This window comes from Lagopus leucura, unplaced genomic scaffold, assembly GCF_019238085.1.
Source record: "Lagopus leucura isolate 7727_CA_CO unplaced genomic scaffold, USGS_WTPT01 Super-Scaffold_100002, whole genome shotgun sequence".
In the NCBI taxonomy this organism is placed as follows: Eukaryota; Metazoa; Chordata; class Aves; order Galliformes; family Phasianidae; genus Lagopus; species Lagopus leucura.
Window position 1 is genome coordinate 63416584 of NW_024962263.1, and position 72089 is coordinate 63488672.

The 72089-nt window shown below is 41.9% G+C and overlaps 1 protein-coding gene across 1 annotated transcript; it reads left to right on the forward strand.

The window, feature by feature from the left end:
* The first annotated feature begins 20016 nt into the window (after positions 1–20016).
* On the forward strand, positions 20017–47322 carry ZBTB10 (zinc finger and BTB domain containing 10). The gene is made up of 5 exons (XM_042869603.1): positions 20017–20934; positions 27351–28248; positions 39953–40126; positions 42204–42379; positions 44557–47322. Exons 1-5 carry the CDS (start codon positions 20017–20019, stop codon positions 44860–44862), a joined length of 2472 nt encoding a protein of 823 aa, XP_042725537.1. The 3' UTR covers positions 44863–47322.
* Positions 47323–72089: the final 24767 nt, after the last annotated feature.

Below are 72089 nucleotides of genomic sequence, written 5' to 3' on the forward strand. Positions count from 1 at the left end.
ATTTCTATGAAAGTTTTATGCCACTTCTGCAGATTTCCAGCCCAGACTGCAGTTCTGTGAAAAGCTGCTGCTTTTGTGTAAGGCATGTCTTGTTTTCTGTTTATTAACATTTAAGGTCTGCATGCTTTTCTGGGAAAAAAACAGGCATTAGAGTGGGTCTCTCAGGACTTCAACTTAGAGAGAAGCCCTCAAGGTGTGGTCAGGAAGGAAGATGCTCCAGAGTATGGATGCATGCAGAGCACCCATGCCCCTGCATCAGAGGTGGCAAACTCTTGTACCAAAGGCACTAGCGAAAATATTGCAGCCTGTTGCTGCTGGGACCAACCCAGATCCATCAGTGACAAAAATGGCTCCATCAGTGCCCTGCACTGCCATGCTAAGTATGTAGCCACAGCAAATGCTAAAGATGGAGGATTGCAAGCTACAAATCCTTGCCTTATAAAGACCACTTTGACTCCGGTTGGCACCCGTGCAGTATATACAGAGAGAAACTGAAGTGTTCCAGGCTCTGCTGTCACCCTCAGAGCTAAGCAATAGCACACAGCCCTGCGCCTTCCTCCTCTCGGGCCCGACACTCCTGGCTCCAACAGGAGTGAGAGCAAAGCACTGCCCTGGGTGAGCACACAGGCTGCAGCAGGTTGCCGGGCAAGCTGCAGTGAGAAGGACCGTGGTTGTACTCAGCTGTCAAACCAAACACCAAAGCCATGTTTTCCTATGGTGATGAGCATTCATGCAGCCCTGGTTTCAATGATCCACACCATGTTGGCTACCTGGCTGTAAGGCAGTCCGTCTCGCTCAAGGGAACTGCAGCAGGAAGGTGCCTAGGCATTTCAGCCAGCCTACCCCATGGCTGTCACTGTGGCTTGAAGGAAAAGTCAGGCTGGAGAGCTTTGCAAAGTGCCTTTTCCAGGTTGAGATCAGGACACTCTCCCTTTGGTTACAAAAGTGCCAGGCAACACCTTTCAGAGGACACAAAAAGATTTGGCTTCTGGAGGCAATGGAATACTTGTGCCTTATCCATCTGTTAGCATCTGCTCCAGTAAGAAGACCCTGCAAGGCCTGTGCTCCACTTCTCTCTCTCATAAACAAAGATTTAGACTAAATATGTATTATTCCCCTAAGACAGCTTGCACTGCATATGCCAACATACATCTTAGATTCAGTTCTAATTTTACAAGCGATTACCCCTTCTGTTCACAGGAAGGGATGCTGGTCACACCAGCATTTTTTTTCCTTTTTGGCTACATGAGTTGTTCTGACACAAATATGCAAAAAGCTCCCGGATCAGTTGAATTTTGTTGAAAGCCCAGCATCAGCTTCAGGCTTGTTAACTGATTTCCTATCAAAGCAGTTCTTGTTAGCTCATCAGTGCTGTATTTTCACAGCAAAAATTTTTCACAGTAAAACACTGCTGTAATTTCCCATAGGATCCAGGAGAGGATTGATCTCTATAATTGATAGCTACAATACAGAGAACCACAGAATCACAGAGGTTGGAAAAGCCTCTAAGATGATCCAGTCCAACTGTCGATCCATTCCCCCATGCCAACTAACCATATCCCTCAGTGCTACAGCTACCCTCTTCCTGAACACCTCCAGGGACAGTGACTCCACCACTCCCCTGGGCAGTCTGTGCCACTGAATTAACACTTTTCCTGAGAAGAAATTTTTCCTAATGTGCATCCTGAAAGAAAAGTATGTTTACCATGCTTTGCTACTGTGTTTTTCACTTTACTGGGCCGCTTTAGAACCTCCAGCTGGAAGCTGACCATCATATTCCATGCATTCCACAGTGGGAGAAGTAGGCAGTCTGGGCCAGGTGGTTTCAAAATATATATATGTATGTATCAGTATATTCTCTCAGTATATATATATATGCAAAACTGAAATACTTTCAGGGCACTCATAACAGATCAGATAGTTTTTGGTTAAGTAGAGTCAGAAGATCTAGGGAATCCTTAGCAATAGCAATGAGGGAATCAAGACCCAGAAAAAGCTGCTTATTTTAAATTGGATTTTTTTTTAATCTTTTTGTTCCCTCCCACAAAATAGCCATGTGTGTTCTGCATCCTGGCAAAAGATCAACAACAAATTCTTGAAAGACAAAGAAGAAAAACAAACAGCGGTTTAAATTGGGAAACCACAGATGGATACACAGCATACACAGATATAGCAAAAGCGAAAGCTGAGGGAGAGATTTCAAAAAACCAAAGGATTGAGCTTTGACAGAAGCAGGATGAAGACTTGCCTGCGGCCCAGAAGCAAGCTCAGACCATGAGCAGCCCGCTCCACACAGTTGCTATTTTTACAAGAGTAAAATTGTTCATTGCAAATACTTCAGACAGGTTGATGTGGTGTCTGCAGTTAGAATCCAGACTTCACAAAGGCAATCTAGGCATGCGGAATATAGGCCAGTGATATTCACCTTTCAGAGTGGGGGAAAAACGGTTATTTCAGGAAGAAAACAAACAAGTTCATAGTCAGCTCAGCTAGTGGGAAGGACTGAAAAACATGGACTCAGTAAGAGGGACTCAATTCAGTTGCCTAAATAAGTTATTTACTGCCCTCAAGGTGCCCCAGGGGGTCCTTTTGGAACCCACTTGCTACTTTAGGAGGGCATGGGTCTGCTTTACCCTAAAGTGCCCTCTGCTTTACCCTGAAGTGTATATGGATGTTCCTGAGCACCATAGGACTACAAGTGTGGGAAAAGACCTTCAAAATCACCAAATGCAAGCATCAGCCTGACCTACCAAGTCCCATCACTAAACTGTCTCATCACTAAACTTTCTGCCATGTCCACATTTCTCATAGATACCTCCTGGGATGGGAACTCTAACTCTAGGTTTTCTGGGCAGCCTGTCTCAATGATTGAGCACCTTCCCATGAAAAAGTTCTTCTTAAAGTCCAGTTTAAACCTCCTCTGGTAGAATGATGCCAGTCAGGACACGCTGGGTAGCAGCTGCCTGTGTCCAGCAAAACGATCTCGTTCCCTAGATATTATTTAGCAGAACACTCATGGGAGACAGACACGTCCATGAGGACTAAAGAAAGTAACACCAAATAAAATATAGAAATTACAGGGAAAAACAAACAAAACACATACAACAAGAAGTAGATGAACAGCAAATGGATAAATGCCATTTGAAAAAGTTAGAACAAAGACTTCAATTCACCACTTTGTATACTAAGGCATTAAAAAAAGGTGTTTGCTCTAAGGAGACTTGCATTAGCAATTATGGCCACCACTCTGGCTCAGAGGACAGTGGCCAGTGGCACAAACTCCAGCAAGAGGCACGTCATGAATGTGTATTCTGGGGTCCTGGGCAATCTGCTACATGCACCCCCATTTTGGGCAGCTGTTGGACCTGGAGATCTCCAGAGATGTCATCCAACCTTAGCAGTCCTGTGACGGTGTGGAAAACAGAGCCATAATGCCTCTGTGTTATTATCTATCATATCCTAACTATATAACGCAGCTGATGAGCATATAATTGATGTCATAGTCAAGGTATTTGCCTGAAATAGTATACCAATAATGGCAGTGGTTTACAGTGGACCGCAGCTTGATTCTTACAGGCTTATAAAACAATGCCTTTGCAAATCGTTCAGACATTTCAATTCAAGTGAAGGATATTCACAGTATAAATGTATTGTTTATAGTTGTTCTAAACCAGCTAGTCATCTAAGGACGTAATAGTATGCAGATTTTAGAGAAGCCATATGTTGTTTGGAGAATAACTAAGCAGATGTAGAAAAGCTCATATTAACGATAGAAAAGAAAGGAATACTCAAGTGCCAGTGGTCTATAAAATAGCCCAAGGAAAATCTGGAGTGAGTTATACCAAAGGAATGTGTGTGAAGGGAGGAAAAGAAAGACAACATAACCATGCAGAGAACCCATTGCCTGTCCAGGCCATTCAGAAGAAGTAGTTAGAAATGCAAGATGAGATCTATAAGAACAGGGAAGATTGCCCAGCTAAGATAAAGGTGCACATAAGCAACCTGTGACAACAACTGAGTGAACAACCGAGAAGAATGTGAATAAACGAGAAGCATAATTTATGTAAGGAAGAATCATAAAGAAGGTGAAATCACATCTTCTCTTTAGCAACAGGTTTTGGAAAAAGTCTTTCTCAAAATGATCTCCAAGAGGAAATGGCACGAAAGACTGAAAACAGGGAAGGGTCTAGCTGAGGAAGGAAGGAAGGAAAGCAGGAAGGAAGGAAGAGAGGGAAGGAGGGAGGGAGGTGGGAAGGAGAGAAGGAAGGAAGAGAGGAAGTTTGCCACAAAGAGTAGGATGTATCTGCGAAACCTCTTTGCTGTTTAAGCAGCCGGGACACAGGAATACCTTCCTTGCCAAGGTCTTTGTGCCAGGATCCTTTGCAAGGGTTAGACCTTTACAGACCACTATTCTGACTCTGCCTGCTGAAGATTTTATCAGAACTTCATAGGAAACTGGAGCTGTTTCTTTACTGCTTTATTCACACAGTGGCAGGAAAACACAGTGAAATACAAAGGATAAATTCTGTGGCTTAGACCATAAACAGGAGAAGAGATGTGGCAGTGCAGCAAAATGCATCTATGCATCAGCAGAGTAAAACAAAAGACCCTGGAAAAGACTTAAAATTAGGAAAAAAAAATTGCAAAGGTAAGTATCACAGTTGGGCGAGGCTGGTACCACTGTCATTAGCTGAAAATAAAGGCTAAAGCAAAACCTGCAAAGATGGGTTTAATTTGAAGAATTAGGCACTAGAGAGAAGTCTGGACTTTCTCCAGCGCCATTCAGCAGCCAAAGGTGTGAGCAAGATGAAAACCAGAAACCAGCCACAGCTAAGAAGCGTCCCAGATGCCTGAATGTGAAGCAGGAGTAGCGAAGACAAAGAGCTACAGAGGTAAGACACACAGGTCCACAGCCAGCTCAAGGAAAGCACTCCCTACCTCAGATCACTGTGTTAGTTACAGGAAATGCTATGGCAATGAAGCTGATAGCATTATGCAGGGAAGATTTTCCAGCCATGGTGTAATGTAAAAGAAGCTCAACCAAGTGTGGTTTGGTTTAGTGGCCAAAACTGTAATACTGTGAAGAAATGTGGCATTCTGTTCGTGACACTGCAGGCCACATGACCTTAGTGCAGAGCATAAGCTGAATACCACAGATAAAAAATACTTCACCGACATAATTGAGGACATTTTGAAAGGATAGTGGAAGATAGTAGAAGAGATTTTCCTCCCAGTTGAGCTTCTGCGTTCTCGCCAAATAGGACAACCCATTTACACACATCTCTGAGCAGGACGTGACCAAGGAAACATCCTTTTTGTGGGGGAGGCAGCCTAACAAACATCACTGCTTACTGAACCACACAACAGCTAGCATCTGCTCTAAGTCAGCATTTAATGGGATTTCTGGAGAAAACACCCATGCTCTCTAGCATTATCTAGTGTGTGTTATGAGATGTGAGAGAGCTCGCTTGTGCCCTTGCCAATCCCTGGGCACAAGGTTCTCAGTCTGCCATGCTTTGCAGACTCATCCCATCCCATCTCTTCTCACTGCAGTCCTACATGATGCAGAAGAGGAGGCTGCTCCATTCCTGCATTTAGCAGCCCTAAACTTATAAGGTATTAAATCAGGCACATGGGATGCTAAAGAGGACGTGTCCTTGATGATAAATAATCTCTGAAAGCAGGCTTTGATGGTGCAGTCTGCCTATGCTTCATGCCACTGAATGCTTAATTGGAACAGCACACTCAAATTTGCAGTTTTATTTCTCCTGAACTTGATGGTAGTCCAAGTATTAATGTAATACTACAAATAGTAGAAGCTGTAGTAGTGCTCTCTAGAGATGAACATATTTGGAGGGGAAGGGAAGCAGGGAGAAGCTAAAGGATCTGTAATTCTCCCCATTAGCATCATCTGGTGTAATACGCACTCCAGGCCATGTAATACTAGAACATTCTTGTGACTGCTTCCAGCACAGACAGCAGCTGCATTTGGTCTCAGTTCAAAGGAGTGAGTCTGCATCTGTGTTCTTTGGGTAGCACATACTGGCCAAAAGCCTTCTGGAAATAAGTGTGAAACCACCTTTGCTAGTAGGTGAGGGAGCGAGAGTAGTGAACGTGATATGATTTCAATTTCCTACATAACTTGACAATATGACTCTTTTCTTTTTTAAAGATGAGAGTAAACCTAAATTAAAATAAATATGCAGAACCGTTCAGCAATGATTCTTTTCCAAAGGTCTGAAGCAAAATTTCCACCGTGTAAAATCCCATTACACTCGAGTGCCATTTACAGATTAGTTATGCCTAACATCATTTCGATTAGACCTTCAGGAGCAGTCATGGGTCACTGTAGTTCACATTTGGTAGTTCTGCTTTCAAAGCATTGCAACTGTCAAGAATTTCATTCATTCATTCAAAAGAAAAGAAAAATTAATTGAGTGCATTTCTTAATTGAGAAACACAGCCAAGAAAGTGGCAACATTTTAGTCAATAATTTCAGAAAAACATAACAAAACAAAACCACAAAAAATAAAGCGACTGCAACAGGCGCTTTAATAACATTGAAACAGGATTTCTTCAGACATACTTCTCTAGAAACAGGAGAATGTTGTACTTCTTTTAGTCACAGCTGTTCAGTGTACCTTCCATCACAACTCAGTTTGATAGCTTCTTGCTTTCAGAGCTAACAGTTGTTCAGAAACAAGGATTAATACGTTCAAGACTCAAATTGTTCATATGAGCAGAATTCATCTCGCATTTTTGTTTTCCCACATGAACATTTGTTTGTGACTTCTATGTCTGTTGTAGATTTAAAACATTGGCTTTGATACAAACTGTGCATTATTTATGACAGACTGGACAAGAGGCAAGTTGCTAGCATGCTTACTGAGCTATTACTCAAAATGTTATAGAAATATCAACTGAGATGCCTTACCTCATAGTCAGATCAGTTTGAGACGGGGCATTTAATAATACCTGTGAAAAACCAAGTGATAGGTTTATGTAAAACTTGTCAAGGGAGATGTTTTTATACATCAAGTTAAATTCAGAACACTACTCCCCCAGGAAATTAGGAAGTGTCAGTATCCACTTTCATCCTGCTTTGTCCTCCCCTCAGAAGCTGACATTTCAACATTTCCTACATAAAACCAATGCTAACCACTGCTTATTCATCACTGAGAATCAGATTTCAGCAATAGATGCAAATTCTGCTGCAGTTTTACTGATAATTACACTAGTCAGCCAAGTTAATTGTATTTCTCACCAGCCGTTACTCTCCCACTCTCAAAGATTCCAGTAGCTGCATTTGACTTTTTAAAGATACATCCTGGAAAAGAACAGGACACAGAATGCAAAGCTTTTAATTGGGAAACTTCACGGTGGAGAATCGCATTAATGCAATGATAGAGAATCTTTGTTTCCAGTCATCTCAATAAAAACTTTCATTTCCCATTGCTCCACTAACTTGAAAGGGTTTGTTGATTCGAGTAAAGATATCCTGTTCTTTGCCACAGGCGTGGCAAGCTGGTCATACCACATCTTCTGTAACACATCAGCCAGGGAGGTCTGAGGGAGAGCACAGTGCTATAGTAGAGCTGTAACACAGGGACATCAGCATAATGGAGGAGTTGGGAAAAAAATAATTTAAATCCCATCCATTTTTTTTTTTTTTTTTAATAAAGCACATGTCCCAATGTAAAACACAAGTTTCTGGCAAGCTCTCATCATTTCTCAAATTTAGAGTGCCTTCTTGTCATTCCTACATGCATCTGCAAACTACGACTTGGGCGAATGAGCTGCTGTAAATGAGCACACAGCCTGTCTTTCCTACTATTTTCCCTTGGGGAAAGGGCAAAGAAATTTTGACTTCAGGATCACCCCAACTCATGCAATGAGTAAGAGAGTCAGCCAAGCATCGAAGATGACACAAACGTCACCTTCCAAGTAAAACAGTGGTCTACCTTACCTTACTCCAGGATTAGATGCGTATTAACTGCTTACTTGACTCAGAATACTTCTTTGAATAAATTTTGGGGGTGAGTAATTTACAGACTGATTTACATTTAGAGTTGTGCCAATGAAACAGTCTAGCTGTACTGAAATATGACCCAAAAAAGGCTCTTAAACTGAGCTCAGTAAACTAGCCTGTTTTAGAGCCAGACGCATCTAGAGTCAATGATTTATAGTAAATTACTCATAGTTCCACAGTCAGGATCCCACTGAGGAAGGAACAAAACAATAGAAGAATCCTAAACAAGTAGCACCCAATTAAGAAATGAATACATAATGCCTGTTGACCAGAAATAAACATTTCACTCGTATTGATGTAGATACTTCATCTTGAGTGGAAATGGCTACAGACAGAGTCTTCTATTACTCACAAGTCTGTTCACGTTCTTGCCGCAGTACCCAGTTTCTTTCCAGTACTGCATTAAGCAACATGTTGTTTGCTCTCCCTTCCTCTGCCCCAGGGGAGAGGTTTGTGGAATGATTTGCTTTGATAATTTGGATGCTTTTCTTTAATGTACATGTTGCAATGCATTTATGTCATAGAGACTTGTTAAAGAAATCTTGTTTACATTCAGATGATGATCTTTGTGATATTCTTCAGCTCCGGAGGGAATTCATTCCATACTGGGCCCAGGCTTTAAAAGCCTTTAACCTCCAAAGTGGAGTACATTGAGGCTAAAGAGTAAAGCCTTTTTTTTTTTTTTTTTCCTTGATTTTTGTCTTACTTATCTGTCTTGAGTTTTAGCCCATTCTCAACAGTTTACGGGCTGGTTCGGCCCGGTTCTGTGACCAGAGGGGCAAGAGGGATCCGCGCCTCCAGAAAAGGGAAACAGGGGACCGCAAAATAATTGAAAACAGCAGCAACGATCTGAAGTGGAACAAAATAATTTACTAAATATCGTATCAGCAAAATATAATGAGAGAGTGTATGTCTGAAAGGTGGATAGGCCTCACCACAACACTGAGGTGAGAAGTGCAGTCCAGTTGAGCCGATGAAGAAAAGCAGATGGAGAAGAGCAGATGGAGAAGCACAGGCAAAGAAGAGAAGGTGAAGAAGAGAGCATCAGGTGACCTTGCCAGGAGTTACATCTCCTCGCTGACCGCAAAGCCTCCTGGGGAAATGTAGTTCTTCTTCTCCTCCGGACTGGTACCCAGAACTTGAGCATCAGCAGTCAAACCCCCAGTGCATTACATGATGTTATGGTGTGGAATACCGATAACCAAAAATCATAAAACCATGACATTCCACCCCTTATTCTACATCACTACATCATGCTTAATATATGCAAACAAAATATAAATGCACGCACATACAAACCTATGTATAGACACATGGAATTACTGACTGCACTCCCCCAACATCAAATTCCCTTGTGGTACACACTGAACATCCCTGTTTCTCTGCATCACCCACCAAGTGGACCCAGGTCCCTGGGCAAAGACAGTTCCGCGAAGAGGTTTGCCCTTCCCAGAAGCTGGAAAGACCCAAACTGCTTTACCCAACATGTTCTTCACATGTGCTACACGGACCTTATCTCCCTCTACAGTATGTAGGGAGCTGGATTGGGTAGGACCATCACAACTGACCGACCCTCTGGTGTTGACCAGCCAGGTGACTTCTGCCAAATACTTCTCCCAGTGTTTAAATGTTCCGCCACCCATTGCTTTCAACATGGTTTTTAACAACCTGTTTTAGCATTCGATCTTACCAGAGGCTGGTGCATGATAGGGGATATGGTAAATCCACTTGATGCCATGTTCTCTGGCCCAAGTATCCACAAGTGAATTTTTGAAATGAGTCCCATTATCTGACTCAATCCTTTCTGGGGTGCCATGTCGCCACAGGATTTGCCTCTCCAGACCCAGTATGGTGTTTCAGGCGGTAGCATGGAGTACTGCATATGTTTCAAGCCACCCAGAGGTTGCCTCCACCATGGTGAGCACGTAACACTTACCATTGCGAGATCGTGGCAAGGTGATATAATCAACCTGCCATGCCTCCCCATATTTGTACTTTTGCCATCGCCCTTCCTCTCAGAGAGGTTTCATCCTCTTGGCTTATTTAATTGTGGCGCATGATTTTATCATCATGATTCTATGATTCTATGTGTCACAGTCATGAATGATCTGTGCAATAGCATCCATACTTAAATCCACCCCTCGGTCTCTAGCTCATTTATATGTCACGTCTCTTCCTTGATGGCCTGAGGTCTCAAGGGCCCACCGAGCTAGAAATAATTCACCCTTGTTCTGCCAATCTAGGTCTATTTGAGCCATCTCAATTCTGGCAGCTCAGTCTACCTGATGCTTATTTTGCTGTTCTTCAGTAGCCTGACTCTTGGGCACATGGGCATCTATGTGATGCACCTTTATAACCATATTTTTTGTTTGCAAAATGTCAGCAATGTCTTTCCACAATTCAGCAGCCCAATTAGGTTTACCCCTTCTTTGCCAATTATTTTGCTCCCACTGCTGCAACCACCCCCATAAGGCATTCGCTACCATCCACGAGTCAGTGTAAAGATAGAGCATTGGCCACCTCTCCCACTCAGCAACATCTAAGGCCAGTTGGACAGCCTTTACCTCTGCAAATTGGCTTGATTCTCCTTTCCCTTCAGTGGCCTCTGCAACTTGTCGTGTGGGGCTCCACACAGCAGATTTCCATCTGCGATGCTTTCCCACAATACGACACGATCCATCTGTGAACAGGGCATATTTCTTTTCATTCTCTGGTAGTTCATTGTATGGTGGGGCCTCTTTAGCACATGATACTTCTTCTGCTGGTGGTGTTCCAAACTTTTTGCCTTCAGGTCAGTCCATGATGACTTCTAGGATTCCTGGACGGCTGAGGTTCCCCATCCACGCTCGCTGCGTAATCAACGCAGTTCACTTACTCCAAGTGGCATCAGTAGCATGATGGGTGGAGGGAACCTTTCCTTTAAACATCCAGTTCAGCACTGGCAGTCGAGGTGCCAGAAGGAGCTGTGTTTCAGTACTGATTACTTTGGAAGCAACCTGAACCCCCTCATATGCAGCTAAGATCTCCTTCTCAGTTGGAGTGTAGCCCTCTTCCCACCCTCCATACACCTGACTCCAAAATCCCAGGGGTTGGCCTCTTTGCCACAAACTCCAAGTGGGACCTTTCTCTCCAGCAGCAGTGTCATAAAACCATGACACCCATCTTGTAAAAATGATATAATCCACTAATAAATAAATATACACATTTGTATGTATGTTTGAATGTATATCATGGATGATGCATGCTCAAGATTTTTTACTGATGGAGGGTGCAACCAAAAAAGTTTGGATACCACTATCTAGATCATGGTTTCCTGATGATACCACATGCTAACTTCACATTTCTGTCAGTGTTCTTCAAGACAATGCAATATGTAAAATAGTTGTCAACCATACTTCAAAGAAGCTCCGTTGTTGTACAGAGCTGCTGTGACATTCCCATGCTGCATGGATATCCCTGGTGCCAGGAATCTCATGTAGGTACATCGATGAACTGTTGTCCAATCTAGGAGTGGTGGAGTTGAGAAAATATGAGAAAAGGCAAGACAGATACGTCAGCGTGGGGGTCTCCCAGCCAAATAGAGATGATTAAACATGCTATGCTTTATGATCTCCTATTTGGGCATCAGCACAAAACACAACAGAATTTCTCCCAAAATGTGGACTGAACTGACAGTAGGACTGTGTGTTCCCACAAAGTAAATTAGAATGGGCATGTAAATTCTTAAAAAAAAAAAAAAAAAAATGTTTGTGAACACCATTTCCATCCTGCTGAGACTTCTGATCCAAGGGCTGACACCATCATGTTATGTCCCCAAAGCCCCAACAAAACCATCTAAATGAGAGGGTTGACGTGTTGGGCAATCAGTGCTAAGTGCTTTAGTATCATCACCTAGTTTTGTAAGTGATGCATCCCTAAATTAAATCAATAATACTAAGGTACCAGTGATGACTCTTAAAATCTATGTGTGTCTCTGAAAGGTTTTTTTGTTTACATTGACAAAATTAGTTCAGTTAAGAAATATGCCTGATCTGTAAGAACACTTACAAAATAAACTTCTAGAGAGTCAAGTAGCCAATTTGATTTAGTGTATGTAGTATTGTAATCTCATCCATTCTCACACAAAACCCAAATGTTTTCCAATTTGCGTACAATTTCCAGAAAAGTCTGAGTAGCTATACTGAAGTAAGCTTGAATTTTCCTAATTAAAACAGACTTTTCTCAGCACTAGATGTCACATTTTTGGCAGGACTTAAAAATGAATTTTCTTCCTAGTAAGAATAGACATGACTTTCTCAAAAATCCACCTGAAAACAACTGTTCCCCATAGCAACATAAGGTTGCAGTCTCAGGTGCATGGATTAATTGCTTAGGGTCAACCACCTGTCCACATCACAGAGAAGGGGGGGAAACAAGGTTTTAAGCAAGAATACTTTAGGCAGGCATCAGCAACTGCTATCAGCAGTATGTAAAAGAAAGGGATATCAGCATTCAGAGCTGCTGATGCTGCTGGGACATGATCCAGGTTCACACTATAGCAAAAGCAACAGCCACAAATACATTGGCAACGTTTTGCCAGGCACTGAACAGTGTACTCTAAGGCGGCTACAAATATTACTTACTGTAGTAATAATTTGAATAGGAAAATGCAATAGGCAAAAGGTCACCAGCACTGATTTGTAGAAGTGTAGCAGCACTCTATGTGAAGAGGAGCAGCTGGTATGGTTGAAGGCCTTTATGGGGTTGGGAAACACACCTTAGGAAGAAGGCTGGCAGTAGGACAGTGCAAAGGTGGTCCGTTTTGCTAGGGACAGCACTACCACCCTCTCGCACTAGCCTGCTTTGGGAAAGAAGCAAGCACTGGGTCAGCAAACGACTGGTGAGTATGAAGAGAACTTAAGTGAGGACAGAACCATGCGTCAGGGCCGTGGGCCCACTCCTGTCCTCCTGGGATTTGGCTTTCTGGGCTCTGGGCCAGCACTAGTGACAGTGCTGCTGGCCCTGGGGAAAGCTCTTCCCAAATCTTTGCCAAGAGGCCTCAGCAGAGGTTGTCCTTCCTTCCCACCACAGCCTTTGAGTTGAGACACTTGCCTTTGTTCTTTGCTGATGTTACACTGTGGCTGGGCTGCAGCCACGCCTCTGCATCACCTGCAAGACTGAGATGAAAAGGTTTCCAAGACCCTGTCTGGCATTAGCAGTGACCATGAATTTGCAATGGTAGGACTGCAGCATCCTATAATGAGCACATTATTAATCATGTTTGAGAGCGCTGACCCTGTTCCTTACTAACCTGGTACTAGCATCCTTGCTGGCAGATCTCACTCTGTTTAAGGAACCTTGTAATAAACTTGATTTTCTGAGTGATAAAAAATACCCTGTAAAAGCATTTCTAAGAACCACCTGAATTTCTTTCAGCAAATAGAATTATGGCTGTTATGCAGAACTGCAGTTAACAAAATGTGCCACAACAAACGTGTTTACAAATGTGTTTCCCTAACTCCTCCTAACACAACGATTCACAAATGTCCTGCAAGGACTCTTTAATAAAAGCAACATTTCCAAATCTCATTCTTGTTCATTACTGCGCAGACTAAATTCACTCAGTTGAGATTCTGCAGTCCACAATCACTGTAATAAATACTCAGTAATTAATATGAGGACAAATTAATTGAGACAGACATGTCTCAAGTTTTTTTTGTTGTTGTTGTTTTTTGTTTTTTGTTTTTAAATGATGTTTTATGAACTTTGATAATTTAAGATGAAGAAAGAGTATCGCTGACCTGCTGGTAGATTTAGAAATAAGCTAAAGTGTATCAGGTTGCCTGGATAAACAAGAGATGGAAAGCAGATATTGTAACAGAGAGATGGCCAAATCGGATTACCTGAAGTCAGCAGTCAGAAAGTTAGGAGGAGGAGGCTGCACCCTGACCGAACAGGCGCTGATCAAAGCCACAGTGAGAGCGCTGTTGTTTAAACACCCAGAATAGGAGCTTTGTGCTCTCCTTGAGCGCATCTTTCACAGCTCATTCACTCTCTGATGAAGCACATCTGTCCGAGGTACAGACTGTAAAATACCGGACTGCTAAGGAGAGCCATCAAAGAAAAAAAGTTGTGAAGTACCAAGAAGGCACTATTTTTTCAGTCAGGCACGTGGTGAGATCCCATGGCTTTAAGAGCTGACCAACACTCAGAGCAGAGGCCTAACCAAAGGCAGACAAAAAGGATCAGGAAGATCTCAGTGAGAAGGATGGCAGGCAAAAAAAGGGATAGGTCACTTTAAATGAGGGCTGGAACTAAGAAGGAACTGAATGCATTTTTTAAGGCAAAACTAGCCACAGCTATAGCCATAGGAATACAGGTGGTGGTACTGTGGAGGGGAAGGCTCTATGGCAGCAAGGACAACCTAGAAAGACCGTGATGAGGACAGCTGCTTACAGCCAGGGCAGACAAAACTCTTTTCAGAGGTTTCTGTGCAACTGGACCCATCAAGGTTGAGGACTAAGAGGAGTCACATACATACACAGTGAGCGTGAGAAGTGCAAACAGGGAAAGAATGCTGCAACCAGCTCCATGCCAGCTTCTCTCCAGTGGTATAAAATCATCGTGATACCAAGCCCTCACGTGGACTGCCATTTGGCTGAGAGGTATACTGAATTTGGGGTTGAAGTTCTGGGAAAATATTGTGGATTTAATTCTGCAGGATTACAGTCATTGCTATTCGCCCCTTAGACAATTTTCACATTGTTCTGAAGAAAGCTTTACAAGGGGTATAAATTACCTTTTTTAACACTTTCAAATAAAAGGGCGTAAATTACATCTTTGAGCACTTTCAAATTGTTTTACAATGCGGGAGCCGTACAAAAGTACTTAGCATAAACGAGAGCTGAGCCAAGAATGTGTAACAGAAAAGGCACGAACATGTTCAGAAGAGTTGTAATACCCACAGCGCATGCAGGACTAAGTCATACACTGGCACTGAGTTTGCAGACAGGTGTGCCAGTGGTTGACATGGTTGTTCTGCCAGTTGTTTCCCACTCCTCTGCTGATAGCTTCCACTGTTTCCACCCACTCAGCTCTATTGGCAAAAGAAATTATGTGAGCACTACTTCATGTGCTTCTGACAAGTCAGATGGATTAGTCAGTGAAAAAGGTTTAAACTAACCTGTTCATTTTGCCTGGAGCAAGTTAAAGAGGCACTTTAATCAGCAGCTATGGCAGCAGCAATCACAGCATCAAAGATGGAAAGTGGCAAAATCTTCAAATGGCACAGTTAGATCTGGAACAAAATGTGTGTGAGTTCCTGTTACTGGGAATTACACTTTCCAAAGCTTTCTTTAATTGTGATCTGGAAGCAAGGACTGTGACATAACAGGTGTGCCTACATCAACTTGTACCACAGTGGAAATTCCACACACACTCTTTCTGAGGACACCCAGGGCTGCCCAGACAGCTGAACTCATGCTGCCAAACTCTATACAGGTATTTCTACTTTGGCTGCACCTGAAGTGCAGCACAGACGTAACCTCACGCCAGTGACAGCACTGAGGTTTTCAAGTCCTTCCTTCCTTGTGAGCTTCCAGCATTATTTCCTCTTCTTCGTACTCGTTCAGTGGAGTACTGCTGTCCACACCACAAAGAGGCTGTTTGTACTGACTGTTTTCAGCTAAAATCTGTTTTTCCAATTTTGACATATGTGCATTCACTTCTGCCACAGTAGCAAGGCGCCAATTCAGACACACTCACTTTGTTGTGTGATTCCCACAGCAAATAATCCTATTCTCCAAAGTCAACCTTTTACTTGAGAGATAAAAAAGCCTCTCCTATTAGTGAATTTCTAGCTTCAAAAATCCCTTAATGTCCAGGAGCTTTTGATCTGAAACTTTCACATGTCTAGGAATAGATATTTCCAATAACACAAAAAACATGTTAGTGGAACTCCAACCCTTTTTAAAAAGAAAATCTTTATTTTATGAACATCCATTGCAGAAATATGCTCCTGGAATGGATAACATCCCCTTAGTCTTTGAAGATATCTTGGAAAAGCCAGTTTTGTCATGAAAGTATTTGTTAGGTCACAACAGGAATTTGGAAACAGAAATGTCTCCAGAAATAACATGCTGTTCGTATCAGAAGCATCTTGCTGAAAAAGCTATGATCAGAATACACTGGAAATGCAAGATATCTCTCATAGCATAATCTGCTTCTCACTGAATTCTGTTGCCTCAGACTTCAAATACTCTCCTCAGCTCCAACAAAAGGAAACTCTGGGTATGTGCAAAAAGCTCACTGCCCCCATAGCTTGCATACTGTCCCTCATCAATAGGATACTCTCCATCATGGATCACACAAGGCTGGGAATTCAGTCCTCGGGGTCTCACACAATGGGTTTTATCATTTAAAAGCAGAAGATCCTATTCTTTTCATAGGAGCTTGCAAATTGTTCATTAAAACCCTAATTGGGCAGAACATACAAAGGCACATTTAAATGCTTTAATGGAATTTTAAGAGCATTGAATTAAATAGCATGGTAATAGTATTATGTATGGAATTTTTCAGCAATGATATTCATCCTCTAAGCAGTTGTATAAATAATTCTCTTCATGTACATAAGCACACAGAGTGATAAACAGGAATCCATGCAATACATGCTCCTTTTCACCTGCTCAATTAATTATCCTTTAACAAAGCAAGGCCAGCAACTGGCAACAGCACAGCTCAGGTGCGCGTTATTCTACATGCGGTGCAAAATGCCACACTGCAGCAGCACATGTAATGTGAAGCATCCAGTATTTATTCCACTCCCTCATGGGAGGCATGAGAGCTCTTCATTTACAGGAAGCTACATCACTTTATAAATTATTGTCAATGAACTGTGGGAGATTTGTAGGTCTTTCTCTAATAGAAGAGAAGGAAGCGGAGAGAACCAAGGGATTATCAGAGAAACAAGAAAGCTGAAAGCTGTAGCTGGAGAATTGGATTTCAGACTGAATAAAACAGCTGTGCTATCTACAGGACCGGGGCAGTTAAGCAGTGAAGAGTTCTCTCTGGCACTGTCTGGTCAAAGCATGGAAAAGGAAATAGATATTCGTTAATAACAGAATCATAGAATGGCCTGGATTGAAAAGGACCACAGTGATCATGTAGTTTCAACCCCCCTGCTACGTGCAGGATCACCAACCACCAGACCAGGCTGCCCAGAGCCACATCCAGCCTGGCCTTGAATGCCTCCAGGGATGGAGCATCCACAACCTCCTTGGGCAGTTGATGTTAATGTCTGAATATATGGACTTTGGCAGTAAAAGCTACTGACTCTCACGAGATTGTAGGGGGAAAGCGCATGTTAAAAATGACCACCAGCTGCACACAAGTGATTATTTCCAGCTATAAACCTCAGCGGTGTGCGGGTTTGACAGGGGAAGTAAAAAACTGCTGATGAAGAAACAGTGAATTAATGTTACTATAAACACATTCTTGCCACAGCATGTCACAATGATTTTTTCAAATATTTAGTCCCAACATTTACATACAACTTCATTTGCAACAAAGAAGTCCGAAAATAAAAATATTTTTATTTTTAAGAAAGATAAGAGGTTTTAAATTTTTTTGTGTTAAATGTTAAGAGAAAATTAACAGGTGAAACCTATGTTCACAAAGACATTCAGTAGAAAGAACCAAATTCACCCATGCAACTTAAATTGTGGTATCACAGAGGCACAATGGACCACTTTAATCAGCCACAGCAGTTTGCTTGCTGAGTGCATGGAACAGAGGTGGAATCTCTCGTATAGGGCTGACAAAGCAAGGAATTAGTGAGGTTATTTGGGAAGAGCTACCTCACTAAAGGTTTGCTGAGTAAACAGTCCGGGAGAGGCTGAGATGTTGTCCCTGAGCAACCCAATGTAACGGAGACCAGTCCTGCTTTGAAGTCCAGCGGTTCCTTCCAATCTAAATTATTTTATGATTCTCTATCAATTTTATTAGCAATTCTAGATTAGCCACTGCACTAAAGTGCAGATTATCTTTGCATTCTACTGCAGAGACCTATGGCTCCTTATCCTGCAGTTCTTCACACATTTTCTAAGTACCCCAGTGCATCCCCAGACATGCTTTAAAACATTCCCGGATGAATGCTACGCTCCTGGCTGCAACAAGTCTCCTTCCTTACATGTGGAATGTAAGCTCACTGCAACATGTTCTAGTTTAAACGTTTAGGAAGAAAGATTCAATATGAAAGAATCTACACCGCCAAGCATTTAAGAGCAGTACAGTTTTCAAACGGTTCAGAAACTGCAGTGCAGACGAGTGCGAGGCAGCAGTCAGCTGACAAACGCTGACAGGCGAGGATCTCACACACCAGTGAATTGTATTATAGGAACTGCCGCTCCGCTTTGCGTTTCACAGAGGCTGCATCGTGGGAACCCTTTGCTTTGAGGGATCTGGGTTTGAACCGCTATCTCCACCCCGTGCCCCGCTGAGGCACAGCAAATTTTGTGACGCTTCATCTCCCCATCTCCAAATCCTCACCGAAATCCAGAGCACTTTCGTTCCCCTCTCCTCCTCCTGGAAATGTGACACTGCCTCAGGCAGCTCTTTTAATCCATCAGAGATTCACCATCCACCCCCGGAATTTTAGAAAGATTTTCTTAATCCCAACCACGAGAAGATAAATTTTCACTAAGTACCTGGTAGCAATTACCAATTACTTGAGAAATTACTTTTCCCAAGGCGTTTTTGGGAAGGAGGAAAGCATTCTCGTGTGCAGCGTTCCGTACACCACTTACAGCACTCTTGCAAACTCTCGTCACAGGTTTCTCTCCCAGTATCTATTAGGACTCGGAAGAAAAAAAAAGAAAAAAGAAAAAAACAAAAAAAGCGAACTCCCGGGAACTGTGACACAGAGCGAGTGCCGCTGCTATTCCAGACGGCGTGCGCCCGCAGTGCACGACACCCGCAGCCCCGTATTTGTGCCGGGACAGCCGCGGGACCACCGCGTTCTGCTTTCCGCCGTGCTTTCACCCTGCCCTGATCGCGGCCAGCTGGTTGGCCAACTCTCCCCGAGCACGGCGTGCCACCGGGAGAGAAAGCGCAAGGATGACCTCCCCGATCTCATCCACAACCGACCTCACGTGCTCGCGGCCAGAACGGACGGTTTTCTGAACAAACCGACCATCCGACGGCCGCGTAAAACGACGGCCCTAAAGGAGGGGCTCCCGAGGAGCGCAGCGGATGACGGCCCCGCGCCCCCCGCCCGCCCGGTCGGCCTCGCTTCGCCCTTCCCGCCGAGAGCGGCCCCAGCGCCGCCGGTCGGGTCGGGACGCGCCGCACGTGCCGGACTCGCGCCGCGCCTAACGGTCCCGCACGCGCCGCCGCCGCCACCACCACCGGCCGCTCCCTCGCGGCTCCCGCCGAGCCCGGCCGCACCAACCGCCGTCCCCGGCCCCGGGGCCGCCACCGAGAGCCGCAGGGCCCCCCGCGCCTGCGCGGGCGGAGGGGGACAGCGCGGCCCCTCGCGAGGAGGGCAGAACAGAAGGGCGAGGGGGCGCGCGCCCCTCCGGTTGCCGCGCGGTGGGCGGGGCGGGGCGGGGCTCGTGACGCGTCGTAGCCGTCGCGCCCGCCCCGCCGCCCCCCGCTTCCCCCCTCCCTCCTGCCCGGCCGGCCGCCCGCCCCCCGCTCGCGCTCCCCCTCCCCTGCGGCGGCCGTCCCGGTGCATTGTGGGAGCCGCCCGTTGTTCATTTGCCATTCGACCCGATCCGGGGCCTGTCGGGACGGAAGCGGCGCCGAGCCCGGCCGGATCCATTGTGGGCAGCCCGCGGCGACGATCTAGGCCGGAGCCGGGTGGGGGGGGGGCCCGGACGCGCGTTTTCTCGGCCGCCGCCCCCCCGCCCTTCTCTTCGGGCGGCCGCGGCGCCTCCTTCCCGCGGGCGCAGCCCTCGGCCGGGCGGGGAGCGGCGAGGGGCGCGAGGCGGCGGGGGGCGCGCGCGCCCGCCATGTTCGCGGAGATGAACCGGCGGACGCTGGCGTTCCGCGGCGGCGGCTTGGCGGCGGCGGCGGCGGCCGCGGCGGCGGCGGGAGGTGGAGGGGCCGAGGCCTGGGAGCGGCGGGACCCCGAGGCGCTGAACGGGCGCGGGGCAGACGAGGAAGCGGAGCTGGAGGGGCTGGAGGCCGAGGAGCTGGAGGCGGCCGGCGACGAGAAGGAGCTGCTGCTGCTGCCGCCGCCGCCGGACGCCGCGTCGCCCCCCGCCGAGAGGAACCGGCGGACGCTGGCCTTCCGCGGCGGCGGAGCGCCGCCGGGGGCCAACAATGGCTGCGAGGCGGCGGCCTGGCCGCGGAAGCGCTATGACGGGCGGGGGGCGGACGAGGAGATGGAGCTGGAGGGCGCGGAGGGCCTGGAGCCGGAGGGCCTGCTGGAGGGCAAGGAGCTGGCGCAGGACGGCGGCTCGCTCAGCGACAGCAGCGACGACGAGGAGGACGGCGAAGGGGGCAGCCTCGGCGACGGCAGCGGCGCGGAGGGCGGCAGCTGCAGCAGCAGCAGGCGGTCCGGGGGCGACGGCGGGGACGAGGCGGAGGGCAGCAGCGTGGGCGCGGGGGAGGGGGAGAGTGTCCGGCACTTCCCGCTGGCCAGGCCCAAGTCGCTGCTGCAGAAGCTGCACGTCTCCTTCCAGGGCTCCTGGCTGAAGGAGTTCCCATGGCTCTACTACTGCCAGGAGACCGGCCTCATGTCCTGCGCCTGGTGCACCGCCGCGGCCGCCGCCGCCGCCCCGCCCGAGCTGATCCTGGCGGGCGGCCCCGTGCCCGGCGGCCACGACGAACTCTGCAAGGGCACCCGCAACTACAAGCGGGCCCTGCTGCTGCGGCACCACCTCTCCGCCGAGCATCGCCTCAATGAGCCGGGCAGCGCCGAGCAGGTAGGCGGCGGCCAGCCTTCCCCTCCCCTTTTAGCAGGTTTTCTTTCTTTCTTTCTTTCTTTCTTTTTTTTTTTTTTTTTTTTTTTTTTTTTTTTTCTGGTGGCTTTTGTATTGTTTTGCTATTCCCTCTTCCCTTTCCCCACGTGCGTGAGCTTTCTCGCACGGCTCCGTGCATCGTCCGCAGCTCAGCGGACCCGCATCCCCGGCTGCCTTTATCTAAAGCGGCGGCAGTTGCGTATGCACGGCAGTGTTCTTGCACTGATTTACAAACGCGAGTTACAACTTCCTCCTGCGGTACTGGCGGAGGCAGGGCAGTGTCCGGCCTGTGAAACCGGCGCTCACCGCCGTGAAATCGCCGTTGTTCCGCCATCCTATCGCACGGGTGTCCGTGGTCCGGGCTTGGTTTGCTGCGGGCCGGGCTTCACCGTTTCAATCTTAACCAAACGGGTTGCTCTAGATCGAGTTACTTAGTCAGAAATGTGTTATTGCTTGGTGTTTGTTTGAGATAAACATGTGGTTTCCTGAAAGCCGTGTTAATACGCCAGCATCTCCTCTAACGTTTTTGGATTGGCCGAGCTCTTTGTTGTTTCCTGCTGAACTTAGAATTACTGGAGTTCTTGGCTGCTTTCATGGATGAGTTGGGGTGAATTCGATGCTTTTCATCCACAAATGTTTTAAGGAATGGTCTCGTTGAATCACCAGCCTTCCTTCCAAAGGATGCCTGTGCTGCTTGAAGCCCACTCAGATGGGCTAACTGGCCTGCAGTGTGCTGTGCTGTGGGTTAGGTTCATCCTGGAGCTGTTGGCTGCACTCAGACCCCCAATCATTGTGGTCTCCCAGTTTAGAACTGAGCTCTCCTTTAAGCCCCTACCGTGGCTGTGCAGACGTACCGGCATCCAGCTCATAGCTTAGTGCTTGCATTGAATGTGTTGCTTGAGCACCTTAAGGAGCTCAGGATACCTTGGACAAGAGCTGCTGCTGTAATCTGTGGGTAGGGCATTAGGATGGCAGATACCTTAGGTGAGTGATGTTCTTAGAGCTAGTTGTAAAGGAACGCAAGTTTTGTGTGAAACTCCTGCAGGATTGCAAAGCAAACGTCGTGATTTGTGGAGTAACCGCAGTCATCCAAGACGCTGTTTGGGATTTATAAAGGCGATGATCACCTTTAAGATGAGTAATGCTCCCTATTGGGTGAGTGCTTTCGCTGGCTTTGTGAGGCGGCTGTTGTGCACGCTTCATGGCGGTAGGTCACTATCAGTTTCCTGCAGTCTGAGGTTTGCTATTTACTCTGCAGTATTTTGGCTGGTCTTGCCTTAAATACCTTCAGTTTCTATTTTGAATCTCTCATTTGCAATTTATTCTCTGTCTATTTCGATAATGTTCTTTTTGTTTTGTGTTTGTGTGTTATGTTCCTGGCCATCCTGCTGTGGGTGATTACCCCACAGAGGTATGTCCTGTCACTGTGCAGCCTCCCTTCCAGCAGATATTGTTACTTCGTGTCACATGTGAAAGTTTCTTTTACTGCCCTTAGCTATGTGTAAATAAAACATACTCCGTGCTGTTTTTTCTTACTAAAAGTAATACTCTTTCCTTCTGTCCTCCGCTCTGTGCTTTGTCATAAGACTAATTGATGTGGAGGAGAAAGGGGTAGCTTAAAAGTTAGTGCAAGTATTACTTGCATTGGAATGTTAACCTTTCCTTGTTGTGAGAATCCTTATAAAATGAGCCTCTGCCTTTGTATCACTAATAATCTATGGGGAAAAAAATGATGATTGTAATAATGAATGAAACAGTAAGTGTCCGTGCCTCTTTTGCACTATATTAAAGGTAAGGCTTGGACCAAGTAAGTTTCTGTAAGGTAGCTGTAGGAATGGTGATTTTGAGTAGAAACATTGCTGGGTGCATCCCTGTGCAATTGCACTTGAGTTGGGAACTTCTTACAAAGGAGTTCAGTTTTTCAAGACTCACTGTAGTTTTTCTGTGGTGCACTTGTGGGTTACACTTGCTCTGCTGTAAATATGGTTAGGAATCGGTGTTTTCTTTGCACTTATTGTGTCCTTATTATCCCCTTTCACGTTTGTAAAGCACTCCTCCTTCTCTTGATCCATATGTTTAACTAATGCCGAAACAATAGCCCTATTTTTATCTTAATGCCTTGATACCAGATACTTGGAATAGAAGTAGGTAGTTCGTACCCTGACTGTATTTCCAACGTACGTAATGAGGCAGCAAAGCCTTTTAAATTTAATGAAATTTGGGAGAGGTCTTTCACTCTTTGTCTTAGAGACAATGCATATGTATTCCTGACTTGACAACTTTCAACTGCAGGGCATGTTTAGCAGCTGCTAATAAACATATGGCATAGTGCCACCTTTAAGTGCAAAAAGGAAATGGTAGGTGTTAAGACAGTAAAGCAGTGGAAATTTCTATAGGTCTGTTGGATATTACACTCATGAAGGAGTGAGTGATGATTTCAGTTTATTTTTGGGATACTTTTAATTCAGAATGCCAAAACACACAAGTGGTTACAGCTGCTGCAGTTCAAGGGTATGGAGCTGTTGGTTGGTGCTGCTTTCAAAGACAAAAATCTCCATTCTTTTCTTTCTGTTTTAGTTGAACTAGTTTGTGTTGCCACGGTAAAACTTAAGGAGAGATATAATGCAGTCTGAAAGTATCTTCAGTTTTCTGTTAAATAGACTTGTGGAGGAATTATTTCTCTCCTAATTGAAAAGAATTGAGACTTACTCGGAAGTCACTGCCAAACATTTTAGTTCTGTGATGAATTTAGATCTGCGAGTTGCAGATTTATCATCTGTTTGTGGTTCCTATCCTCAAAGCTGCTTCTTAAAACACATTTTTATGTGGACATAATTTGAAGCTGAGCTTTGGCATTAGTGCCAGAAAAGCTTTCTCCAGCCTAGCAGGCGCGTTGGTTTAGAGCAGAAGCTCTCCAAAAGGAGGAAGGCCTTTGATGTGTTACTTTTTCCATTTGAACTGTAATTGTTTGCTTTGTGTGTGCACTGATGAATAGAAGTCGTGCTTCAAATGTAAAGTTGCATTGTAGTGTTCTAAGTTAACTTCTCCAATTACTCTGGCTGAGGAGGCAGTCAGGCCTTCAGAGTAAGGACGGTCACTTACAGTGGATTTATTTATGCAATGCTCTTCCCAGACCCGGAGCTACTCGGTTGGGTGTTGGACACTTAGTGTAGCAGTGCCCAAGTGCTGAGTTTGCTGAGGGATGCTGAGGCTTGTGAAGCAGCAGCAGAGCGTCCTGCGTGCAGCTGATGGGGCTGTTTTCTGAGAGGATTTCCCTCTGCAGCCACACTCGCGTAAGAAATCTATTTTTCAGGAGGAGAATTAATTTGGGGGCATCGAAAAGTTGCTGTAGAGCAAGGTGTGGCAGTAGGGAAGGGATTGCAAAAATGTGGCTTTACTGCTTTAAATATGCATACAGCCAGGGTGGAATCTGTGGTCAGAGTGCTTTCCTTCACCTCCCTTCTGCTTTCACTCTTAGGAGGAGAGCGTGCCAGTGGCACGGCGAGAAAGGAAGCAAGTTTCTAGTAGTGCTTCTGATTGTCTTTCTGCTACAGTTAGCTTTTAGGCGGCTTTCACTACCGAGCTGCACATACAGAGGAGTCATTTTGTCTTTGGGTGTATTTGGAGACCAGTTAACTGAAACAGAGCGCAGTTCGTGTTCTGTTAGACCACTGCTTAATCTCACCTATAGAGGGAAGCTTTTCAGGCTGATGCTGGAAATTCCACAAACAAGAATGAAAGTCTTCCATTCTATTCTGGGTTTCTTATCAGTTGTCAAGGACAAAGCTGTTTGGTGGTGAGGTAACTTAAGCTGGGGGAATATATTCGTTTGTATTCTGAAAATATAATTGGCATCTAAGGAAATAGTAGTTTGTGGTTCTCATCAGAAAAACAGTTCCCTTGTGATGATTGCTATGAGCATAACTTGGGTAATAGAAATTTGAAAATAAATTTTCTTTGATTTTTTTTTTTTTTCCTGTAATTATTTTCTTAACTTTACCTCCCAGTGAATTGTATTATACTTTCTCTGTAGAGAGGAGAGATGTTTAAAAGTCTCCAAAGGACATTACATTTTTTTCATTTTTCCCATAGTAAATGCTAACTCTGTCACACTTGGTTTGCACAGACTTGTTAACTGTTCTGATGTCAGGGCTTTCGGTTAGCTCACGGTACAGCATTAGAGTTGTTGGCTTCCAACAGCAGTTAACCTCTTGTGTTCAGTACTGCAGTTAGGTGGAAAAAAAGATGTGTATGCTCTCTGTTAATTGCTAATACTTCTTCCTTGCTTCTGTGTAGTCAAGCATAAAAAGAAAAGGCCTTCTGCAGAGTAATTTTCAATGTTGCCTGGTCTCGGGAAATGAAGTTCCATCAGGTGTTGTGGCGTGTGCCTGACTGTAAGACACAAGCCACTGATGTTTGGCTGCGACCAGAGTGGTGACACTTCAATACTGTCACTTCTGTTTTTATTCTCACCCAAAGTCAGTGTAGTCAGAGTTTTGAAACTGTACTGTGGACTAAGAGAAAGTCTGCCTGGCTCTGAAATGCTCAGAACTCGGTGGCAGGCATCTGCGACGTGCTTCCTGTTTCAGTGCTCTGATCAGAGGGAGTGCTTGCCTTTGTCAGAGAGCACGCAGAAAGAAGTAAGCTGAGGCTGGACGAAGATCTGTGCCTCATTTTCACATAAAAGCCTAATTGCTTGTCTTGCTGCTGCTTTCTTTTTTTTTTTTTTCTTTTTTTTCCACTGAAGTTTTTTTTTCCAAAAAGGGTAGAGGTTTAGAAGTGTCTTGAATGTGGCAGCAAACTGAATTTTCTCTGCAGGAGATGCTGGAAAATTTCTCCTCTGATCATGTTGGACGTTGCTTGCTGCTTAGAGATAGAAATAATCTCTTCTGAAGTATTTAGTTTGACCTCATGATTCTATGACCTCAGCTGTCATTCTAGTGATCCACACTGGGATTATAACTTGAAGCAAGTGCTGATTTAAGGCAGTAATTCCTGTATGGTGGAAAATGGCTTCTTTATACAGCCAATTCCGCCATAATTCCAGATTAAGGGTAGTACTCATTTTCAGGATATGTTCTAGCCCCAGTTTACATCATGAGCTCATGAAAACCCACTTACTGAAGCTGACCTGTAATGTTGAGGTAGTGCAGTTTTTAATGCCCCCTAACTCCTAGGTCTGTGAGTCACTTTTGAAAATTAGAGGAAAGAATTTTGCAAAATGCAGTCTATTCTCATCCAAAATCATAATGGAACCAGCCAGTTCCAAACTATTCTTAATTGCTAGGAAGGGTCTCTTAGAGGTCTAGTGGAAAAAAAGGTGGTGTCATCGTCAATGCTCTTGATGTCACCTATCAATTAATTTAAGTATGAGGGTTTTTTTTGTTGTTTTCTGCTTTGTTCTAGCTGCTTCTCTTGTAGCAGGTCTGAATCATCACTGTCTAAACAACAGTTATAAAGTACTGTAAAATCTACTTCAAACCTCTCGTTACTCACCAGCTTCTGCCTGAACTAATTATTTAGGAATTCATTTCTTGGTGTTGGATTGTCTGATTCTACTGCTGGGAAATGTCTGAAGCTATGTTTAAGATCACTTCTTGACAAGGTCACGGAGAGGCATATAAGTACGTGTTGTCCATGTATGATAACCAATTAAATGGTGTTGCTGGGAAGTTTCAGTGTAGTTTGATTCAAGGAAGTCTTGGCTAAGTAGTGTAACGAAAGCCTAACGTTTGTTTGGGCACCCGCAGCATTCTGTTCCCTTGTATTACCAGTATTTAGTCTAAGGCCTCTACAGTGGGAAATTAAAAAAAATAAAATTCCTAATTTGTAGAAATGCACCTGTTGTTACAAGCACTCTAATGCTATAGTTTCTTTAGGAGATGTAGAACAGTTAGACACAGGTTGGGAGATAAACTGATCATCTTTATGTAATGAGCTACTGGTGAGTCTGGATCCAGGTTCTCTATTGACTTGAAGTGGAGTTTTCCAAGGAAGAATGAACTGCGCATGTGAGAGCTGTCCAGATAAATATTAGGAAAGAGACTGTGAATCTTTGATATGTGTGGATTAACAAAGTCAAGTACTTCATTCTTGGCTAAATCTTACTTCACTTTTGGCCGAAATTTTATTTCCTTTGTCCTTATGGCAATTTTCTTGTGGTTTTGTTCCAAATATGGGAGGAGGGTGCAGTCTGGGAACGTGATTCTTAGATGATGGGAATGTTCTTTCAAACGTGCATTCCAGCCTGCATTTATAACCAAGATTCTAATTAAGAGAAATTGGAATAACATTACCTTTAGTTTCTTATCCTTTTAGTAGTGTTGTAGGACTGAAGAGAACATTTGTGAAAAGCTAATTGTTTCTCTTTCTAATTCCAGGAGTCGGAGTTACCGTCAGAACTGAATAATGAAGGATACTGTGATTTTAACAGCAGGCCAAATGAGAACTCTTACTGCTATCAGCTCCTGCAAGAACTAAATGAGCAGAGGAAGAAAGGCATTCTTTGTGATGTCAATATTGTGGTGAGTGGGAGAGTCTTCAGAGCTCACAAGAACATCCTGGTTGCAGGCAGCCGCTTCTTTAAGACTCTGTATTGCTTTACAAACAAAGAAAGCCGTAACCAAACCACTGTTACCTATTTAGATGTTGTTGCTGTTCAAGGTTTTTCTGTCATTTTGGACTTCTTGTATTCTGGGAACCTCGTGCTTACGAGCCAAAATGCCATTGAAGTGATGTCAGTGGCCAGCTACCTTCAGATGACGGAGGTTGTCCAGTCTTGCCGCAATTTCATTAAAGATGCCTTAAACATAAGTATAAAATCAGAAGCTCCGGAGACCGTTGTCGTGGATTATAACAGGAGGTCTGTTAGTAGGGATGGTATGTCTCCAAGGGATCAGAAAGTTGCCAGCTTCTGGGCAACACGAAACCTTACCAACTTGGCAAGTAGCATAAAAACTGAGAACGATGGTTACTCTATTGATGAGGCCCAAATTGAAAGCTACCAAATGAATGACTGCAGTTGGGTCCAGGACAGCTCACCTGAAATGGCCGAAAATGAGTCTCAAGGTGAGGGAAAAGTTTTTGTGTGGAATGACATGGGCTCACAGGGACAATCAGTTCAAGAACCTGGAAAAGCAAGAAGGAAAAACCAAACTGCAAAAAGATTTATTTATAATATACCGCCTAATACTGAAGAGAACTCAGAAGATTGCTCAGTGTTGCAACCGTCAGTCCCATATCCAGAAGAAGATCTCTCATTCATTAAAGAAGAAGCAGGTAAATATTGCTTAATATCAATCACTTAATTTGAAAATTAAATTTCTGAATCAAGTATGTGGCAACGTGACTTTTTTACAGGCATGGTGGTGGGTAAGGTGTTTTAGTAAAATCAGCATGTATTTAGCGTTATTCAGCAACCTGCTTCTCCCTCTTGTGCTGCAGCAGTGCATCTTCAGCTAGAGAACAGAACTGTCTAACCCATCCCATGTGGTATGTAACATGTTCTTTACAACTGAGGTTTGGTTGCAGGTCCTTATCAGCTAGTAGAAGCTAAAATCCTCATGTCTACATTTTAATCTCTAGCTAAAATTAGGCACAAAATCAAGACGTGATAGCTGATGCTGATTGCATGGAGATGGCCTTATTACTTTCCTTCCTTTCACTAGCAAAAATTTTTGTGGTCATCTCCTTGAGTCTCAACAAGAAGCAGCAATCAACGTTGCAATACTGTTGATTCTGTGGATATCTGAAAGCTACAAGATGAAGTAATGCTGCCTGTTAACTCTTAAAGCAGATAGATTTACGCAGCAGATGGGGAAGAGATACCACAATGACATGTAGTGGAGAGATCTTTGTGTTGAACTGTCCATTAAACAAATCTTGGGATCTGACTTTTCGTGGCCTTGATTTTTTTTTTTTTGTTTGTTTGTTTTTTTCTCTCAAGGATCATTGGTTAATAAAAGTGCTAGAATAAGGTTAAGTGTGTTCTAGGTAAATACTGTCACATAGACTTTGGGGTAATATAGTTTTTAATTACTATTATATTGCATGAGTAGCTGAAACATGTATTTTTGAAATACTGTTCTTTGTCTGTATCATTTCTAGGTAGATTATCAACCTTGGAAGTATGACTTCTGAATATTTGTATTTTCAGAGTTGACTCTTGAATAGAGTACAGATGTGAGATGTAGCTAGAACAAAGTTCTTTAAATGAATGTTTCTGAGGCATTTTAAAATGCATGTCTTTTTCAAATATCTCAGAGGCTTGTGAATGACCTTTGCTTCTCAGGTTCAAGTGGCAGAATCTGGGAGGTGGGAAACAACCCACACGTAAATTAACTAGCTAGAAAAAAAACAACCCACCAAACTCAACTGTCTAACAAAAGCACCAGCACTGAGACCTGTGGGTACGTAGTATTTCTGTGGATATTATTGTATTCCAGTGATGAAAAAAGGAGATTTGAAAGCAACTTGAGTTTTCAGGAATGTCTAGGAAACCTGTCTTTATTCTGGTGGAAGGAGAGGTGACCTTAGTTTGTTCTTGAAAAACAAGACTGAAAGAAATCCTTTCAGGAGTGCTGTGAACAAGCCAGTTGTACTGGGGCCCCGAGATGCCTTTGCCCACAGTGTTAGAAGTCTATCTCTGTTGCTGGCAGCTGCTGAGGTGTGAGGAGGCAATACGTGAATAGCAGTCCAGCAGATGGCACGTGGTATCTCTGTGCTGCATCACATATACATGAGCACCACATCAACATGTGACAACAGAGAATACTGCAGACTGAAGCTACAGGCACCTATATTTGGTTGAGAGCAGGAGCAGGCAACACAGGAGATGACGTGCTGTTAGCAAGTAGCATGACACAACACGAGCAGATGTGGGAAATCAGCTGTGCTGAGGAACTGACACTCGCTCTGTGAATGCTTGAGTGGGGCTACTTGTCTCCAAACTCAGTGGGTAGGTCCACACAAGCTTTTCAGTTTAGCTTGAGAGTACTCTTGTAAAGTGGATTTCCTGATCTTCTCTTAGTGTACTTTTGTTAATGTTGTGAAGCATGCTTGGCCTACAAAGAGTTTCTTCTGTGTGGAAGGAAAATGGAAGCTGTGTTTCAGAAATGTGCTTGTTACATGCCAACCACTGACAGACCTTGGGTCCACAGCAGCAGTGTTAGATCGAGCCTGAAGTAAAAACAGTTCTGAATGTGTATGGTAGGAGGGTTGGGTCTTCAGCAGGCACATTAACAGATCTACTTGTGCTGCGTGGCACTACTTGCTAGCATGCATTTAGCTGCAGCAGCTTTAAGAAGAGCAGCAGAAAGTCTGGAGCAGGAATGGGGATCTGAGTTGCCAGAAATTGCACAAATATTGAGTTCCTGACGCAATTTAGTGCGTGGTTTTTACTTCTGATTTATTTGGGTTAGACAGTTACGGTTTTTTACTGTTTAAAACATTACAGAGAGTAATCCAGCTAACAAATGGTGTGCTCAGCTACAGAAGTAAATGCGTGTTTGCATTCTGCAGACTTGGAATAGGTGTGCTGGAGCTTTATTGTCGAAGTAACAGATAGTGGGGCAGTTCAGTGATGACTGAACAAGTACTGAACTTGTTCTGTACTGCAGAATTAAGTCATAAAATATATTTCATGCTACATTTTGATGCAAATAACTGTATTAAATGTATTGAATTTATGCTGTGGTGTCAGGTCCAAAATCATGGAAAGCTTTATGATTGTAGAAAGTGAATTCATTTTGTAAGTAAACTAAAAAAAACATAGAGTATTGTCAACTAATGATCTCCTTGGTACTTTGACTGCAACATGAGCAGTACTAAGTAAAGTACTAAGTACTTTGGAAACCACGTTTAATAACTTTATACTAAAACCTTTACTTTTAAGAAACTTATGTGAGAGATGGTGGAGGTAGAGCATGCTACTGCTTAATTTCAGTCTTAATTATGCTTCAGTAGCTGGTGTTTTCTCCTCTACTGCATGCTGGATAAGTTAAGGTAGATTCCATAGATGATATGTGCATTTGTTCTGCAAAACACTCTGTAGTTCTTCCCTCCAGACCCAAGAAAAGGTGCAAGAGAGAGGAGAGAGAGAGAAGAAAGAGTGGGGAATTGGAAGAATGACAAGAATGGGTTGTAGAATAACTTGCAGGTTACATGATAACTTTTCAGTTGTGGATTAAGTTTTTTGTGAAGATGGAAGAACTAACAAAATGAATAGGCAGTTAAAAACTCATGAGAAAATGTTTTCTGGAGCAGACATAAGACAATGTGTTTAGAAGAAAAAGAATGAATAGTAAATTCTTGCGATGCAAGCTAAGTAATACACTTGCTGTCCCTTTGGTTGCTGAAAGAGAAAGAATGAGCTTCTACAGTTACACTTTGTGGTGTGCTGATGGGGATAACTAACACCAGCTGTGGTTATTAGATGTCTGATTACATGCAAAGTGAGTTGCTGTGTCCTTGATGATGGTTTTAGGTTGTTTGGCTTTTCTGCAAAGGGGGGAAGAAGTACCATAGATGGCATGGTGGAATGGAAGCCAGTTTAAGGACTGCTGCTCTCAGAATGAAAACTTAAAATGGAAACCAATGCACAGAGATGAGGGGTGTGGGGGGAAGCCCAAAGCCTTTTAATTAAATTCTGTACTAATTGGAGTTTCTGATTGGGCACTACTAGGAAGGTGTTAGATAAGTCATAGTAAAAATTTCTGAGTTATGCTTTTGCCTCTTAGCCCAGCAAAGCAAATGTGAACGTGAGTTTTCCCACAGATAGCTATGAGGGTACTTCAGTTCTCCTTCCTCTCACTCTGCATTACCAGTGGTTTTATATTTAACACCTTGCCTGTAAGGAGCACATTGAGCTGCAAAACACTTTGTAAAACTGAGATGAGTTTGAAATTGAATTTGGTTTCGCTTCGTTTATCTACTTCTACTGATGCTTTCAAATGTTCCGCAGGTTTAACTATGTGAAATAAAATAGCTGAGTTCCTTCTCACTGAACTGTACAATCTATCTTGCTGTTTCCCTTCTAGTTGATAATCTGTTAAAAATGCCTTTACTGTTTACAACCAGAGTGCATCCTGCAATTAACCATTTACCATGGAGGAAATATCAGTGCAATCAGTCGATATCTTTTAGTCAGTTTCCAGTACATGGAAGCTCAGCGATTCTAATTAATGATATTTTTACTGTCTATTTGTAGATTTTATAAATTTACACCACGACTGAATTGTTTTTCCACTTGAGTTTGTGTTTTGGAATATGCGTTCTGTTCGTAGACTTCATAACAAAACTGTGAATTATTATTCCTTACGCTTTCCAGAGCTGACCATGTTGGTTCTTAGGAGTGTTTTAATGGTGTAATCAGTTGGGTTTTGTGAAGCTAACACCAGGCCATTTGTTTGCATGATTTTCAGGCTACGTAATGTGATATGTTAGTTTGGAGGGCATCTGACAAAAGGGTAACAAAACAAGGACAGGGTGAAAACAGCCTTTTGTGGAAAAAAGTTGTTCTGGATAAATTTGTAGGTTTGTAGTAAGGATTAGAAGACTAGAGAAGGATTTGCATTCAGTTGGCTATAAAAGCAACTACTTTTCATAATGTTACAAGTAGTGTCTGAAGCTGCTTATAAAAAATGTGGTGCTAGTCACAGTTTTTGTCATATGTTGCTCCCTCAAGTTGTAACTTGATAAACATTTTACAGTAGAGTTAAATAACTCTCTACTTGAAGAAATCAAGACTGATGAGCTTGAGCTTGTCTGGACTGTCTCGCATATGAAGAAAACCAATACAGCATTAGGAAAGGAAGCTTTTTTTTCCCTCAATCTTCTTTCCTGGTATTGTACCCTGGTTGAAGGATTAGAATTGTTTAATGAATGTTTAACCTCTCTATTTGCTCCATTTCCTATGTAATAAGGAAATAAAGGCCCTGTGGATTTTGAACGACATCCAGAGAGAGTCCAATAACCAGGAGTCCAGCCCAGTAAATTTGCCTCTGTTAGGGATGATCCTGAATACAGGTAGATTCCCACGTTCTGATGGAATAGACAACTGATCTTATGATCTTAAGGGATGCAATCAAAACACAGGCAGCATTTTGAATTAAAGAACTCATCAGTCTGAAGCGCTGACTTAATCTTTCCATTACCTCAGCTATTTAAGAAATGGTAAGGATAGTGGCAGCAACTCCATAAAGAAAAGCAGAGGCTGCATATCTTTCAGATTCATTTGGGATATGCAGCTCTGTCTGCAGAAGTTAGCTGTGCCATTCTTTCAGCTGTGTTCCCTTCTGTGCCTCAAAAACGTAGCTCAGAAAGTCAAATCTGAGCAGTGAAAGTGATTTTGATTGAGAAGTTTCAGATCCTCTTGGATTGCTGCTGACTGTAATGGAATGTGTTTAGAATACAGATTACTTAATATAAAAAAAAAAAAAAAAAGAAAAAAAACCACTATTTTCTTCCTGATAATGATTATTCTAGAAAGTAGATAGTGTGTTTTTTTTTTTTTTTTTTTTTTTTGGCCACAGCTCCCTGATTTCCTACGTGTTTGTCTTCACATGCATATCTACTCCTAGATTGCAGCTAGAGGTCTGCTAAAGGACTTTTAATAATGACTTCACTGACACAAAAACAGCAATAAGTTCCCTGTTCAACTTCCAGATTTTCTTCATTGGCAGACCTGTTCAATTCAGTTAAACTACTGTAACTGCCTGGAGTGCTTTTACACTAGAGTGGCTTTGTATCATAAGAGTTTATAGAAGTGTAAATTGAACAGTTGCTGTTCAGTTTCTTGGGGTTGGCAGGCCCTAGGGTTTGGTTGTTCTTTTGCTTTTGTTTGTTTTGTTTGAGAGAAAGGATTGGTCAACCTCAGCATTTGTAGGTATAGTATAGTGGGCTATACGTTTCAACTGACTTTAAGTTTGACCAGGGAATGTTTCCTTTCAGCTGTATTTTCAGTTTCTCCTGTTGAATTCTCTTTGCTCTACAACCATTCATCCTCTGTGCATTGTGAGAATTCTGAAGTTGTCTCCCACAGGTTTCAGGGTAATTTCATGGGGTGGAAGAAACTGAGATGGGCAGCATTTCTTTCTTGTACCGGTTTCTGGCAGGCATCAGTAAATTTATACAATCAGAAGTATTTGCATCGTAGAAACTTCATACTATGAGTAGGATACTGTTGTATAGCAAGGTTATATTATTTCTTTGGGAAGATTTTCATTTGTGCTCTTTGTTCGTTTTGTACAAATCTGTGTTTTTACAGGTCTACATCTTAGTCTTGTACCGTGCTTTTCTTCAGAGCTCCATGAAAAGACGCAGTGCTTTGGTTGTCCTTATCAGGCTTTGGCAAAGTCTGTCTGGAATGGATGATCCTGAGATAATCATTTTGGTCAAGGATGCTGCTACTTCTAAGACTGCCTACTATTAGAGAAGCTAACATAAACTAAGCATTCTTGAATGTTTTCTTAAAACTGTTTAGCATAGAATGTTGTTCTGACTACAACAATCTAGGCAGCAATGGTATTTGTGCTTGTGTCTTTATGTAAGAATAAATACTAATGGAGAAGCATGTTTTCTTAGTATATTTGTCTTGATTTAATTTAGTTCTTTCTTGAAGGGCCTAAAAACAAAATGTAGCTGATAAATAGGGAGCAATAGCAACTCCCTACCAGTGCAGAAAGAGCAGCTTTACTGTGTGGAGAACCCTTATGTTAGGGCTGAAGTGGGCGTAAAGTTGATGATTTTCCTTTTTTACTGAATGCCTTTTCTTCTACCACTCTGCATCATACAGCTGAGCCCTGGGTGACTGTGTAGTAACTGAGGAAAAGAACCAAGGGTCCTTGGGGGCAGCAAGTTGAATGCGAGTCAGCCATGCGTCATAGCAACAGTGCTATAGCTAACCTCATACTGGCAAAATTAGCTAGAACATAGCCAGTGGGCTGTGAGAAGGGATAATTTTCCTGAATCCAGGGCTTGCAAGACCACATTTAAATACTGTGCCCAGTTCAGGGCAGCCCAGGATGAGAAAGGTATCATTAAGCAGGAGGGAGTCCAGTGGGTGGGTACTTAAGGAAATCTGGAAAACTGGAGAAATGTTGAGGAGAGGCTGGGATACAGAATTTATTTAGCATAGGGAAGCTGGAGGGGCACATACCTGCAGTCTGTCACCATCTTAAGTGGATTTTATAGCATATGAGTCCATACACTTGCCTTCCTCTGTGCACCTCTGAAAAGCATCTGTTGCAGCAAGGCAAATTCTACCTGTAGGCAGACTGGACTGTGAAAGCAGTTTTGTTGGAGCAGATTTCTTAGAGGGTTTATGGAACCTCTGTCTTTGTAGACATTTAACACTTGGCAAGGTTCAAAGCCAGATATAATCCAGCTTTGAAGTTAGCCTTGCTTTGAGCTGGGTTGAACTAAGTGACCTTCAGAGATTCCTTCTGATCTAAGTTCTTCCTTGAGTCTGTTCCCTGAGATCAGTAGCTCCTCCACAAATAAATGATGTGGATCAGGACAGCCCTTAGTAGCTCACATTTCACTTTTGTAGCCTTTATGGAGAGATCAGCAAGCTAGCTTTATAAGCAGTGACAGTGAATGACAGACTTTTGGAAGGAACGTAAAACAAATAGATTATTGTTTGGCAGCAGTTGGTGGTTATCTGGCAGAGTTATTTAGTGGTTCTGCTTCCGTAGTTAAAGCGGTAAACCAGTTTTCATGAATGGGAAATAGCAAAAAATTACAAGCAATTGGGAGTGGTATTTGGAGTGTTAGTAGATTGGATTGGCAAAATATCTTAAGTTTGTCAGAGGGTTCTGTTGCAAGAGGCAGTTCAGAAGTAATCTGCTTTGACCTCTTTTCAGAAGCAAGGTTAAAGAAGTGAGTAATACGCTGGGAATGAACAGCACAATGTATTTTCTTCACCTTGCCAGTATGTAGCTCTTGGCAGTGCTGTTTTTTTTCTGTCACATGTTACTTAACATAAGCAACAAATCCAGCTCTAATAGCAAGCCAGATTGTATCAGTAGATTACCAGTGCTCTCCTTACAATCCTTGAAAGCTCTGGCCTAATCGCTTATCTGATCTACTTTCTGTCTTTTTTAAATTGGTCTGAATAAACAGTCAAGTGTCAGAAAAGTTGCAGGGAAAAGCCATACTCCTTTTCCTCCTCTTTTGGAATGGCTTTTAGAAAACAGAAGTTATTTATTACAGACAGCTATATCTCCTGTGAAGTTTTGTGTCCTTCCATGCACTTTACCTCCATATCCGTTTCTGTAATGACCCGTTCAAAGGCTTCTATTGTTGATCTTCTCATTGATCTACATAATCTTCTCCCACCCAGTGTCTCCTTTCCTTACCAGAAGTTCAGCAGATTTTTGGATGCAGAAAAAGCAGAACTGTCAAGCTAAGGATGTTTCTGCTCACGTGTTTTCTTTCTGACGATACTCCCTCACCTCTTGCCTTTAAAACTTCAGTGCCTGAATCTAGTTTATCCTTTTGTCTGAGAAGGAGCGCATTTTAGAGAGTAGAAGTCTTTTGTAAGTTTTTCTGTTGTGTAAAAACCTACGCAACCACTTAATTGTATTTGGAACTGTCCTAATCTCTTCTCAGACTGACATCTTGAGAGTTTTAATGCTGATAGTTAATCAGTTTGTGTTGCTTTATTCTTATTATTTCGTTTTGTGGCCTGTTATTTTGATTTTGTTTCTCTTTTAAGCATGGCACTGCTGGTAGAAACCTCTTCTCCATGCATAGTCTGAGTATGGCTGAATGTTGGAGGCTATTTGACATCTGAATTATTAGCTTACACCTGTTTTTAGAAATGAACAACGCTGTCGAAAGGCATGCTTTGATTAAGATAAGGTTGTAGACAGATGAACTGGTCTGAAGATTATTGCTTCTAATTACTTGCCTTTTTTTGTTTTACTCCCTACTATCTGTGTTCTCTCGTGTCCCCCTCGCTCTCTGTCTGATCTACCAGCACAACTGCTTTATGCTGTTGCCCTCAGTCTCCTGTCAAAATCAGTTGGGCTGTGTTACCTTGGCAGGAACAAGTTAGACAGTGACTGCAGCTGCAGGCAGGTTTGCGAGGAGCTGTAGCCTGGGTGGGGGTAATGGGAGAGACTGATTTGAGCCGTTGGGTCCTCTAGCATCTTATGCCTAGCTTAGCAACAGTATGGAGCTTGTCTGACTGTAGACTCTGTGTCCACCTTGGGAAGCTACTAGAGGCTAGGCATTGCGCTTCCTGGTCGCGCTCTGTGTCTTTCCTGTGTGGATGAGCCATTGGACATTCAAAGTTGTTTTGAACACATTGCGTATACGTTCTATCTAGAAAGTAGGCTTTCTAAGTCAACAATTATTTTGAGAAGGAATAAGTATTAGGTGTAATTAGGATTTACTTAGTCGTTTATTCTGCAGAGACTGAAATGTCTGCAGCAACCTCTTATCTCCTGTGGTATCTATACCAGTGTTCTTTCATGTTGCAGCAGGTCTTTTTGCATTGGAGGCAGACAGATTTAGTAGCTTTTTATCTGCACTAGACTATAGGGCTTAAGTCTCTTTGGCTCTCTGCCGTGTCTTAGAGTAAGATCTAGACCTACCCAGGGATTTGAGCTCTTAAGTTTGTTTGAACTTCAATATCAGCCGTGAGCAGAAGTGATCCTTATGACATTCAGTGTGTGTCCTCTTAGTTCCAGAAGAATCCTCCAAGCATCAGTGTTATAAATGCGATTGGTTTGGTCGATCTTTACTTATTGGCAGTCTTTTGTGTATGCTTATTTAGAAGGAAGTAAGGTAATATGCCAGTGCACAGTGTGCACTACACCTGTGAGCAGTCCAGTCCTTGTCTGTTGATTTTACAGATAATCCTTTTATAAGGGAGAGGAAAGTTATTAAAGTACTTCAACTGTAGATCTTCTGTTTTCAACAAGAGGCAGGGCATTTCTATTGGGGCAGAGGGAGACAGCTTATAAATAAAAAGTCTAATGTTTTAAACTACAGTTTTGTTTTTCTCTGTTAGCTCCCAAAGCCTGCTTTAATTTGGAGGCTTTGGGCCCTGAGGTCTCTTTGCTGTTGCCTAGAGATGTACAACAGTGCTTCTTCATTTCTTGCACATTGCTGAAGGAAGGTTTACTGCTCACCTCAAAGGAATGCTTAGTTGGCATGTCCATAGGGTATCTGTTCTATTGCTTGAGCTGTTGAGCTGGCATTGCAGGAGTATATAGCTTCAAATTAGTGTAAGGAGTTCTTGCCTCTTTTGGACATAAGAGCGACTAGAGTCTGTAGTTTAAAAGGGTTTTATTAAACTGTTGCTCTCACTATCATGTGGAGGGAGAGTGTGTCTTACCTCCCCCATATATCCCTGAATTTCTTTTTATATCAAAATGTTAAGGTGGATTAATTAAAACACTGATGTTTCTCTTACTTTGTCCAATCCAGCTCAGTTTGTGAAAAGCTCAGATAGATGGAATAGCTTTATGCTGACCCTGTAGTTTGGCGGTTGCTTTGCTTATCGTTTGCCATTGTGTGAAAGATCTGGTAAAATTCTACGTTTCCTATTTGTTCATTTATTTTCTTTTGAACCGTTGTCTTCTCGTGTTGGAGCTGCAATTGCTGCTGCCAACTGTAATACTGCTTGAGCCTTAAATATGACTAATGTCTGTGCCTAATACTGTGAAGATACATAATCTGTACTTTCTTTTCCAGTAAAACTGGAAGTCAGAAGTGTTTCAGTGTGCTGCTTTTACCACTAGCTGTATGAAAATGTAGTTTATCCTCTAAGAGAATTTCCTTTCCTGGAAAAATCCTTGGAACGAGCAGTATAGGGACAAGTGAAAAAGTCTGTGGACTATTAAAACTGACTGTCTCAGGCTTGAGAGGAAAAAATAGAAGTACTTGCTGTGCAAAGTCCCTCTCGAGGTTTCTGACAGCAGTGACGTTTGGGAATCCAGTGTGGTGGGGATCTCAGCACCATCCGGACGAATGAAAGGAAATGTGCCAGTTTCCATTGCAGTTTGTTTATTTAACAACTATGTGCCTGTGAGGAAAGTAATGGATTTATGAGTTCATGTTTTCCAGCAAACTCCTGTCTTGAGGATCGGGGGTAAGATTGATTCGCTCTCTTGCCAGAAGAGTCTTTGACCTACAAACACGATTGTCAAATGCCTACTGTGATTCTTGGTGAACTATTTGTAGTTCTGTGCTGTATGCAATCTGTTTTCACTCATGCAGATATTACAGAAGTGTAGAATTCAAACAAGTGAAAATCAAGTAAATATCTTTTTCTTTTTAAGCTATTGTTTGCTTCTGACTAATTCTATTCTTCTGAGGGGGAAAAAGCTACAAAAAACCATACAGACTTCATGAAGAGCTTGTCTAAAGACCCAAACTAGTATTTCAAGCTGGTTTATTTCTAATAATTATGATCTCTTGAATTGATGTGGTTATAGAGTAATGGGGATGATTATCCAAAAATGGATTTAGATGTAGCTGTAGGGAGACTTTATATAAATAAAGGTATGTAAAGCACTTTATATACCACTGAGACAGTTTAAAGCAATAAAGCAAATCACACTTCTGATGGAAAACGTGTACGTTTGTACCAACCAGTACTCTGTTTGTGGTAGACCAGATGAAGTCACTGAACATAGCAGCTCTGAAGAGAAACCACTGGAAAACTTCTTAAGTGCTGTCATGATGATAGTGAGTGAATAAAATATCCTTACCGTAAATGCTCCTGTGGTATGAAAGAGGCTTTGAATATTTCTCAAGATGGGGAGAAAAAATGATGCCATGGAGAGTAATCCAAAGACCTAATTTCGTTTAAATCAGGAATGCAGCTTTATTCATCTCACTATGAAAGACTATGGAAAGAGTTTTAATGTTTTAAACTTTTTTTGTTGCGGTTCAAGAAAGATAAATAGTTTGAGATACAAACTGACTGATGATAAGCAGGAAAGCTGAAGTAGTACTGTGTCTGTAATAGGGACATCAAGTGACTTCAAGTATGGACTGCTGCCGGGGACATCAAGTGACTTCAAGTATGGACTACTGCCGGGTACTTCAAGTGACTTCAAGTATGGACTGCTGCCGGGTACTTCAAGTGATTTCAAGTATGGATTGCTGCCAGAATCTTGGCCAAAGGATGCTTGGGAAAATGGCAAGTATATCTGATACAGAGCAGGTTGCTTTCTTTTGCTTCTGCTACAAGTGCTTTAACCTGTGTGTCACTGGTAATATTTGATTAACTTCCATAGAGATTTATTAGATTACGTGTTTACGTATTCTTCCCCCTTTCCTTTTTCCTTTTTGGTTAACGTCAATAAAGCTGCTTATCGGGAGAGACTAAAACGAACTCAAATATGTGGAAGGGTGAAAACAGAATATAACTTAACTCTTGTATCATGCCTCAATTTGTAGGTGCCTGAAGTCCTCAGTGGTGTGATTGTTGTTAGTTTGTTCTGTTGTTGTTTTTTAACCTTCCTTGGTAAGCTAATAGCAGATAAATAGACTTTGAATGCTTAATCAACTTTTTATCTGTCTATAAAAGAAGTGCATCTCAGTATTCTTCCCTATGTATAAATAAAAATTTAATCACAGTAAATGCTTTGAACTCAGTGCAGCTATAACTAAAGCCCTCTTCAGTCAGATTGGTGTTGTGGAAGAGTAGGTTATACAGCTTCTGTGCCCTTAACCTATTCAAGTGAACAATTATGTGTAATTATTTTGTCTGAATACATTTGGAATGTATCCCAAAAACACCACATCTAAGAGTGTTATTGCTAGATACTTAAAATGTATCGTAGTAAGAAGAGGAAGAACTTAGGAACTTACAGGAGCAGGCAGTAGTGATGCCTGCTTCTCTGTAGCACTTTGAGATATTACTTGTGTTTATGGTTTACTTCAAGGAATTTCAGTTTTACAAGGGAAGAAATAGAGGCATCAGAGGTGAAATTTACTAGTGAGCAAAAGATTAAAACAGGCCTTTTGAGATCTGCCTGCTGTTAAGTTGCTGTCCTACAGCCCCGATGCCCATCTGTCCAGACCCTGCTGATGTATATAAGACTGCAGTTAAAAGCCCTACAACTCAGAAACTGTTTTTTCCACGTAACCCATTACATGACGTGGTGACACACAACTTGTGTGAGTACTCAGACATACCAAGGCACATCTTTGAATACTAGCAAAATTTAACTTGGATGTCATGATGAGTTTCTGATGCTTTTTAACTGTGTGTATCTTACACAGAGGCATGCACGTAACTGGCCAGTTTTGCTTTCTTCCTGCCAGTGTGAATTTTAGAAACTCTCATACATAGTCATGAGGCCTTTGAGCTTTTTGGATGCTTCCCTTGTATATGGTTACAATCATGTTCATAAATTCTTGTCTCACAGTAAGTCCAGTCTATATCTTTTTCTCAAAATCTTTATTCCTATGTGTCCTTTTTCACAACTGTCACAGAATCCTAAGCTCTTCTGTTTCACGTAGCAAAAAGCAGCTGTAGTAAACCTTGGTTTTGCAGATAACCTTTGAGCAAGCTGTGTTGTTCCTGGTCCAAGCAATACAAATAACTCTCTTCATAAGAAAGAACTGGGATATTGCTACTTCCAGAAGTCTTTTCTGCTCTTGTTTTCTCTTCTATGCTTAAACTAAATTAGATTTGGAGGGCAGAATAGCTAAGATCTGAACTAATCACCTTTCTAGCTATTTCAGAATCACGTTGTCTCTGCTGTCCTCCTTTTGTCAATGTCAGCATTCATTTCTACTTGGTTATACCTTTTTAAAATTGTGATGCTGATTTGTATCTTCAGGTGGGTGGTTCTTGCACGTGGTTCTAAAAGAAAAAATACTGGGAGAAGGTTTTAACTGTCTGAATGCCACAGAATCCAGAGCACAGTGGTTTTGATTATAGTTGACCTCTGTAATGTGGAATATTGCTAACTAGTCACTTACTCTGACTCATGCAATAATAATTATTTTCAAATAATTGATCTGTTGAACTTAATGTTCCTTGTTTACAAATCTGTTTTTTTTCTAGCAAGATCACACATGCTGGGCCCACCAGTATTTGTAGTGTTCTGCAGGCAGACATTGTCCTGATGTGGCTGATGAAAACTCACGTGGGTGCTTTATTGTTTTGGCATTTTTGGCATTGGCTTATTTTTGTTCACCAGGCAGAACAGACTGAAAAAATCTTGTTTCATCATCTTTTCTACTGATGGCTTGTTTTCTTGTAGGTGATTCCTCTACTTTAATCATGAACAAGCTGAAGTGTCCACACTGTAATTATGTAGCCAAATACAGAAGAACACTAAAGAGACACTTGCTCATTCACACAGGCGTGAGGTCTTTCAGTTGTGACATCTGTGGGAAGCTGTTTACTCGAAGAGAGCACGTCAAGAGACATTCCTTGGTAGGTAGCATCAGTGTGTGTTTGTGTGTGTGTGTATGTGTGTAAGTGGAGTCTTCATTTACATTCATCATAGTGTAAATAAATTGGATGAAGATACCTATCTATTTAATAACTGCTTCATTATTTCTGGGAACATGCAGTATCAAAAAACACTGAGAGAATATTTCAAGGTAATTTCACGTTACTGTTGAGAAGATGATGGTATTTCTCCAAGCTGTCATCTTAAAAGTACAAAGTAAAATATAAAAACAATTCTTGTTTTACAACATGTTTTAAACCTGCTTCATCATGAAGGTTCCTCTAGATCTCTGTAGCCTCCTTGCAATTGGCTTCTTATTCCCAAGTAAGTAGAAAATGCTGCTTGCTTCTAGGGTTTTATCTGAATGCAGTGAAGAGCTGCAAGTCTTCCTAGCTTTCCTTTCTAACCTGTTATCATAGAATATACTATATGTACATCAGTAATATTTTTTTCTAAAGTCACTTAAGAATCCTTTTTTAAAATGATGACTTGAGTCTTATAAGAATGTAATTCTAGAAGGTATTGAAGAACAGGAGAGGTTACAACTTTACATGGGTGGACAGTGATAGGACAGGGGGGAATGGTTTTAAACTGAGACAGGGCAGGTTTAGGTTAGATATGAGGAGGAAGTTTTTCACACAGAGGGTGGTGACACACTGGAACAGGTTGCCCAAGGAGGTTGTGGATGCCCCATCCCTGGAGGCATTCAAGGCCAGGCTGGATGTGGCTCTGGGCAGCCTGGTCTGCTGGTTGGTGACCCTGCACATAGCAGGGGGTTGAAACAGGATGATCATTGTGGTCCTTTTCAACCCAGGCCATCCTGTGATTCTGATAAATAGTAGTTTTCAGATTTCTTGAACTGTTACACAGGTAGGCACGTTACGTTAATAGTTATGAAGTAAATCTTAGAACCAGTGTTCCTTACGTTCCACTTGAATTCTCTCACCTTAAATATGTTTCCACCATGAAACTGCTCCCTCTCATCCTGCTCCCCTGTTTTAACTTGGTGAAGACATAAGTCCATGAAGGGAGGACATCAGGGGCTACCAAGTCTGAAGAACCTTGTCCTGTATCGTGTATAGGTGATGGAGGTGATGATGGCATGGAGCAGTTTTGTGACTCAGTAGGGGAAGTAAGGTCACCGTTGCCTTGGTGGTGATACTGTGGAGGTGCCTTACTCCAGGAGGTAGCAGCAGTACCCTGTAGGTCTTGTAACAGGACCAGTACAGTGTCACTTCAGTTTTCTGTCCTACAGTATCTGACCAGGTCTTGAGGTAAAGATGCTTCCTCCAGAAAAGATGAAGTCAAGCAAGCTGAAAATCACTGTAGAGTCAGTTCAGTTCTGTGTTTAACCTGCAGTGCACAGTGGATTCAGAAAACCAATTCCTCCCCCACCTCACACAAGGAACATCTAAAGAATTTTACTTTGCGTAAAACAGTATGGTAAGAAGTCTAGGTGCTGGAGAAAAATACATCCTGTATCAGCTGTAGAGATTAGGAAGGACTAAAGTACTTATTTGTATCTTGGCCTAATTTTATGTTCTTCTTCTCTTAGTTACGTAGTCTGATATTCATTCTTCCCTGTTCTTAAAAGCACAGCGTTGTAACACTTGCTTAATTGGCTACATATTAAGGTTTATTTTCCTCAAGTTAGTCCACAGTAGTTCAACTTTGTGTGCAGGCTCACCCTAAGGAACAAAGTGGAAATGGAGTGAAAAGATATTAGACTTGGCTTTGCTTGATGGGCTAGTGGGAGTAGGGAGGTGGAATGCTCTTCCATTTCCCAGAGAATTTAAACTCTTGTTTGTGGTGGTTCTGGAGCTTAATATTGTAAAGGTAATTTTCTAAATGGACAGCATGTCTGTTATGGTACTGCGTGCAGCATAAACTTGTGTTGTCTTCTGTGCCATTCAGTGGCTTTGTCTGAGCAGTGAGTGGCCAATGACTGCTTGTTGAACAGGCAGCTGTTTAGCTATGTGCTGAACAGTAAGGTGGTGGTTGGTTGTGGGAATAGCTCAAGTGGAAATGAGTCTCTAGTAGTGCTCTTTCTCTGAACAATATTGAGTTGATACTACGTGATTTTTTTATTAGTAATTATCATTAGTGGCATTTTAGTGTGATGCGTGTGTTTTCAGCTGTTGATTTTTCTTCTCCATAGGTGCATAAAAAGGATAAAAAGTATAAATGCATGGTGTGTAAGAAGATCTTCATGCTAGCAGCCAGTGTTGGAATAAGACACGGATCTCGACGCTATGGAGTTTGTGTAGACTGTGCAGATAAATCTCAGCCTGGAGGGCAAGAGGGAGCAGACCAGGTGCAGGACACAGATTTCCCTAGGGATGAAGAATATGAAGAAAACGAAGTGGGAGAAGGTGATGAAGAGCTTGGTGATGACGTAGAAGAACAGAATGACCAGTCTCGATGGGATGAATCTGGTGAAGTTTGTATGCCTTTAGATGACTGACGAGAGCATATGACTTCAGGGTGCTGCAGATGGACACTGTATGGATTGACTATTTGACTATTTGAATTTTGGACTGAAGGCTTGTGAAATATGGTACAGGCTGGATGGTAGTTAAGTTGCTGTGAAAAATGTAGGGTCAAAGCCTTATAGCAAAAAAAAAAAAGGATTATTAATTTTTTATGATATTTGCACAGGACTGTACAGCATACAACCGTTCGGTTGAATTATACAGAGTCCTCACATCTACAGTCAGTTATCAAAAGAAAAATGTATTTTTTATTATTTATAGGATATAGCTACTTGGGTCCTATTCAGATATAGTAACTGTACTTACATTACACATTCATGTATCTGTTAACATGAATGAAGATTGCAACTTGGTGTGGAAGTACAAAGACAGCATCCCCAAATCCACTCATACTTCTAGTGAACCAGTAATGCTAATTTGGGCTAGTGGGCTTGCTTCCACAAGCATGTCTTTGCCATACAAACTTTACCTCTCCCATATGCTGATAGGTGAAAGCCAATTACTTAAATATGCATCATGGATAATGCCAAGAATTTATTGAAATTTGGTTTTAGAAGTTTTGGCTTTAAGCCAGCAGGTGGTACAGGTGATAAGCACTGGAGAAGTTAATAATGGCATTAATTTAGTCTATTTCCTCACAGTTTTGAATTTTCAAGAAAGTTGCTATTGACTTAACAGTTCCAGAGCAATCTTGCAGGAGAAATGACCGGTTATCAAAGTAACAGACTGATCAGAGCATGGGCTGCTCTTCTGCCACTTAGAGACAGTCATACTAAAAAGCGTCTGTAATAAAGCTCCTTTCCCCCTCTAAGGCTCCCCCCCTTCACATTTTTTTACTTCCCTGCTGTATACCTCAGTCCTACAAAATAAAAGTCCAAGGAATGGAGAAAGTGTCATATTAAACAACTTTTTGATATATAATTTCTTGTCCGCTTTTTGGCTAGTTGATGTGATATAAATTGGACACTAGGCTCTTGTGCCCATCGTTCGTCACTTAAAATGAACACAAACTATTTTTTATTCTTTTGTATTTAATGGGATATTGCTAGCATTTAATATAAACCAGTTACATTTAACTCTTTTACATTTGACTTAATTTGCTGGATTTTCTTTTTTTAAAAAAGGAAAACGAAACAAAGTCCAAAGCAAAACAACGCTCCTTGAGTTGTGTACTTTTCAGGATGATCTGCTCCCTATGCTCTTTATTTCAAATTTTCTATAAGGCATTTAAACTTGAATTTTTGTAGCGATGTGGATTTTTTTTCTTAAGCTTGTAATATTGTACCAATGATTTTCAGGCCTCTTTCGTAGGGAGGGGAGGGCATTACATCTTTATCTTAAACTCTTGTGTGTTGTCTAGCCGAAGACAAACGAGTTCAGGCAATCATCAGAACAGTCCATCTGATGTGCTGTTATGTCACAGCGAGTAAATATGCAGAGCATTTATCATAACACATAGCTAGGCCAGTGTGACAGTACTGTATAAAAACCAATTGAGGGTCACCATATTCTTCAGCTTTGTTTCATTTTAAAAGGAGTATATTTTTCCTATTTTATATCAGGTAACTAAATTATGCTAGTTGTGTGATAACCTTGAGCTATGCTTTGATGGACAGAATCTTAACGGTGCCCCATCTGATCCAAGTTGGTATGTATTGAAAGAGACGAGCTTTACTGTTGTCCTTTCCATCAGTAGAACAGTAACACGATGTGAAGACATTGTTTTTGCTGATTGAAGCTGAGTTTGAACTACAGTTATATGGGAATTAAAATACCTTTTTTTTTATCATCAATTTGTTTCATTGGTAGTTTCCACGTTATTGTGAACCTGACAGATGATTAGTTTTCTCGGGGTGGGGTGGGTGGGTGCCTTTTTCTTTTTCTTTTGTTTTTTTTTCTTTTGTTTTTGTTTTTTTTTACACTGAAGAGTACATCTTTATTCTCATTGTTCTATACTGAAACAAGTAATGTGTAATTCTGGTGGGGTCCAAAGTAGAAATTAGTTGGGCAAAGATGATATGAATGAAAAAGTATTTTAAACGTTAAAGTAATGTTCTGCTTTGTGAATATGTAAGTATAGCATAAAGATTTTTCCATCCCATTTATCCCCTTTAAAACCATAGTTTACAATTGGTAGATCTGTCTATATATATAAATATATATATATATATCTGAAATTCACCTAAATCTGCTTTATTAGAATACTGCTCACTTAATGCTTAGAAACTGGACCTGGCTCTACATTCTCAATGTATCTTCCTTTTTCTGTTGATTTTTTTGTTTGTTTATTTTTTCCTCGAGGTATGAACTTATTCTCTTGGAACTGAATCTTCTTTTACTACTTAAATCATTTATGTATATCTGGTAAATTATGACCAAATTTGTTGTTAGACTGCATACAGTAAATTGAAATATACACTTGGTACACTACAGAATTGTTGTGCTTTATTCTGGTTATATTTGGAAAAGCAGGATTTAATAGAAATCAGTGTTATTTATAAATATCTGGTTATTACTCACTGGCCTTAACGTTCTGTTGCGTTGTGACAATCATTGTTTCCTTGGTAGTGGTGAGCTGTCCTTAGATGTTGCATGTAATTGCTCTTGGTAGAGCTGGAGGGAGAGGGATGACCACTGCAGTGTGATGCTAACTCTTCAGCAGGTGGGGTGAGACATTTAATGGTGGTCCGGTCTTCTTGTGCTGGAGAACCAAATTGATTTGTTTGAATGTGATCTGCAGCTCTCTGCTGCTATCAGATGTTACTTTAAATATATTACTTTGAGTGCATAAATGAATTTCCTAACAATTACCATAAAAGGGACTACTCAAATTCCTTTACCAGTGTAAAAGGTGGGAACAAATTTGCTCTGGAAGCCATCTTCCTCTTATATGCTGGCACTCTGCTGTAATAGATATCATAGAGGATTAAAAAAAACCTAAACACTGTCCTTAGACTGTCTCCCTTATCCTTCTAGATGTTCTAATTTGATATCCAGTAACGTATTCTATTTTCCGATAAAATACCAAAACAGAGGGTTTGAAAGGGACCTCTGGAGATGGTGCCCCTGCTGAAGCAGGAGCCTTACTGCAGGTCATGCAGGAAGACATCCAAGCAGGTCTTGAATACCTCCAGAGGAAACTCTACAGCCTCTCTGGGCAGCCTGCTCCAGTGCTCTGTCACCCTCACAGTAAAGAAGATTTTCCTCTCATTCACATGGAACTGTCTCTGTTCCAATTTGTGCCCATTGCCCCTTGTCCTGTCACTGGGTGCCACCAAAGAGCCCAGCCCCATTCTCTTTTGACACCTGATACCTTCTAAACTAAGTGAGAGTTGCTTATATGGGGCAATGTGCAAGGACAGTTTTCTGAAAAGGGCAGTGTGCATTTGAGATGGACAGATGAGTTCTCCCCCCTCCGTGGCTGTCTGTTGGCAGACATGTTGTGGAGAGTGGGTTGCCTTGTTTTGGTCACTTGAAGCAGTGGTGATGGCCTTCTAGAAAAAAATGCACAGAGCACTTTCTTGCAGGAAATTAGGGTGTCAGACCAAATGGAATCGCTAAGTAAATTCACTTTGATTAACAGTCTCTGTCAGGGGAGGTGTAACGGCAGGAAGGCAGTAATGTGTTTTGTGCCTAAGTGGAATTAGCTGGCACGTATTTTTCAGTTGTAATGTCAGGTGCAGCTTTCAGGCAAAATGGATTATTTTCAGTGGCATAGAAAACGTACGTATTTACATTAACCAATGGGTCATCCAGTCAAATAACTTTCTGAAGTGAAACTAGTTTTTCAGCCAGAGAGGATGATGTGTGGTTGTAAGCACAGTAATGCAACTGAAGAAGTAAGAGTTAAAAACTGGGGATCCTAATAAGGATGCAGTTACTCTGCAGGCACATGTATTTCTGCAGATGCACAGTTGTCAGTTATTTATTACTTGCCCCCCTTCCTTCTGAGCAGAAGAGCATCATCAGGTGACGTCTGAGGCTGTGGCATCTGATAGGTTTCTATTGGTTCACTGCAGTCATTCTGCTGAGCAGAAGATGCTTTCTTTGCCTAGCTGTACGCTGGTAAGGCTTGTAATAGGTTCCTTTAAGGTTTTGGCCAGCTGGTAATGAAAGTATTTCATCCGTAATATTTTTGCAGCCTGCTGACTCTGTGTGGATGCAGAGGTGCTTTCATAAGACCTTACATACCTTATTGGCTTATCCTTTTTATTTTGTTGTTGTTAAATAGGCTTGGCAACTAGTAAGGGAAATGAAAAGATAATCAACACCCCCACTCCCCCTGCCAAAAGGTGAAAAAGGAGAAAAACTGGAAACAGTGTGATAAGAAAACAGTTTGGTTTTGAGTTGTTACAGTTCTGCTTATTACTCAAATGTTTCAAACATTTCACTGTATTTCTCTGTAGCACAATTTGATGACAGCCTTTTGATGAAGATGCTATGCAAGAATCCCAGTTTTGGTTTTGTTGGTCATTTCCAGACTAATAGCACTGAGAAGTTTTTGTGGAGGTATTTTACCGTATGCTGCAGTCGTAGCATCCTTCTGTGCTGTGGGTGTAATCTGTTGTCCGTTCTCTCCTTCTATAAATGTGTACTCTAGAACTGAGAGCTGTCTTTCATGTGTTTTAGTAGCACAGTGTGTTTCACTGAACACGATGGTAAAGGTTCAATGCTGAGAAAAGTTGGTTTTCATACAGTTTTTTAGCAAGTTTATAACAAAATATGCCCTTTTTAAATGAAGAAAATACATGCTTGAAATCCAGGGGCAGGAGAGGTGGTGAGCTGGACACTTGTTGGTGTTGAAGATAATATGTATTATATATATATATAATACACTGTTTTTTAAAAGGTTTTTTATGTTAAAAAAAGGTAAAGAATACATTAGGAGGCTTCTATGACTTCAGCCAATTTCATTTTCCGATTTTGTAAGTACTTTGTATTTCACATTGCTGCAATTTGAACAAACATTAAGATTAAGATAGACTTGTTTTGCTTACCTGAATTGTTTTGGATTGGCTGCTCCAGAACATGGACATAAATCATTTCTCACACATTGATACATAAACAGTTCCAGGAATTCCAATAATTTGTTCCTCAGTCTTTAACTTACCGTACTGCAAATAAATTTGAAACGTAACCATTTAATTCCATCTGGTTTCTTGTGCTCTGCCTCCTCACCCTCTGCAAGTAGATGCAGAGAGACTTCTTAGGGTGGATAAGTGATTAAGTACAATTTCCTGCATATAACTTCTAACACAAAGTTTATAATTTAAGCTTCCCTCCTAATAAGGCAGATCGTGTTAAGATAACTGATATCTCCAAGCATTCTAAAAGCTGTATGTACCTTAAACGAGATCTTAGGCAAACTTCAGCTCAATCTTGAGCTGACTGAATGGATGGCTGCTGAAAAGACTGGATCCCTTCAGAAGTGATCGTGCGGTGTGCCTAAACCCCTTGCCGTGGTGTTTTGTTCCTTCTCTCCAGCCACACCAACCTCAGGTGCTTCAAAGAAATGCTTTCACCTGGGTTTCTCGACGGCTGCTGGGGTGGTTAATGCTGGATGTGTTTGAACTTCAGGCTTCTGTCTAAGTGGCTGTCGCTTTTGTTAGGTTATGCACAAGTGGGTTCCCTCAGTTCAGAAAGCCATCAGCCCTTTGTCAGTACTTTGGAGGGCTTGAGAACTTCAAGGTCCTGTTTGCCCTGCAGAGAAAATGCTAAGTTCTGTGTCCTGGATAGATGAGTCTGCTGTGTAATATTATGTGATGCTTTCTTGTTAAATTTATGTAAACTATTATGTTTTGCCAAAGTATGAATTCTTATGCTTAAGAACTTTAGATTTAACAGCATTAATTTTGCGCTTGTAGTTAGAAAGGAGCATTGTGAAAAAGAAATAGGTGAAAACTCAGCAAATTCAATTGGATAGAAATTTGAATAGAATTGATAGAATACGAGGACAGCAGAAGTGGTAGAAAATGACCTTCCTACAAACTTTGCAGTCCATGGAAACTCAGTTTTGAGTGAAATGGGCTGGACGTGACCCAGCAGTGTGCGCTGGCAGCCCAGAGAGCCAACCATGTGCTGGGCTGCATCAGAAGAGCAGCCAGCAGTGCGAGGGAGGTGAGACCTGGAGAACTGTGTCCAGATGTGGAACTTTTGGTACGGGAGTGATGTGGACCTGCTAGAATGCATCCAGAGGAGGGCCACAAAAATGATCCAAGGGATGAAATACTCTTCTATGAGGACAGGCTGAGAGAGCTGGGGCTGTTCAGCATACAGAAGAGAAAGCTGTGAGGTGACCTGAGAGTGACCTGTCAGTATCTAAAGGGCGAGTGTAAGAATGGGTGGTTAGCAGAGACAGGACAAGGGAAAGTGGTTTCAAACTAAGAGGAGAGATTTAGATTGAATATAAGGAGGAATTTATTTTTACAATGGAGGTGGTGAAGCACTGGAGCACGTTGCTCAGAGAGGTGGTGGATGCCCCGTCCCTGGCGGCATTCAAGGTCAGGCCGAATGGGGCTCTGAGCACCTGATGTAGCTGTAGGTGTCTTGTAAGATTTGTATTGGTACTGAATGTCACAACTATCAAGTTCTCAATCTGTGGCTTCCAAAGGAAGGCTGAAGCGCAAATATTGGAGCTACATTTGTTTTTCTATATGAAAAAACTATACTGTCTATATGACAGACTGTATCTATCTATATGACAGAAAACTTCCTTCAATGATTACTTCTGACAGCATTGTGTTCCTACGCATAGAGTAAAATGGAAAATACATTGTTCACATATTTGGATGGAAGGAGCATTTTGTCATCTCAGTCATCTGTTAGAGCCAGGCAACTTCATAAGAAACAGTAATCAAATCTCATTCCTCGTATCCTGAAATGCCTCCAGTGTGAAAGACTTGTTAGCCAGCAGTGTGTGCTACGTTCTCCCTACATACTGTGTCCCACAGTTCCAGTGCATTCAAACAAACCTTGAGCTCCTTTTTCTGGGTGTAGATCTGACAGTTATCAGTGAAGAACTGTCATGAAAGAAGTCCCACCTGGTATGTTTTTCATGTTTTTCTTGTGTTTCTCATTGCTGAAATTCAGAAAGTTTTGTTTTTTTTAAAGTTCTGGTTTAATTGGAAGATTATTTTAAGTAATTATTTTTGTATGGAACACTCATTTGATGAGTGACCTGCATGTGATTTTTTTTTTAATGTTGTCATACCACATTTCTGCAAGTTATTCTCAGCAGCCACTTCAGAAATTGGACTGCCAAGGTCATAAGATATAGTATTAATATGGCTGTGCAGGCAGTGGCTGTCATCTTCTTGCCCAGAAATCCCAGTAATTGGAAAAGGAGGTGGAAAGGTTTACCTTTAATCTGTGATTAATTGGAATTTAGGTAGACATTTGCTTTAAAATCTTACAGAGGTTGTGATGTGTCAAGGAATTTATAAACTGCACTGGATATACTCCACTAATTAGGGTAAGTTGGCGGAAGTTACTCCTACTGTATTTAACTCAACTCTTTTTCAAATCTACTGCAGTTGTAATCTGAAGGTCCTTTTTACCTTCATTCCTCTGCCACAATTCACAGTTCTGTATCATCTACTGACATTGCAGAAACAGAAGGATATGAAGGCGTAATGTTGCCGAAACAGCTGGGAATCACTTTTTTCCTGTCAAAATGTGTTATTCTGCCCTAGGTTCTTCCTAAAATGCTGTTTTTTCCTTTCAGGAAGATGTGGAAAGAGATGTGGTGCCCGCTGTATGCTGGGGAAGAGGTGGTTAGCTGGTAGGAGTGGCAGAGCTTCATGCTGAAAGTAGGCTTCTCCCCTGCAGTGCTCTGCACGTTCCTTTGAAGCATTCATTTCGGAGCGTGCGTGGCAGTATAAGGAGACCCCCAGTCAGTCTGAGTTGATACAGTGGGTTTTGGTGCTTGTGCACCATGTAAGTAAATAAGCCCTTGTTTCAGTGCTGCTTTACCGTAGTTGTCACTGTTTGTGCTGCTTGAATAATATGAGCTACTGGAATGTGACAGTTCTGATTGCAGCATTTGACAGTGCTTTTTAGAAGCCCTGTTACCTGTTTTGCTATAGCCAGCCAGGTAGGCCAAGGGAAGTTTTCACCTCTGCACTTGAATGCAGTTCTGTCAGTGTCTCTGTCTTCCTTCTAGCACTCTCAAGTACTGGGAGAAACATTTCTTAAGAACTGAAGCGTTGGAGTACCTGCATAAATACGTGGCATCTAATGAGCATTATTGGAGGTTCCTTCTCTTTGATGTATGCTTAGAAAAGAATCTAAAACTACGTGTGGTTTTAAATTGCCACATCAAATGGTTTAACTTTAGAGTCTCATCATTGTGATGGATGGTGACTCATTTCTCATCACAGGCTAAAATCTCAAACAACCGCTCTCTAAAAATCACTCATACCTCTTTATCTTGCACCAAATAGTTCTATTTCTATTCACAGTTAAGAGCAAAACAAGTCCAAATTATTTTATTATTATTATTATTATTATTTTTTTTTTTTAAGTTCTGTGAGCTGGCAATAAAGCCCATGTAGATCCCACCTTCTTCCTTTGCTGGAGAGATAAATGCTCTAGAAAGGAGTTCTATAGGACAAATCCCTCATGGAGTTGGGGAGAGCTGTCTGTGAGGCTTGAAGTGAGCTGACAGTTGCAGAAATCATTGATTTAATTAGTATGAGCTAGAAGTAAACAATGGAAGGGATTTTGCCATTCTTAAAACAAGTATCTCCTACTAGGCTCCAGGGTTTTGCTTTTTTTTTTCCCCCTTGATGCTGCCTTGCTTTTTTCCTGTTGCTGAGTTATTTGCTTTTCTCATATCTACTGAAAGTCAGATGGTTACAGTGAATGTTTGGAGTGGTTGTGGACACTGGACAACTCTCACTGAAAATGGTCTGCAAATGTTGTGAATCCTATAGAGAGCTGACGTGCTGGAGCTCTTAATAAATAACCTGTAAGCAAGCAGTGCCTTTTAGTTTTGGGTTTGACGTTGGGTTTCTTGAGCAACTCTTCTAAAATATTGTAAGGGAAGTGTCTTAAAATGAGGTTGAGGTTTTATGTAACTTGCAATGGAACTATATTGAGCTAACAGTAAACTTCTGAAAGTCATTTTTATGTAAGTTGGTGTTGAGCTCTTAGAGCGTTGTGTGCCTAGGTGATGGCTGGTCCTGATGGAGCCATCCAGTCAGCTCTGTGGTGAGCAGGAAGCAATGAAAATACAAGAGGAGAGGGAATCCCAGCCTTCACACAGCAGGGAGGAGCACCCCTGCCTGGAGGAATTCCTTTCCCAGTAAAACTGCATGGGATTGGATGTGTGCAGCTTCCGAAGGTGCAAGAGCTGAGTCAGCCCTGTTGGAATTTGAACTTTTGTGCTGGGGTGCTCAGAGAAGTCTGAGCTTTTTATACCCATCTCTCCTAACAGTGCTGGAGAGCTTTGTTAGCACCTTGTAGCTTTATCTGCAACCTGTTGTTGCAGTGTGAAGGCTGAAGTCTTCAGATTGCCTGATTTAAATTCTGAATTTGAAACAACAACATGAAAAACACCACCACACCTGCTTCTGCTTTGAAAATCCAGTTTGAAGGACACCCTGCATGTGAAGCCTGTGCTGTATATGATTTTGGTAAAAAGAAGGGGAAAAATTAACCAAACCATTGCTTTTCAGATGCTAAAATAAAAGCTCCTGGACATGTGTCTCAGATGGTTGCATGCCAAACAGCGTGTCTTTAGGCACCACTGTGAGTAAAACGTGGCTGTATCTCAAGAAGTACAGCAGATCTTCAGGGCAGGTGAAGTAGAATAAATCAACCTCTGAAGCTCAGGCACTGAGGTGCAAAGGACAGCCCTGCAACAGGGAAATCTTGGCCATCGTGCATCTTCCTAAGCAGCACTCATCTTCTGCAGAGCATCATTTTCTCCTGACGTTCCCCCTGAGGGACACATGCGTGCATATCAGCCACTGTACCTCTCTGTGGCAAGAGGGTTCCTGTTGCTTAACTTGCACCCTTCTTTAAGTAACATTAGGAAGAGTATGATAGTGTTGAGACTTCAGTTATTCAGCAAGTCCTGTGTCACAAGAGATGGCGTGTGCTCAGCCTCTATCACATTTGATACCAAGCTTTATCTTTTAATAGAGATCACATGAGATAGCTGATACGGATGGCAGATTTGCAGACTCTTGTCACGCTTGTACCACTATTCCTTCTTGTCACTGGTGACTGATATTGTAGGTTTATTGGTGCCTCATATCTTCTGCTGTTATCAGCTAAAGAGCAAGGGTCACGGATTACATTTCTGATTTAAATCCTTTTTATGATGTTTGCCTGCTAAGCTGCCAATGTTAATAAGCTACTTTACTCCTAAGCTTTATCAGTTTGCTACTGTCGTTAAATCTCAGTGAGGTAAAATTTGAGCTTGTCATGGTGATTTAAAAGAAATAAATGAGAGAACTGGCACGTATGTTGTGGAAAGGATGAGTCTCCTTTTATTCCAAGCTGTAGCTGTATAGAACTTACTGTACTTAGGCAGCTATTTTCAGAATAACAAAAATCATTTCCTTTTCTATAAAAAATAATCCATGCCCAGTTCCTCACATAATTAAATCACTTATACTGAAAGAGAATGCTTTAGGAAAGAGCTCTGAGCTGCCTTCTGGCTGCTGGTTCTGCAGGCTGTGGAAGAGCAAATAGAGGCTGCACATCCATTGGCTTCTCCTGAGGGAAAGGACATAAAAGCACCATTTCTCAAGCCAAGACACTTTCCTTTCTGCTCTGGGAGCTGCAAAGTTGTATCCTAGGACAAACAAAAGCATTTGGTATGTTGGTAAATTTTCACCCAGCAATTTATATTCTGCAAAGCTCATTCAGAAATATTCTCCTGTGCATCTTCTGATGTCATAGCAGCTGTGAAGCAGTGGGACACCTCCACTGGTGCAGATTTTTATGAATTCAGCATGCAGGCTCTTGTTCATCTCTGCCAAGAACACATAACTCATGATGGTGACTGTTGAAAAATAGTGGTTAGTAGCTGAGAATTTGCTCTATCAAACAGTGTTATCATGCTCTTTGTATCTGTTATATTTTCCATGGAAACAAATAGGAGGCATTACTTTCAGAGCAACTCCACAGTCTAAGAATGCAGAGAAAGCCATTGCTCTGCTTTCTAGTTAAGCTGACTGGAAGACTTCAGATTGAGCATCCTGCGTCCAACTGATAACAATCTAGGTTAGGAATTCAATTCTGGAGAAAAGATTACATGACTTCATTTTCCAAGGGATGGCAGTGGTTTTGTGCAGTCCTTGCTGGGTCTATCATGTTCTTTTTCTTTGTGAGATGTCGTCAATGGAACTCTCTACTGCCTTCAGCCATGTAACTTCTTCCATTAGTAGCAACTTTCCTGCAGCTTGCGTTTGTGTAAAATAAGCAGTCATCCAGATACCTGCTGCGTACATTTTTAATGATAGGACAAGGGGGAATGGTTTTAAACTGAAGACGGGGGAGATTTAGGTTAGATATTAGGAGGAAGTTCTTCATAAAGAGGGTGGTAAAGCACTGGAACAGGTTGCCCAAGGAGGTTGTGGATGCCCCATCCCTGGAGGCATTCAAGGCCAGGCTGGATGTGGCTCTGGGCAGCCTGGTCTGGTGGTTGGTGACCCTGCACACAGCAGGGGGTTGAAACTGGATGATCATTGTGGTTCTTTTCAACTCAGGCCATTCTGTGATTCTATGATTCTAATATGTGTTCTTTAGTTTGGCACAAAGAATGATTATGGTCTGTGAAATTCATGCACTGAATAGCATTTTGGAAAACGAGAGGGAGAGGAGTAAAAAGTCAAGTATTTGCAGTTAAATTAGAATCTGTTAAAGAATGTTAATCATCAATTTATGTCACTTTTAGGACTGAGCTTTAATTGAACAATTCATTCTTTCAAGAGATGAAATATCTTCCTGATGTCCCACTCTTACTCCCTTTCAAGTTTTTCCTCAGAAGGTGTTTGTGTTAGATCCTTGTCGAGAAGTGATGCAAGTGCATTTGATTTGATTTGCAGGAATTTGCATGGAATTAGTTGAAACAAAGTAACAGCAAGACCCAATTCTTTGTGCTTTTTTTTTAAAAAATGTATTTTTTATAAAAGACCTTGACAAAATTTCAAGAGAGGCCATTTACCTTTCACCTACTTTCTGCCAAATATCAGTATTGATTTTCAAGCTAGCTGCATTGTTGCATCACAGTGTTCCTCACATTCAGCGCTGTCTCCCATTCTCCAGCCCTGGAGGTGCTGTTTGATTTCAGGGATGTGCTGTGCCTACCGTGTTGCTCCCCCACTCCTATGCATGCAGCTGCCTTTGGTCACTGTTGGAGAGCACGACTCTGGGCAGGGCCATACTCTTGCACTACTCAGCCTAATTTTGAGCTCCTTCTAATGTTTTGTCTTGTGATAAACTATTCTCAAACAGTTTCACCTCTCTGTGTGTAATTAGCTTACTTAGACACACGCATGAAGAGAAAGATGATCCTCTCCTCTGATGAACAGAATGCTGTTGTGCCAGCACCTGGTAGGTGTTACCTGCAGGAAAATGTTTAAACACATGGCAGAGTTTGCAGGCATTCTCATGGGGTTTGATTTCCCATACCTACAGCCTTTGCATGGCCATCTCTCTTCCCAAGTTCTTGCTGTATGTTACCTGTTTCTGTTGACTGCTACTGCTAAAGGGGAAATGAGAAGTACAAATTCATTGTTTCCCTGAGTTATGCAGTCAGAATCATGGAATCACAGAATGGTCTGGGTTGAAAAGGACCACAGTGGTCACCAAGTTGCTATGTGCAGGGTCACCAACCACCAGACCAGGCTGCCCAGAGCCACATCCAGCCTGGCCTTGAATGCCTCCGGGGATGGGGCATCCACAACCTCCTTGGGCAACCTGTTCCACTGTGTCACCACCTTCTGCATGAAAAATTTCATCTAATATCTAACCTAAACCTCCCCTGTCTTCAGTTAAAAACTATTCCCCCTTGGCCTATCACTATCTGCCCTCGTAAACAGCCATTCACACTCCTGTTTATACACTCCTTCAAGGCCACAATGAGGTCTCCCTGGAGCCTTCTCCAAGCTAAACAAGCCCAGTTGCTTCAACCTTTTTTCATAGCAGAGGTGTTTCAGCCCTCTGATCATCTTAGAAGAGACATCAAAGCTTGCTTCTGGAAAGAGACCAGCCTTCTTAACAACCAATAAACTGAGGTAAAATGAACAAGCAAATGTATACAGGCAGCATTTGTAATTAAAGGAAGAGAAACTGAATTACATGCTCTACTAAAACTAAAACAGTAAACTTTCATCAGAATTGGGGAATATAGCTCTTAGCCTTAACTTACAGTGACGTATATGAAACATTCATAATCTCTAGCCTTAGCTCAGGCGTGCTTTTCCTCTTAAACAAAGGCATGTGCTGGATTTGTGGCAGCACCAGAGACTCATCTCACCCTGACTGTCTATGTTCATCTCATCTGTTCCTCTTGACTACTGTACAACAAGATAAGCTTAACCCAGGAGACACTTTTTTTAATTATAAAATAAACCCGTTCCAGGTGGAGCTAGTGCTCAGTTCAGCTCCCCAGCACGGCTATTGCAGTTTCAGATGTTTCTGAGAATCCTGACCTTCAGCTGTTAAGGTGATTCATAGACCCAAGGTGGTGTTTGTCAGTCCTATGTGGTTTTTGTTTTTTTTTTTTTTTATTCTTAGGGTTTGGGTGCTTTTTTTGAGCTTTAAAGACTAAATTAATACTGTAGGCTGGAGTTTGGTTTGATGTCAAGAAATCAAATGCAAGTATCTGCGTCCAAGGAAGCTGTCCATCATCATAGAATGGCCTGGGTTGAAAAGGACCACAATGATCATCTAGTTTCAACCCCCTGCTATGGTGCAGGGTCACCAGCCACCAGACCTCTGCGTGAAAAACTTCCTCTTCATATCTAACCTAAACCCCCCCCCCCCATCTCAGTTTAAAACCATTCCCCTTGTCCTATCACTATTCACCTTCGTAAACAGCCGTTCCCCTTCCTTTTTATCTGCTCCCTTCTAGTATTGGAAGGCCATTAGAGACAGTACACAGCCAGTCATTACCCTGACTGCATTGGAAGTCTGGATTTCCAATTGTTTGCTGAATTCCTTCTAGCCTACAAGTTAATGAGTGCTTCTTTTAGGGTAAACTGAATCACTCCATAGGCTCTGTTGACAGTTTAAATAGGTAGACAGCTAAGTTTGAGTAAATCTGGAGTAAAAGTCTTTATTTGATCATGTAACAAATTCCATTTTATGTGTCCTTCAATTTCTAGATGTCCAAGAGGCAGAAAAGTTGAGGCTAAGAGGCAAAAGAGCAAAGTTTGCTGTGAAAACAGCCTAGAAAAATAATGTTGTGAATTATGATGCTTCCTCTGGTTCTCTGTTGAGGGAAATGGGATTTGTGAGGTACAGAGGGATGCATGGAAACGACAGTAACAATCATCTCCAGCAATCCAGAGAACTCCAGGTTTTTGTTAGCAATTAGAGCCAAAGAGAATCTGTTTATTCTTTATTCTTCATTTCAAAAAACGAAGCGGTATGGCAACTTTGAAGTAGTAAATGTGTGAGTCAGCCATGGCAAACGGAGTCAAAAAAAGTTGGGCAATGTTAAATCTGCCAAAGAAATCCTCAGATTGGAATCCAAATCTTTAGATAAGAATTTCCTTAGAAGTGCTTGCTTCTTATAATTACACTCTTAACACCATAATATGCAGAACATATCAGAATATCTATCATGTGAGAATCTGTATTCACCTTTGATAGACCTGCGGAGTATAATAATTAGAGGGACTCATGAGTTAAGAAAAAGCTCAGCAAAACAAACTGATGCTGACATACACAGATAATGTCAGCTGATAGCTTTCTGCCATTATGAATTGTTTTATAATTATGTAATTAAAGCAAGTCTGTACAAACCTTCACTTTCAGGAAGCTATAAAAATACATGTAGCTATAAAATTATATTTAGCCATTAATTTATTGTCAAGTCTGTCATTTCTGCTCATAAAATGTTTAATAAAGAAGCTCACACATGCACAGTCTCATACATTTATCTAGGAACTGTGCTCCATAATAGCATAGCCTTAAAAAACTACAGTTTTACAAATGCATGCAATTTTTTGTTGTTAATTCCTTTTCAAATTGAAGCTGTTTCTACAGTTCCAATCTTTCAAAGGCAGGAAGGCACTTAAAACCTATTAAAGTAGACCAGACTTTGCCAAAAACTGTGCAAACATTTTAGGTTTTGTATGTAGAAACTTTAGACTTGGAACTGAAACTGTTGCATATTGGGATTCAGATTTTTTTCTAAGTAAGTTTCATTTCTGTTCCATTGACAGAAGGTATATCCCAGGGCTTCATGGGTGAAATAGATATGTGCAGACATTACGTCCTGTCACATGGTTCTTTTGGATCTTACACAAGATATTGTATGCAATGCAAAGGTATCTCAAAGATCTCTCAAAGATTTCTCAGACATGGAGGAGCTGATGATGAATGAGGATCCACCAACACCAACAGATTCACCACAAAAAAAGATATCCCTCCTTGTCCCATCACTGTAAGATTGTGTAAAAAACTGGTCTTCCTCCTCCTTGTAAGCTCCTCTCATATGCTTGAAGGCTGCAATGAGGTCTCTTCCGAGCCTTCACTTCTCCAAGCTAAACAAGCCCAACTCTCTCAAAATGACCTCCTCAGTAGATGACAAAAAGGCTGTGAATGTTGTTTACCTGGATTTTAGTAATGTCTGATGCTGTTTTCCATGGCATTCTCCTAGATAAACTAGCTGTTCATGGCTTGGAAGGATGTACACTTAATGTGTGAACTAGCTAGGTGGACAGGCTCAAAGAGTGGATGTCAACCCAGTTGGTGGCTGGTCACCTCAGAGTTCAGTCTTGGGGACAGTTCTGTTTCACTTTCTTAATTAGTGAGGGGGATCTGGGTGAGGGGATCAAGTCCACCCCCAGAAGGTTTGTATACGATACCAAGGTAGACAGAACTGTTTATCTTCTTGAGGGTAGGAAGGCTCTGCATTTGGATATGGATAGGCTGGATCATTTTGGCCACATCTAGTTGCATGGCATTCAACAAAGCTTAGTGCTGGGTACTGCACCAATATAGTAACAACCACACATAGCAGTACAGGCTTCAGGAAAAGTGGCTGGAAAGCTGCCCAGCAGGAAAAGACCTGGGAGTGCTGGTTGACAGCTGGCTGACTGTAAGCCAGCAGTGTGCCTAGGTGGTCAAGAAGGCCAACAGCCTCCTGACCTGTACCAGAAATAGTGTGAGCTGCAGGACTCAGCTCTGATGAGATCACACCTTGAGTACTGTGTTTGGTCTCTGGCCCCTCACAGCAAGATGAGTATTTTGTTTCTAGAATACATTCAGAGAAAAGCAATATAGTAGGTGAAGGGACTAGAAAACAAGACCTAAGAGGAGCAACTGAAGATACTGGGACTGTTTCATCTGATGAAGAAGAGGCTGAGGGTTGGCCTCACCACTCTCTATGCCTACCTGAAAGGATACTGCAGTGAGGCAGTGACAATAACAAATACTAGGGAGAAGAATAGGCTACTCAGTACAGCAGTGGAGGTACTGATGTGCAGACAGAACTCTAAGTGACATGCTTTACTGACAAGATTCAGTAGATCAAATGATGGTTGGAACTGATGATCTTGAAGGTCTAAATATCAAATAAACAGAAATTTAATGGGCTCTTGCAAATGTCTTTTGAGTATTTCCCTTAGTCTGAACAAACTAAAGAAAGGAAATTGTATAAAACTGAAGTGGGCAAAAAAAAAAAAAAAAAAAAAAAAACAACCAAACAAACACAACAATCACAGATGCAGAAATGGCAAGATCATCGGTCATGAAAAGTTCCTCAAGCTTAGGCTGTTATTTTTTTTCCCCTCCTCCCAGAGAAACTACTAATGCTTAACAGTTCTTACTGAAGCTGTAAGGCCCTCTCACAAAATACATGAGTTAGCCCAACTTTGAACTCCAGTACCACAGAATGGCCTGGGTTGAAAAGAACCACAATGATCATCCTGTTTCAACCCCCTGCTGTGTGCAGGGTCACCAACCACCAGACCAGGCTGCCCAGCGCCACATCCAGCCTGGCCTTGAATGCCTCCAGGGATGGGGCACCCACAACCTCCTTGGGCAACCTGTTCCAGTGCCTCACCACCCTCTGTGTGAAAAACTTTTTCCTAATATCTAACCTAAACCTCCCCTGTCTCAGTTTAAAACCATTCCCTCTTGCCCTGTCACAATCCACCCTCATAAACAGTCATTCTCCCTCTTGTTTATATGCTCCCTTCAAGTACTGGAAGGTCACAATGAGATCTCCCTAGATCCTTCACTTCTCCAAGCTCAACAAGCCCAGTTCCTTCAATGATCCTTCACAGGAGAGGTGCTACAGCCCTCTGATCGTCTTAGTGGCTCTGCTCTGGACCCGCTCCTAGAGCTCCACATCCTTCTTGCACTGGGGGCCCCAGGCCTGGATGCAGTACTGCAGATGGGGCCTCACAAGAGCTGAGTAGAGGGGGACAATCACCTCCCTCTCCCTGCTGGCCACCCCTTTTTTAAAGCAACCCAGAACACAGTTGGCCTTCTGTACTGCAAGCACACACTGCTGGCTCATGTTCATCTTTTCATCTACTAGGATCTCCATGTCCTTCTCCACAGGGCTGCTCTCACAGAGATCTTCCCCCAGTTTGTATAAACACCTGGGATTGCCCTGACCCAAGCGCAACTGAACCTCATTAGGTATGTTCCACAAATATTTTTATTAGAAGTGTTGAGTTATGAACTATATCTACAGTTACAATGCATTTAACTCCCTGCCACTGGAAGAAATATGGGATATCTAAGGATGTATTCATTACTAAGGTAATCTGAACTTAACCAGTACGCAGCTGCTAACATTATATATATATATATATATATAAATATATATAAATATATATATATATATATATATAATATATAATATATAATATATATATACACAGAGAGAGAGAGAGAGAGAAAGATACAGTAGAATAAAAGAAAATGGACAAGATAGATTGGGAAACTGAACGCTGCCCATGTCAAGTGATTTACATCTTGCTTTATACAAGCAATTTCTCTTCACTGGGAAAGTCCTGACAATTAAATGAACCTTAAGGTGCTTTGGGGGCTGGCACAATTTTACTTCCTTTGTTTTTCTCCTGCTTTATTTATGACCTGCCAAGCGCTTGTAAAAACAAGAAAGAAAAAGTGAAGTCTTTCTTTTAGCATTTAACAATGCACACATTATTGGAGCAAAGAAGTTTGAAAGCTACTAGGGTACTTCCCTCTGTAAGTTTTAGCTAAAGCACTATAAATCACAACATCATCTTAAATATCGGTACCTGAAGTGCTGGTGTTTCTTCCTATGTGATTAGTCACAGAGATAAAGATGTATCAGCAGTAACAAAGGGCTGCATCACCACCTGGTAAAAGGGCTCAATCTTCCTAGTGTTATGCATGCGTTAAACATGCACACACTCACACAAAAAAATAGGTTTACCTACTCCTTATGTAGACTTCTTGAGATAGGGCTGGTGTCATTATTTGCACCAGAAAATTCTTCTGTACTGCTGTTTCAATTTTTTAAGTTATGTTCTGATTTAAACAGAACAGGATGGCGAGTTTAAAATAGCATAACATTTGCATTCGCCACTATTGTCTCCTAATGATCATGTCCCTGTCTCAAAGAACAATATCCATTCTACTGATGAGCTAAGAGTTTGCTTTGGAAGAAAGCTTAAGCTGTATAAAAGATAACTGCCTTTTGACAAAATGGCATGTGAACAAATTCAGAAAGTAATAGTATTCAATTCAGAAAGTAATAGTAGGCAAGAGAACTCAGAAATTAAAAGATACAATTTATTCTATCCTGATTGTTCTATTAAGAGGTGATGTATAGTCTCATTGATGCTTTAGTCTCATTCAGTTTCATTGCAGTGGCTCTGAGGCAGGCACAGATATCATGACCCAGCTAATAAGATTTTAGCTTCTTAAACAAGCAGTCACTGTAAACATCTCACTATACATACAAAGGGTTTACCACATGGGTAAACCCTTTTAGCACTAAAAGGAAGGAGAATAAAAGGGAGGAGTAAGATTTGCATGAGGCATCCTGTCTTGCCCTTTATATTATCACAGACATCTAAATTTTTGATTTCTTTGGAAACAGAAACAATAAAACCTTGTTCTTTTCACAGTTAATTCTTCATCTGTTTACACTGACAGACATTAAACCATTTAATGCACTGTGTTGCTGTACTTCAGAATATTAATAATTTCCAATTTCACTCATCTGCCTCTACTTTTGCTATTTGTTTATTCAGACTTCTTAAGTATTTTCAGCACTAAAATATAACAGTCAGCATTGCAGTGTGCTAGAACTTCTTAACCTATGAGCAATTTAACTTACTGATACTTTCCTGGAGGATATCTGAATCTCTGTGGATTTTCTAACACTTATAAATGTGACATATGATGTTAAAACTGGCAGCTCCTCTGCAACAAAATGCTTCTGCCAAACCATTAGTGGTTAACGTGTTCTGGTTTACATTCTTTCAGAAAGATGGAAAATCAGAGACTGAAGTTTTACCCTGAAAAAGGAAAAAAGCAGCAGAGGAAAATGCTATTAGTAACATGTTTTATCTGCCTCAGTCCACTCAACCCAGTGGTAATTCAAATATTTCCAACATAGATCAGGTCCAGGCTGGCATCCAGGTTGCTGGACAACCTGCAAGAAGGAGTGAGCCAGCCACACTGGTTAGAGCAACATCACAGAACTGCTTAGGAACCCACCTGCATATCCAGCCACGCTTTTCCTGCAAGGCAACTATGGGACTCCACAGCACCATCTCTTCTTCCCTAGTAGCTGCTTCTAGTGCTCCCTCACTGCTGACTGCACAGTTAAATACTGTACTGTAACACTGCAGTGTGACAGAAAGCACAGCAGAAAGAGCAAGAGTAGCAAAGTCCTAGGCTACAGTGAGGATAAGCTTAAGTACAACAGCTGTAGATGCAGAAACAAAAGGGGGAAGAAAACCCTACTCACTCTTAGAAGGCAGAGATCTCCAATAAGCTACCCTTACCTCCACTGCCAACCCTTAAATGAGGTCTAGGAAGGGGAGGATCCTGACTCCACCCCTTCTGGTCACTTAGGTGCATTGCATGCAGCTGAGCTTCCCTGGGTAGGCCCTGCTTTCCTAGCCAGGTGCTCAATCACTGTTTCATGCTGTGATTTATCATTTCCATTACAGGTATGTTGCTTGTGGCTAATGATTTGTATGAAGATTTTTGTGCTGTGGCTGGGAAGGTCAAAAAGGTTGGCCGTACTGAACTAGTTTTAGGTATTCTTGTGCTTCTTGCTCAGTGTTGTGGTTCTCTGTTTTATGTTTCTGCATATAGACAGAGACACAGCTTACCTTCAAGATTTGTACACCTTTACCTTCCATCCCTTTCTCTAGGGAATGGTGTTTCTGCTTGAAATGCCAAATAGGCTCATGTGGCTAATGGTATGGCTCCAAACCACAGGGTAATGCTAGGAAGTGGTGGAATCCTTATTCCTGGAAGATGTGTGCACAGAGCACTGACAGCTTAGTGGGTGGACCTGATTATCTTGAAGGCCTTTTCTAGCTTAGATGATTCTACATTAAGTGCAGACCAGATCATATAGGGTTGTTATATTTTTAATGTGGCTTTATACTTAAGAAGAGCTTAAATGATACTTGAAACGATATAGAACTAGATCAGTGTAGCAAACTGAAAAAAATAACTGCTTCAGCAATGGCAATTACATCTCCAAAGGTTCTCTTATGATGTTTTTCTGATAGTTTATGTCTTTGAGTTCAGTGCCTACTGCTTTGATGTATATCAGGTGCCTTAAAACAATATGTTCCTAGTGGTGCTGTAGTCTAAGAGCTGTATGTAACTAAGATTTCTGCAATTGCTTTCTGCACTAGTTATGCCAGCAGCACAACTCCCTTCACTTGGTTTTGAATGCTGCCTTCTTTTTCAGAGTCGCAGCGCCTGACACTGTACAAAAATTGGGCTAACACTTCAGACAGCCAGCACGTCAAAATGGAGCTAGGAGGTAAAAACTGAGCTCTTCTTCAAACCGTGGTAGAGCACTCTAAGCACTGAAACCACTATGAGCAAGCACATGACGTCACATTTGAAATATAAGCGTATTTGGGATCAAACTGAGGGAAAATTGCTACCGTCTCCAGCAATTTTCCTAAAGGTTGCAATATATTTTTCCCCTTTGTACCTCAAGAAAAGGGAGGGAATTAATCCTACAAGGCTATTTTATCTGAGGGAGTGGAAATTCACTGTGTGCACTTGGATCAAAGTTTTCACTCTCGAATTCTTCACAGAATAATAGCTTTGGAGCCAGAACTGCAAGGGCAGTAACTGTAACAGTTACTGAATAAATGAGGTCAGTCAGGCTAGAGAGTGGAGGTGATTGTACTGCCTGGTCAAACTGGTTGGGGAGGAGGACACAGAGCATCAGAGGCCAGCTGCTGGAGAACAAACTTCTTGGGGCAGGTAAAGGCCAAGTGTCAGCGAGCTGCAGAGTCACACCTCAGGGATCTAATACAAGAGGGAGCAGTAAATATTTAGGATTGGACAGCTACCTTCATCTCCTACAAGGCATTTTCTGCATGAGCAGTGATTTTTGGTTGGCCATTTTGGCCAGCTCTCCTTATAAATTACTGTTTAAGAATTGTTGGCTTCATCATAGAGCAGTACAGGCTTGTTTTTGCCAAAGTTCACGTGATAACTGGAATCGTATACTAACCAAAATTTTCTTACTGCTGGCTAGAATTCAATGTTTTGATACAGCAAATAAATGGGTAGCTGCTGCTCTAATTTGCAGCAAACAGAATACCACATACCACTTCTGGACTCTCAGTCTTGTTTAAGTAATGAGCAATGGGAAGGTGCTAGCTTCTGTGCTTTCTGTCGCAGCTCATTTCATTCTTGATATTTCTTCTCAATATTTGAGTTAGAGAATCAAGGGCTTGCAATAGAACAGAACTTTCCTAAGGAAAAAAAAACAAAATAAAACAGAACAGAAACCATAGGCTCTACAGCTTACATAGTACTTGGAAAATGTGAGTCAGGTCCACCCTCAAGTTCAGAAACCAGAAAGCAAATAAAAGAACCTATCAACATTGCTCAGAATAAATGACCTTAGCGCAGGACACCTGACTGAGGATGTGTGGAGGGGGAACTTCTATTTTGTTAATCCTCAAGCTTGGCACATCTGCCACAAGCTAAATAAACAATTGTTATTGGAGTCAGAAAAGGACAAGCTAATGTAAAACAGGCTGGGGACATAAATTAGTAGTCACAGTGGTCTGTCACAGGTGAGTGCTTGTGAGATAAGTGACTAGAAATGCCAAACAGACCTTCTGTGGAATTCTTGGGAACGTGTTTTTCCAACTTTAACCACTTTATTTTAAACTAAGAATTAGTGACACCTGTTATTAAAAATGCACACAGAGGAATAGAAACACTGAAAACTGTGAAACTTGCTAGAAATCTTCCTTCCCACTTTGGCTTCTCTGCCATCTTAGTGCCTGTGCAGTCATGTGCAGTCCCAGCTAGAGTGAACAGTCATAAAAGTCAGGTTCTCTGCATCAGAAGCTAAGAAAATTTCAAGCACTGACTTTTATTTCTACATTCCAGTGTTTTATGGGTTACAATCACTTTTTTTTGAGAACTGTCATGAGATAAGCCCTGAGAATCACCTCATAAAGATGAGAGCTAATAACAGCAAAGAAAGTAAAAGGTGGAATTCTTGCAGAATCTTAACTTCAACAAGTCTTTATGGGGGAGGGGAAGAAAACATGGTGCGAGACTAAAGAGAAAAGTTTGACAGCTGATAACAGTACACGTGTTCATTTCCTGGAGCTTTAATTCTGACAGCAACTGTGAAAGCAAACTTTGCCACCACTTGTCAGGAAACGTCATGTTACTGCTTTGAATTTATTTGTGGACTTAGTGTTGGCTTGAAGCATTTCAGTTTCAAGACAATACATTGGATTAGATCATTGAAGATGATCACAAGGACGCTGAAGAAGAAACTGTTCAGCAGTTGTCAAAATTACCATCCCAAATTGACAGATAATTAACACTGCTAACTTTGGCCAAATTAGTAGCAGACCAGCACACACAAATATGTGCTCCGAAAATATCTGAGTGGAGGCTATTTCTGGAGTGCTTCAGCAGCATTATGACAGAATGTTTGTTCTTGTGCTCCAGCCAGCCTTAATCGTCATCTCATGTTTCTGGCTTCAGATTATAACTATCTGCTTAAAAAATGACTTTTGTCTGAAGTGCTGTTAAATCTGGAAAGCAAATATTCAGCTCTTGGTCTGTGAGAAGTGCTGCCTGCTCAGGTTCGTGCTGATTTCATCAGAACATGATGAATAGTGCACATTCAGATTTATTTTTCAGATGTAAAGCTGAAGCGATGATCCTAGAAGCATTCTTGAATCACTGTGATGTGGTTGTTTGGGTCTAACACCAAAGCAGGTTTGTTTGGTGGCTAAACTGTCTTGATGGAGCTAAATAGCTTAGACAGCAGATCTTCATTTAGATTTAATTGCAGCAGTATCTAATTAGCAGTTATATATTAAAGACTTGAGAGTCTCTGATCTCTTCCAAAGTCACCAATACTGCCAAAACTACGATCTCATGGGAATCGTGAGACTGACTTACACTGAGACTTTTGCACTTAATTCATAAACACAATTTCTTCAGAAGGAAAATAAAACCGACAAAGCTGTCATTCGAAATCCAACAAACAATACAGAAGTGATTGAAAGGGCCAAATCTGGGGGAAGGCATGAAACAATGGAAGAGCCAGTAATGAAGGGCCTTGCCCTAGTGTAAGCAGCAGTCTAAGCATCTCTTAGCTCCTGTGAAGTTTCAGAGATTTTCTTGCTATCGTTAGGAATAATCTAGGAAATAAATATATATCTTATCTACAGAGCTATAATGGTGAAACTGTGCCCCTAGCAAGGGTGGGTACAGCCCTACTCTGCTTGGCTGCCAAATTATGGGGTGGGTCTGTAGCAAGGGCTCCAGACAATGTTAGGTGTAGCTAATTTTTCACGTTTCTCTGCAGCACTATACAGATACACTCTCTAGTTCACCTGATCTGATGTGCAGACATAAAAACAAAGACATAATACTCCATTAGAAAGGAGGGAAGTAAGATCAACGGTCACATATAATAGGCACCTTATGTCCCTCCTGCATTCAGAACTCCTGGCTGCTGCATTACTTTTGTCAAGAGCATGCTCCAGTTTAGAAGTGAAGACAAAAAAAAGGCACGTGACTCTTTTTCCTTGAGTTTATCATCTTCCTTCCTACGGCTCCTTGGCAGATGACTAATTTCCTCTTCAGTCCTCATGGGAACAGACAGTACAGCGTGGTCCCTGGCTGTTTCAAGAATGAATCTTTATTTTGCTAGGAGAATCTCACCCCGATGCAGAATAGCGCAGCCAGTGTGTGGCTTCCATATACTGTCCATCTATGATGCAGCTGCTGACCACATCTAGAATGTGGAAATGAAGCATTAAACCTATAACTTCCTTTTTTTTTTTTTCTTCCCCCCCCCGATAAAGTGGTTCCACAATGGAATGAAGAAATGAAGACCTGTAACTTTTCTTCCTCTGTTTCACCAGCTCTTTCAGTCTGGGAGGGGACTTCCAACCATGACTGTAGTAAGAGAAATACTGCATTAGTCCACTCATCTGCATGTCCTCCTTCTGCACTTACACTGATCTGCCCAGTTTCCATTTGGCCACTGGGCATGTACATCTCTTCCAAGGAATCTCACAGTACATAAGGAGAAATTCTGATGCTCAACCAATAACAAACATTCAATGCAATTCAAGCTAAACAACAAATATGAATAATGAAGAGGTGTTTCCCAGGGCATATTTTACAGCCAAACTTTGAAAACGAGGCTACCAAGAGATGGTGCTGTAATGTTACTACCACCATTATAATGCAGAGTAGCTATCTGACCTGTGTGCTTCAACACTCTATCAGATCAGTTGTACTTCAGAATTGTAGAATCTTTAGAATTGGAAGGGACTTAGAGTTCATCTAGTCCACCTCCCCTGCAATGAATGGGGACATCAACAGCTAAATCAGGCTGCTCAGAGACTGAACCTTGAATGCCTCTGGACAGGACTTCCACCATATCTCTGGCAACTTGTTCCAGAGCCTCACCACCCTCACTGTGAAAGGATTTTTCCTTATATCCAACCTAAATCTCCCCTCTTTTAGTTTGAAACTGTTTCTTCTTGTCCTAATACCCATTTGAAACCATTTTGCCTTGTTCTATCCTGCAAAGTTTGGCTAAGTATCAACTCAAAACATAAATAATCCCAAGGACTTTTCCCAGTCATTTGGACATTTTCCAGTTTTTTGCCATGCATTAAACCTCCTTTCTACAAATACCTATGCTGTCACTTTTGTGAACAAATGCAAAACACTCTTGGAGTTATCGTAAATATAGACTTGCACAAGGAGACTTTTAATTTATGCCAGCTGCACATTTTCTCATCAATTAATGTCCTTTATATTCCTAGGCAAGACTCCTGGTTTTTTTCAGTTAAAAGACTAAATCTTACATTAGTTTGTTCTAACCTTGAGGTTAGGATTCAGAGATGGCATAGTAACAAGATGACCATTCAATCTATAGTCACCAAAAAGATAACTAACTTCAATATCCAAACAAAAGATAAACGTTCATATGAATAAAGAAGCAGCTGAGGCAGTTTGTCAGAATGCTTTCCTAGTGAGAAGAAAGTCCTTGAAAGTCAGCCTGTTCTCACAGTTAGGATCACACCCTCAGGAAACAACATACAGATTCTCCCAAACACAGAGAACTGCACACGGTTTCCAAATAAGGAATTCTCTGCTGGGTCTTAAACAAAGGAAATCACCCCCTTTTTCTACTGTAAGTCAAGTGAATCATTTTTCCCCTAGAAAAGAATGAAGTATATTTTCCTACATGAACGTATGTGCTTCAGTATTCTGAAGTTCCTATGCTTTCAGTTTTGATTTTGCAAAAGGACATAGAGATGATGTCTTAAGTTAAAGTAGGCAGACTTGTTTGTCTAGCTTTTCAATATACTCTGCTCCAATTGATTTGGAAGACCCTGTCTATCAAGACAAAATGGAAAGCATTTTTTAAATACAAACTATCTGAGGTCCATAGAAAACAAATATTTTGTTTACTGCTCCCCCAAAAAAGGGACCAAACACAGCAGTCCATAACTCATTGAGGAAGGGAAAAAGGGGTATTGCCAACTGTCTAGTCTGCTTTTGTTCTACTGGCCCTCTACTGAGTAGCAGGCTTCAGGAACCTGGTACAATCAAGGTCAAAGATTGCTACACTTGCATGGATTAAAACAAAAGCCTATGAGCCAGTACCTGACAAGCCCTTGCCTTGCTGTGCCAGCAAAGCCACCTCCACGTTACTTACAGAACAAGCTTGTGATCTCCTGGACAGAACTGACAATGGTATTTATGTCTACGTCTACAGTTCCTGTCTGGAATTCTAATTTTCCTCCTATACTACTGCTTCATATCAAGTTCTTACTTCCAACGTTCTAAGAGCTGTTTTAGCCCACAGGCAGACCTCTCCATTAATGCTGCAAGATCTCCTAATAAAATCAGGGCCTAATTATTAGTGATTTTCCCTCTCTAACCCAAGAAGCTGGTGAGTATCACATTTAGCAGAGGCGTGTTCTCTGGCCATCCCACACCCTATACCTTTGCAGACAGCAGTGGCTTCTAGCTGGAACGTCTCCAGATGGTGCCAGCAGGCCTCTCAGTGATAGTCCCCAGACTTGGCCTAAAAAATAACAGTGTTAGACCCTAAGGAGAGAAACAAAGCTGGAATTCCCATGTACATCATCTATGCCCACTTTTCAATTCTAATCTGAGGGCTAGATCTCGGTTCAGAACAACAGTTTTCTACTCCAGCAGACACTGGAGTTCCTTGGACTTTTGGACTTCTGCTGGTAACAACAGTATAGTCAAGACTGGGAGAAGTTTT

Coding starts and splice junctions, on each gene's coding strand:
- ZBTB10 (XM_042869603.1), top strand. CDS start 20,017: ATGTTCGCGGAGATGAACCGGCGGACGCTGGCGTTCCGCGGCGGCGGC. Junction 40,127..42,203: donor AAAGGATGCTTGGGAAAATG/GCAAGTATATCT, acceptor GTTTTCTTGTAG/GTGATTCCTCTACTTTAATC. Junction 42,380..44,556: donor ACGTCAAGAGACATTCCTTG/GTAGGTAGCATC, acceptor TCTTCTCCATAG/GTGCATAAAAAGGATAAAAA.